Source organism: Nymphaea colorata, chromosome 8, assembly GCF_008831285.2.
Source record: "Nymphaea colorata isolate Beijing-Zhang1983 chromosome 8, ASM883128v2, whole genome shotgun sequence".
Taxonomy (NCBI): Eukaryota; Viridiplantae; Streptophyta; class Magnoliopsida; order Nymphaeales; family Nymphaeaceae; genus Nymphaea; species Nymphaea colorata.
In genome coordinates, this window is record NC_045145.1 from 5,443,841 (window position 1) to 5,511,484 (window position 67,644).

Consider the following 67,644-nt stretch of genomic DNA (forward strand, 5'->3'; position numbering starts at 1 on the left):
TGGGCGCAGATCTGCTGTCTAATATGAGAAATTCTGTGAATTTTCACCAAAATTTTGATGAGATGTAATGAACTCGAAAAAGGAAATAGAAAGGCAGAAAACAGAGAGTATTGGGCTTGCTGATGATCTGCCATCAAAATCTGCCCTTCCGCATGCGTTCTTAATGTGCTTGCTGATGATCATCTAGTTGTCTCATTCATGAAGATGAAATCATATCAGAGACAATTAGATGACCATCAGCAAAGCAAATTTAGAAGGCAGCTCGCCTTCTTTTTTCTTCGGATCTTTGAGGACATGAATAGGATCTTCCACATCGCCTTTGCAGGTGGGAGTTTTCTGATATAACTGGCGAAAGATATCCTCCCCATCAAGAACGCCTTTATATTATATGCAAGATAGAGAAAGAAGCCTGTCAGAGAATATTCTCCAACAAGTATTCCTCATACAAAAGGGCATATACTCAAGAATAAACCATAAGTGGGGAACCCCAAACATTTTTAAATGTTAATGAAATAGCAAATGTACATAATTTTTTGCTTAAAACAGATTTGCGATACAGTAGTCAGTTACCCAGTAAATTAGCATATGGACGCGGTTTTTTCTTTTGGGGAATCTACATAGATCCGCGGCTCTCCTTTGCCCCCATTATCAATCTTAATGCAATGAACGGGGAAAAAACGAAGAAATATTTATTGAAAGAGAACTACATAACCAATTCCGAAGTCACAGAGAATGTCTGTCAATAATTTTTTGGGCCAAGGTTTTTGCCGTTGTTTTGTGCGAAAAAAAAGAGCAGAAGCACGAAGACTTATAGAGCCTGGAAAACATTAAAGAGCTGCCAAATAAAAAAAATAATGTGGTTTCTAGTGTTTTTCGAGGTATTTAAAGTAGAAAAAAACATGTTCAAAACCTAAAAATTACTAAAAAAATTAATATCTTAGAAAGTTCGAATATTTTCGAGATGTTTACATTTTAGTCGATATTTGAGGACTACACGATATCTTGCCCGTATGCTTGGATTCGAATGGTGATAAACATCAAATACTGCAAAATGTCAAAGATAGTCGCGACCGAGGAATCTCACCTCACCTGAGAAACAGGCAAGTTTGGTTTTGGAGTTCATACCCAATACAGTACTAGCTTGAATTCACAGAGAACCGCAGGCTGATGCCACCAGTTAGAGGAAGAAGCCAGTACAGTGGAAACCGATAGCCCAGCAGATGCAGCATGTTTCCAGAGAAGAAGACCCAGATGAGAGATTTTCCAGGTAAACATTGAGATAGATATGGTAATTTAAGACACATGGCAGACCAGTCCTTCCAGGAATTTGCATCAGATAGAAACAACTCGTCGAAGAGAACACATTATCAGGGGTTCTCTAACAACAAACCCAAACACAAGCGCAGTTCAGTGTTGCTTCTATATTACATGATTAAACAGTCTTGAGAATAAAACCAAACTGGAACGCGTTTTACTGAAAGACAAGCACCTCCAACATGATTATATAACCAAGGCATGCCCTAGTTGCCGCTCCCACCAAAAAGGTATCCCAGAGAGGATCCACCACCGGGAGCCGCGTGAACTTTTGTGGAAGGCCGATCCTGAGTTCATCAAATTGCAAAGAGTTAGCAATGAAAGATCGTGGAAGAAAGAAATAACGTGAAAGCATGGTAAGGCACTCTAGCATTGATCACAATGGGATCAAGTGAAATTATGCTGAGTCAAAGGTCAGCGAGATGATTCCAATACAAGTGAAGAAAATGCAGCTTGCTTCTTCTAGCTCAGCCCACATGAAGCTTATTTGGCCCGTCAGTGGAACTTCAGAAATAAGAAGCTAGCACATAAGCAACGCTATCTTTTCATTTAAAGGAACACCCAAGCCAGAGAAGCAGAGTTTTTACCAAATCCAGAATTAACACTTCAATTGTGTACTTGATCTATTGAATAGCATATAAAGGAGATCACGAAGCTTTGATACACTTTCTACAGAAAATCGATGAGTCTGAGATTGTTACTTCAGCAATGAAACGTACCGTTATGAAGTTTCCACTGTTTTGGCCATCTGCACGGTAATAATTGCTAGAATGATTTGAATGAATCCCAGCAGGAATCTGATTCACGCTGTCCAATTGTGGAACAGAAGCAGTTGGTTTCGGGGTGGGTCCATTGGCTACAACTGAGTTGGGTTTCTGGACAGGTTGGGCATGGTTTGGGGCAGGCTTGGGTGATTCACCACTTCCAAACAGATAACCGAGAGAACTCTGTCCACCTCCACTGCTCACTCCACGACCCATCGTTATCTTTCTATTAACACACCCTGAATCTGCAAAGATTCCCCAAATATAAGGCTGGTACTGCAACATTGTCATCCCGTAAACAGAAAAGAAATATTGTCTAGCAGACAACAATACAAGTTTATCTGAACCTTAATTGAAAATCAGAATCCTTAACAAGGTTAAGTACAACCACACTAGGAATATATTGGAACATCTCAAGAAGATGGCACCAGCACATCCACCATAAACACTTGTCAAAACATATCTGGAGAAACCAGATGAGATTTACCACAAATACAACAATTCCATCAACAAAAAGTACTAAACCATAACCAAAATGCATAATTTTATAGCGACAGTTCTGTGAAGACTTTTATGACAAAGAAAAGTTGCTGAAAACAATGCCAGAGAGACAATTTGGATAATACATCTATGATCTATCAACTATGAGCAGATCGTGTCAGCTCCTAACCTATAACCAAGCTCGATATGCTCTGTTAACACTAAAAACGGAATGAACAAGTGGGCCTCCCTGACATAATAATAGTACAACAACTACATATAAAGGATGCAGATGGAAAAGGCTGGTTTTTCATGGTAGAGAAATGTGTGGAAAGAGGGATTTAGTGACATGGTTGGACGGATGGTTACACTAACACAACCAGTGGATCTCAGGTTCAGTCTGGGCTACCCTCATCTTGAATATCAGGAACAAGAATCTCCAAAGACGTCTGAAATAGTTTCCAACCAAACTAATATCTGCACAATACCAACTTAATGAAAAATAAAACAATGAGGCTCTCACTTGGACTTCTTGAGGGATTAAACCAACCTACTATACAACAGTATCGACTATACCATTGTTTTACTAAACAGAACCTAACAATCATTGTCAAACTAGATTTCATGCAGTGGTGCATCACTAAATCATGGCACTATTCTGTCCGCAACTGGCCAAAGTTTCTGTAGCCGTAATGCCTGCGCAGGCAAAGATTGATAGCGAGAATGTGAATGCTTGCTTCATTCTGTCAATAAATAATAAACTACAAGCAAGCAACAAAAGGCATCCAGTGGTTAGTTCTACCAAGTAAATAACTGACTCTGTTTGATAAAGCTCCATCAGTAAAAGATGAACAGGATGCAAGACAGAAATTACAATATGAAAAAAGTTAAAAACTGAAAATAGCTGGAGCTGTCAAGCTGAATACTGACACATTGTTGACTTAAATAACCAATCCTCCAATTGCTCAGGATGTTAGATATTCATGGAAGCAAGCACTATCTGTTCTTGGGGTTTCTAATGGATTCTTTTCAAATTTTTAAATAAGTTTATGATTGCCCATTTGAAATACAGCTACTACAGCTTCCTCGAGCATACATGGTCCATCACCCCCTTAATCATACATCTGGTCCTCCCTGCTATAGCCCAAAATCTACATGTTGGACCTGTGAGATGGGCTTGCAATGGTTCTGATGGAACAAATCAAGTTCGTCAAAACTCATAAGGTTCAAATTGTTGACTGTCCATTGTACTGTTACTTATGCTGTTAAGTGAACAACCAAGCCTCCATGTCCTGAGTCACCTGGGCATTTAAGTAAGGTCCCAGTATCTGCATCTGCATACCGGCACAGCAAAAAGGGTACGGGTACACATATGGGTACTTTCTGAATCAGAACCGATCCAAAGGACTTACTTTTGATTTAAATTGTTTCTAGCTCAGCTATTATTATGCTTTTGCAGGTTATTGGTCATTATCATGTATTTTTCTATTTGTATTACTTGTCTACTTAAATTTCGCTTTAATTTTGAATTCTTTGAGGGATTTTGCATATATATATATATATATATATATATATATATATATATATATATATATATATATATATATGCCCATACCGTATCTCCATACCCTTTACCTGAACCTGTACCTGCATACATGTGACTTAGCTCCAAGCACTTTCAGGAGCTATTATTATGCTTTTGCAGGTTATTGGTCATTATCATGTATTTTTCTATTTGTATTACTTGTCTACTTAAATTTCGCTTTAATTTTGAATTCTTTGAGGGATTTTGCATATATATATATATATATATATATATATATATATGCCCATACCGTATCTCCATACCCTTTACCTGAACCTGTACCTGCATACATGTGACTTAGCTCCAAGCACTTTCAGGGAGTGGACGAAGGTATGGAGAAGTTCAAAACTTTGGGTAGTCAGATTTGCAGAGGTCAGCACAGGAATGATTTTTCTGCTTTCCATATATCATTTTCATCACAACAACAACCCTTATTTAGTTCCATCCAGTCCAACTTTTGATCATTTATTTCAACAAATTCTAATAATTTGTCAAGTTATATGATTAATGCTTCTTCAAAAGCTCTCGTGCTTCCCAACTTCAAGTCTGATAAAAAGACTTACAAAAAAAGGAACTTTTAAAGCTTATGATCCATTAAACCACATTTTAACTTTGACATATATATTGAAAATTGAATAGGAAGCTGCCTCAATCTTTCACTTACACCATAAAGAAGAATCAACATGTCTACAAAACTCACTTTGTTTGCTGCTAACACAGAAAGGTAAACCTCAAGAACTCAGTTTTTAAAACTATTTACTGAAGACATCTTCAGGGGTTACAGGAAACTGGAAAAGCAATAACCATGGTTCTCCAAATCGGAAACATTTATCCAATTCCATTTTTGGTGCAAACACAAAAGACTATCTCAAAACTCTTTGAGCTCATTTTTTCACCTGAAAAGCCGCTATTAGAGTGGCTGCCAAGCTGCAGCCATTTCCCAGTACAAGCAGCTAAAAGCACCTTAGAATTTAAGTTTTTCCAAATAAGGAGACAGATAATCTACTAACGCCTGCAATTCTTATTCTTCTCAAAATGATGGTGGAACCAACACATGGTCTCTCCTAGATAATACAACTACATCATTCAACCATACACTTCAGTTTCTGATCACAGCCACACTGTCAAGGAATAAAAACTGCAGAAGAAGTATTTCTTAAGTTGGGGATTTTTTTTTCACATTGATTTAACAACAAGAAGTTATCTAAGACCCAGAAGCAGAGACTCATTTCAATTAAAGGATTCATCCTGATCTTAAAATATGCATGAAACACAGTTCGTGCACATGAAAAAACAGGAAACAAATCAATAATGAAATCACAAATGTGGCAACAAGTTTCTGAAGCTTATATTCACAAGCAATAATTAAAATTTAAACATGTTGAGTTGAAAGTTGAGCATCGCAAGATTCACAAAGTTACTGCAACAAGTTAGATAGCCAGATATCAAATACAGATGTAAGTTGGGAAAAATGAACAAGCAGAAGAGGTGGTTGTGATCCCATGTTGCAAGCCAAAATGCTTAACTCCATTCTGAGCTTAAATTTTTCACAGATAGTTAGTACTAAGCTATAAACAGTTAATTCTACAGCTACATAGTTAGGAACCCAATTTGCAATAAGAAAATAAACGTTTCAAAACCTTAGGAAGCTCAGCTTCATTCAACAAGCCACAAGCATGTAGGAGACAAAAAAGAGCATCATGATAGAAGTGTTAGTCCCATTGAAAATCAGAAAAGACTTCAAGTACGCATACCAATTAGAGAAAAACAAAAAACAAGGAGTCTGAATAAAGCTTTTCAAGTAGCCATGGCCAATGGCGACTGCTAACACAAAATGGAGAACTTCCTTTGTCATAAATTTTCTGTTGGGATTAGAACAACCGCAAAAGCACGAAACAAATTTATTTAATAAGTGCCAAATCAGAAGCTGGGTTCATATTTATGTCATGGATATAGTTGAAGATGCAGGAGTAGGTCCATTTCTGATGAATCCTTTATCACTTCTTGACACTTGACAGGAATTTTAGCCATTAAGAACAAAAGAGTAAATTCTAAGTAGAAGTTCAATAAGAGTTGGCTGTTGAGAACTTGAAACATGAAAATCAAGTTTTATAATTGTGAGGCAGGTTATCTAGGTTCTAGGTTGAGGAGGATTACAGAACTAGGAATCTTTAACAGAAATTTGGAGGTGCCCATTCCTGGTAAATCTCTTTCTCCCTCTCTCTCACTCTGCCCTTTCCAATAACTTTCTCTTCTCCTTTTTCAAGGGCTGTCTGTTCCACTTTTATACAAGGGGATAAGTATAAATGGGTAAATGCAATATCCATGTTGAATATGCCAACTGATATCATTAAAATTTAAATAATAAAATACAGAAGTGCTAACTACATTTCATCCACTTTTACTTTCTATGCTTGCTCTGTGCATGCTGGAAGTTGTTTCATTTTTATTCACATGAAACATATATCAACACTAAGGATGCAATTTCTCACCCATAATACTTTAATCCTCCCTTGAGGGAACTTCTCTTTCCTTTTTTGGAGTCGCTTACTTCACTTTTGTAGAAGGGGATAAATACAGCATGAGGGCAATGCAACATCCATCATATTGTTAACATGCAAACAGAAAGTCTTGGTTACACACATACACACATTCAAACATATATTATCCTTTTTCTTTCCTTTCTCAAATACCTTCCTTTTCCCCTTTCTGGGGGCTGCCTGTTCCATTTTTATGGAAGCAAATAGGTATACAATGAGGCAAATGCAGTATTCATGCTACATGCTACATTCTACCTTATGTTGTTAAAATTTAGACAAAGAAGCTTTGATTACATAGTATGTGCACTTTTACTTTCTAAGCTCTGCGCTAATGGAAGTTGTTTCAATTGGTTTGTGTTGAACATATATAAGCAGCAAGGCTGCCATTTTGCTACCAAAAATACTATAATCCTCCGATTCATGACTCATAAGTACACCTTAATGTCTTTTTGTTAATCCAAAATGTGTACGAAACTAAGAATAAGGCGTCACTGTCAAGCACCCAATGCACTTTACAACTAGGACTAAGAACAAAATCAATTTAAATTTTAAACTAGGTAGTGAATATTTTTTTCCAAAAAAAAGATAAGTAACTTAAAGCTCTTCGATTATGAAATAGCAGGTGTACGTGCACTGAAAAAATTAACTATACCATGTAGTACGAGAGAGAACATGTAGGGAAATAGCAACAGCAATAGCAGTGGCATTTGTGTAACATTATTTAAGGAAGAAAAATTGCACGTAGCAGCATAGTTCAAAATGGGAACCTAGCATGTGCCTGTTACACATTCTAAGAAGGGCTGGTAGACAATTCATTAACAGAATCGTCGGCATCCACGGAGAATTGCTATTATATGAGAAAAAGTCATAGTAACGATAAGCATGACGGTGCACCTCGTGCGATAATGAAGAATGGGAATATTTGAAAAAAAAAGCGACACGGCTTAAAAGGCATACAGGAAAGAGGAAAAAGGGTAGCTCAAGCTTAAGAACACTTTAGATACTAAACACCGAAAAATTGTTCCACATGATCCTCTCTCAGATTGCACAAATGACCTTAATATCTATTCCCAGGCACCACAGCTTAAGGAAACCAAAAGTTTGCACTCACATAAGCACGTGGAAACTAATCGTTAAGAAACTACAAGGACTCTAACAACTCAGTAAAGCCTCTACTTTTTTACCTTGCTAAAGAATACGAACAAATAAACCATTATAACCACAATCCGTGGCCTGATCTATAGAAAACCACGAAATCAATCCACAGCCACCACAAAACTCCGACCAATGCACAACAAAAAGTAAAAGCATCCGCCAGCAAACAGCAGATCTAAACCCCAATATGAGCTTCATTAAAGATATCAGTGTCAAAACCTCTGGAATGCACAGTATACCCCAGTTCAAAGGCAAATTCCACAAATCATTGCACAAAACTTCACAGTATGCTAGGATCGAAAACGAGATCCAAGATACCGCAATCGAAGAACCGTTAAGGAAAAAAGAAAAGAAGATCTGTACCTCTGGTTCCCCTAGGGCAGTGCAGAGAGAGAGAGAGAGAGAGAGAGAGAGAGAGAGAAGGTCTTCCTCCGAGGAGGAAGAGGAAGAAGGGAGGGCAGTAGGAAGGAGTGGGGGAGGAGCAGGAAGAGCCAGAGTGGTATTTATACCGTCCAGGGAGCGGACAAGGGAATGACGGGAAAGAAATAAAAAAAGAAACGCAAAGAAAAAGCAGAAGTGGGCAGCGCGGCAATTTACCGATAACCCAAATCCTAGAAGCAAAATGACAAAAGTAGCTCCATTTGTGTACGGAAATGGTATTTTACCGGTTTTTACAGAGCCGCAAAGGAACCGAACCGAGTTGCCGGTAGATATTCGAATTTAGGAACAAAGGGAAGCGGCCTTCAATTTTGATTTTATAACTAAAATTTTAGAAAAGAAAAATTTCCCTTCAGATTAGAATTGAAATGAAAATGTCAGTTGTAGTCTTTTTTCTGAATTTATATTTCAAAATTAAAAATGATGTGTTTGATAGAACATGAATGTCAGTTCTAGTCTTGTCTTGTGAATTTATATTTTAAAATTAAAAAGGATGCATTTGATAAAACATGAATTAAATTATAAAAATGATGAATTAAAGCCAATATGGTGTGTATCCTAAAGAAAAATGCAAAAAGTTCTAAAATGTTATATTCATAATTCCACTCTCTTAAAATAGAATGGCAATTCTAGACTTTTGAATCAAGAATAAGCTTATAATTTCAAAATCAAAATTCTTTGATTGATAACATAATTTTCATTTCATAAAAAAAAGAAAATAATTTTAGGATTTCATAATTTCAACCACATCAAACACCTCGAAGTCAGAATCTAGGTTGGCCTTACTCGAACTCAGAGGACCTGGTTAAGCTCTGTCCAAAGTATGACTCATATGGTAAAAGAGTGAAGTTCAAGAAGACCGGCTTTACTCTTTAAGTTTGATTATCAAGCTGGTAAAGTTATATATATATATATAAAATAATAAAATTTAAATTTTAAAACAGAAAATAAGTTAGAAATCTCTAAAAAAATAGCTTCCCTCCATATACAAGAGCCAAAGCCTCCGAAACTTAGCCCTCCATCCAATCGCACAAAATGTCGGATGGACGTGATCTAAAACACATAGTGATCGATCACATCAGACAGTGTGATGTGAGAAGCCGGAAGAACATGGAAGGAAAAATCCAAGGATCTTAAAGATACCATACACATACGGAAAAAATTATCTCAACCTCAATATCAAGATGATATATAGTTATATACCCATAGAGTGAGATAAAAAAATTAATACCAACAAATTTTAAGAAAAAAAAATTCCTGCAATGCTCAACTGCTTTTTCATCATCTTCTACAGTAGAGGGAATCTATCTTACCAAATGTTTTTTCCTAAGATGAGGCAAGAAGAATATTGTAAGGCTGACGCATTTAATGCTTCTTTGACAAAGATATTGAAAAATAATTAATCCTTTGCTTTAACGCTTCAATGCTCATCCCGAGAGAATAATGTCTCCGTCACGCCGTCCACTCAAAGAGATGCTAAATTTGAGGTCCCAAGCAGTTTATAACTTTTCCACCTTATTTTTATTTTCCCTTTTATAGTTACATATATTTGAAATTTTGAATAATGTCTACAAAATTGGTTGATAAAAGTTGGTGATCAAAGCTCACCCTCAATTTAAAAAAAGGAAACAGTTTAAAATTTTTATCATTACCAAAATAATTTTAAGAAATTTCTGTTCAATTTCTTCAATGAAAAGGATTTTTCCAGACAAAGCCACCCTGTTTTTTAAATCTCCTTGTCTATTTTGTAGACAGCCTGTTGCTGGATGCTGCATAATGATTTTAAAAAGTTTAAAACTGCCATTAAGAATGTTCGGGTACATGGGCATTAAATATAGTTTACACATAGTTTATAGTTTTTATCAATAGTGTATGATATTATTAATATTATATTTTAATTTTTAACCATCTAACAATATCTCTCAAACCACTCTACCCGGTTTTCATTGGGCATATGTTGGGGATTCCCCTTTTATATATATATATATATATGCTAAAAACTACTGTGGAAAGTATATTTGTGATGGTCAGATGCTTGATCATGGTTTTAAGCATCAAAATATGCCTTCTATAACATTTTTTAGGAACATAAAATAAAAAATAATCACCGGGCCGTAGAGGTAGTTGGCTGATTTGAATTCTCATTTTTTTCTTTCTCTTATATATATATATATATATATTAGAAAATCCAAAAAAGTGAAGCAAAATCTATGTTTTTTATACATGCATTTAGGTAGTTAAATAAATTTTGCCACAAAAAAAAGGAACAGAAAATGTAAAAATTGTAAAGAATACACATCAACGCACCTATCAAGCTGTTTATGCAATTTAGACGACGGATTGCACCAATACGACTCTCTTCTTTTACGATCAATCATTTTCAGGTTGAGATTTAAACATCGGTAGGTGACCAACGAATCAAACAGTATGCCACGAAAGATCAATTCATTGTGGTAGCTAGCTTTCTACTTTCCCGCTTCTGGTAAGGTGAACTTCTGAGCATCACCAAGTTGATGGAACATTTCGAGTTAAAATTTCAACCATCCGATGCTTCAAATCAACAGACAGAAGATCTGCAACTCCATGAAAGATGTTTTTCATCTACCTGTATTCACAACTAAGAAAGATAAGGTAATTGGCCATGGTTTGTTAGATATCACCTCAGTTAGATGTGAGTTGAGATGAAGAAATGATGGAGGAAACAACAATCCGGCGTACAGGCAGGTGTGGGCACGGTGGGCTGCGCAACGAGTCGAGCCAGGTCGACTATGACTTGAACTCATTCTCCAATGAGCTTGACTCGTTTATAAATGAGTTGAGCTCGAGGATTTCAAATGTATGCTTGAAATGTTAAACGTTGAACCCAACTCTTCTAAACTAAGCTTGGCTCGAATATATAATGAATCTTGAATTCTAATAAGTGAATAATTAAACTAGTAGCAACTAAATGAGTTTAAAGAGTTAAATGAAATAAGACATGTTTAATAGAAATAAGTTAAATGAGTTAAAAGAGCTGAACTCGAGCTCGACATTTACAATTGAGTTGAGCTCAAGCTTGTTCTATCAAGTTCGAGCTTGAGTTTTCTAAGTCGAGTTGACCTGGGTCACCTTGAGCTCGACTCAGCTCATGTTTTAGCCAAATAGTCATTTATTTCACACGGTGCTCTAGAAATAGTGGAGTTCTCGTTTCACTACTAAGTAGTAAGACAAACACTCAATGAACTGAAGCACCTTTTTTCTTTTTTCAGAAAACTAGAACAATTTTTTTTTATGTATGGTGACCTCCATAATACTTGTCTTAGTGAAAGTTTTATTGAGATTTTAAACGGTCTTCCATTTTTAAAAATTTTAAAAAGTTTTAGAAAGCGTTTGATGAGAACAAACATCATGTTCTTCAACACAAATTAGTGAAATATATGTTTTTGAATAGGCCACAAGGATGGAGCTAAAAAATTCTAGTTAAGGAGCAATAGGCATAAAATTTAAATGTTTTTAAGGGGCATCAATATATAAATAAAAATTTGATTAGAAATATCAATATAAAAATAAGATTTTTTTTTTGGGGTTAGTGTGGGCAATAGCCCACACCTGCCTCCACTTTTTATAGATTATCGACACATTTAAGACATAACCTGTCCCCTTCTTAGGTTCTTTACAGGAACATGTTATTTCTGTTTTGTCCCTCCAACAAACAATTTAAGTTTTAGAAACTGACTAGAAAATCAGATTCCTTCACAAAATGACAATGTCATCTTGACATCTCCAACATTTCATTGTTGAATATGCAAATAATATTTATACACACATCATGTTTTATAAATCTATAACATAAAGAACAATAATGTTCTTCTTAACAAACACTTTCTTATTCCAACTTTGGGCTGTTAAATGATAATAAATATGACAAGCCAAGTCTGGAACTCTATTTAAGAAAAAAAAAATTGTGAAGTACTAGATTGTGCAAATGATTATTTGCTGGAAAAAATTGCAATGTTTGTTTGAAGGGAACTCGTCAAAACAAGCAAGGGCCCATTTTTTTAGAAAATTAGAATAAGGTTGGTTCCAGATAAGCGTACTCGATACCTGACTCAGCTTGGGCCCAGACCCGAGCCTGCCTGAGAAACTGATAGACAACTTATTGGACCCACCTGGGTTAGATTGACTAAGTTCGATTAGGCTGGATAAGACATTTTTAATATTATTTTTGTTTATATATATATATATATATATAATTATATATATTTTATTATGGCTACTTTTATTTTATATTAGAATATATATTTTCTATTTGTAATCGGGTCACACCGGGCTGAGCCCGAGCTGCGGTCACCTTTATCGAGTCGGCCGGATCGGTGGACCCAAAACGAGCATTCGGTAATTGCCGAATAAGTTGAGGGAGGAATTGGGTATTTGGCAGGAAACCTGGCCGGCAGGTCAAAGATCCCGCGGTCGTCGCGCGCACGTACTGGAGCGTGCGACCGAGAGTAGTCGACCAAGGGTATTTTTGTCATATAAAAAGTATTTATGCAGTCCACGGGAGCAGCTGGAACACAAATGACCGAAATCTCCCTCGCTTACGAGAATGACCAAACCGTCCTCGTCGACGAACCGGAATCTCACGCTCAGCTAAGCGCGTAAGGCACATCCACGTAGGGGTAATATCGTCAATCTCATTCAAATAGAAATCAGCTTGCGGGACCCACGTAAGGACAGGCGAACCACCGCCACCTCGTTTTGAAGAGTGGGATTGTACAATGGATCGGGTCTAGTGGCAAGATTTGAGTTTGGATCTGGATCTGTTATACCGGACACACGTTCATGGAATAGCAACCGATCCACTTTGTGGCGGATAAGGGTTTGAACTGGAACCTGGCCCGTCAATGAAACAGCATAACTGTTATCAAATCTTATGTACCACATAAATCAAGAACAATAACTAGACCTCTTAACTTCTTATAAAAAATATTTTAAACAACATATTAACATTCTAACGTGTTTATAAATACTAATTCAACACATTATATGTTTTAGTTCAAGTTGTTTTTAAGGAAATAATTGATTTTTATATTATTAAAAGTTTGAAGTTATAAGAGCCATTCATTTTTTGAGTGTTATCGAAACATGTTAAACTCAAACAATTATTTAGTGCATGATTCGTATCAAAACATTACTGAGATCATATTTATGCAGTTGAATTATAATAAAAAGTATTTTAGTAATCAATGTGAAGTGGTTTGGGACCACCTATATATATGTGTGTGTGTATGTTACCCTTAAGTGTATAATCATCTTGGCCATTGTATTTTTTAGGATGAAAAACTGAGAAAAAAATCAAGAAAAAAAGAGATGATATTTTAACAACTTTTTTTCTTTGATTTTCTTTTAGCTTTCTATCTCGAAAAGATCAACGTCCAAATTATTTTTTACGGATCATGCAAGAACCCTATCTCTTTTTTTATTAACTTTTTCTCAGCCTTCTATCTAGGGAAGATCAACAACAGTCAAGATGATTCTTACCTGTCATGTACTTAAAGGTCACATACCTACCAATTTTTCATATATTGAAAGCAACATGCCAACCTCAATTGCTCGATGAAGGTGTTTTTTTTTTTTTTTTTTTTGGTGGTGATGGAACAAACTTTCTTCCCAGGTCCGATCCATGTCCCCACAAGTTGGCACACCGTGCCTAGATAGGTTGCCAGTGAGATGTCGGACCTGCTGGCATTTCATGTATTTAGATATTTCTGATCCGATCTGGTTACGTCTTTTGCTGTAAAACCTCAAAGGGCATCTCTTCAAAGGACTAGGGGCATTTTGGTCATTTTTATAATAAGTTACTTTTTTGCCCTCCACTTTTGTTCTTATAAGGGACATTTTTAGTTTTCTCACTATTTCTTGATAGGGGCAATTTGGTCCTTGCAAGCACTAATACACCCACAACAATTGAATCTCAAAACCTTTTATAGGACAACCTAGACTCTTAGGCTTAGCTTGCCCTATGCATGGGTCTGACAGTGTGCCTCCAACTAGTGTGAGTGGGTCGCTGTCATCTGCTTAGATATCTGCATTCATTTTAGGACCAATAGTCGCCATATTAAACATTCATAATGTTCTTAAAAGCATGCTCCTATCTTGGGTGAGCGCGTCACATGGTTTTATGCTCTTGAGCAAGCGACAAAGTCTCTCAACCTAGGTCGTGGTTTCGCATGTAGAATTGATTGCTATTAGTGTACATTTGTGCGAACGCCTCGGCCGCTTGTGTTGAGAATGGTTGGTTGGACAAGACCAACTGGGAGTGAGGATGTCAGATCTGTTTCAGAAGATGATTGACTGATTGGCCCTTGCATGGTTTGAAGCTAAGAACATGGCCTTGGTAGGTCAATCACAAATGATGTGTGTCTGGTATGGATTTGTTCAGTAGTGTGAATGAACTCAACTACATAGTGGGCAAGTGGTTTCTTCTAATTCAAATAGAATTACCTGACAACAATCTGAAAGGTAGTATTTCTCTCTGCCTGACACATTTTAATGGCTGTGACCATTGAAAAGGACCTTTTTTTTGCTTCCATTTGGACTAATATTAAGTAGAAACATATAAAATAACATTATCTTCGTTTCTTTAGAGAATTCCATGCTGCTTCTATATATTAAGTTCCCGTTAATTAGTGACAAAGCCAGAAAATTTGAACAAAGGGGTGCTTACTTTAGCGGGTTGGGTACTTATGGGGCATTGACATGAGTTTGGTGTGGGTATCATATCTGGCTGGACCCAGATGCAGCTCCTTGCTAATAACAAATTTCAAGAACTGGTGTTGGCTGGCGTGGGCACTACTAGCCAGCCCATATATAGCTCCGCTACTGCCGTGAATATTCTTTCAGTATGCTTCTTGAATCTCATGTGCATGATTTTCTCTTTATTTTCTTGAAAATTTCTTAAAAAGAAGCTCTATATATCACAATTTTTTGTTTGATAATGAGATTTGTGACTATAATTTCAACTGCAATCCTTTTCTTTCTTGTCAGCAACTGTCCTATTCTTGTGCCAATTGACAAGGACGTCGTTACAGTCCTCGCTAGTTGACAAACAAGGCCCTTCAATCTTAGTAAGCAATTTCATATTCTTGTGCTTATACTCTGCTGGCAAAGTCTTGTCGTACAAACCCAAGCAACTATCATCATCTTTGTGTAACATTTTGTGCACATTTCATGCGTAGAACTAGTGGCCAAAAAAGCTTGCTAGCAAGCACGTGAAAAAAAAGATTGTAAGAATATGAAATTGTCCACATCCTGAAGCAGCCTTGAACCCCAAAGGTGGATAAAAGGGAGAGGCATCGAATGGCCAAAGTATGTGAAAGTTGATGCCGCATTTGATCCCAATATCTATAATTTTCCCTTTCTAAAGAGAGGAAACTACCCAATCAAGGTTCCGTTGATTGCAAGAAAGATCATTTGTAGCCACAAGATATCGAGTAAAAATTTGAGAAGTTCACTGGTATGGAACATCATGGAAAGGTGAGAAAAGCTTATGAAAGCTGCCTAACAATGGCTAGTTTAGATTGTAACAAATGAAACTTCTAGGACTTGTACTTTGATTTTCTGTTGTTGGGTCCAATCAACACCATATATAACCAACCAACCACTAAAAATGGTGAACAAGTGACAAGAGGGAACATGTAAATGGTGTGAAGCAGAAAACCCTGGATCAAGTATCAATGCTTCCATTATAAAGCCTAGGATTTTTCTGGTTGGTCTTCTAAAGCTTGGCATGGAAGAAGAATTGAAGTTTTCCTTTCCAAAGAGTTGAGTTCCTCATTCTCTGCTCCATGGGGTGTACCATAGCTGGTAGAGCAGCCAAATCACATATAAGACATATTGTCGATTTGATTCTCATAAGTGTTACTCCCTAAAATTATAAATAGTGGGATCATAACACTCTAATAGCCGAAAAAAGGGGAGGGATGGACAGACCTCTTTTGCTCGAAATTAAGTTGTTAACCTCCTAATCGCTTGGGCCTCTTTCCCCCTCTTTCCCCGACAATAGGTTGTTAACCTCCTGCTCACCCAAAAAAAGTCCTTCCTTCTCCAAGAGTTTTGTAATGCCTAAGGACCCATGTCCAGAACACGGTCCAACGCTGTAAAATGAGAAATATTTTCCTGCAACCATAGATTCCATCGTAGCCTTAAATGTGAAAAGAGCTTGAGCAGACAATGAATGACCAATATTTCAACCTTTCTTTGCAAATTGTTTGGATAATCTTGTGGCGTTTGCTCCACCAAAAGGAAGAAGAACCACTACAACTGTGGAGAGCAAAATTGCAGTACAAATTACATGTGTATACAAAACCGTACATATTTAAATTAAAATATGATGACCATGCCAATATTTTTTAAGGATACCGCTGGATATGATAAATTAGCTAACTTAATACAGGATTCAACTGATGAAAGAAGAACAAGAAAAAGCAGAAAAAGAAAGAAAGCATTATACCAAACGGAATAGTGAACAGAATTGCTGTGAGTACAGATTGGGGATGACGGTTTCCAAACCAAACCCAAAGCACGAAAGAATCCATAAAAGGAAAAAGTAAGTTTCTTATTATTTTAAAATATAGATTCAGAAGTTACAGCATGATGAGAAGACAACTACATAACAGGGTGGTAAGAGATATGGATGAGACACATGAACTGCACAAACGTGGGCTTCACATTATTACCTGCATAGTGTAAATGCCATAAAGAATACATACAGAAAGGTGTCTGTCTTTTTAATCTGATTATTTCTTATTTTAAATAACTTTTATTTTGTACAATAAGCAGTGCGAATTTGGGGTGTCCAGATATCAATATTCAAGCAGAACCGTTACTTTGGAGCTGCTTAGCGAATTCCAAATGGTTCTGCACAAGGAGGTCGATGAGCGGATCTTCTACATCTCTGAATTCTTCTGTTCTGCGGATTGTAATCTTCTTACCTGAAATGAGGACGATTACTTGTTCTTTACGTGTGAGCAGCTCGTTGGCAACAACTGCATGCATCTTGTACTTGTTGAGTGCCATCTCAGCCTTCTCCAACAAAATCTCAGTATCTGTCTCCAACTAACGCATCGAAAAAAAAAAATAAAGTGAAGATATTGAATCAAAACCTACTAACAATCTTGATCACAGAAGGATCTGCATAACAAGGATGGGATTTAGGGAACTGCTGTATGACAGTCAAGTGTCAACTTTCAAGTCAATTACGGATCCCATAATTTAAATATGAAGAAATATTGTGATAAGTAATCACTTAGTGCCATATATTTTGCATCTCTTACCCACCTTAAAAGAAATGCAAAAAGCCCTTGGAGCCCATTCATTTCTCAACACTGACAGCATCTTTGGCACTGGAGCAAGGCTCACATTCAAGTGACCACTTGAAGACTGAATCTTGTGTTCAACCTGCATCATAAACAACAACTCAAGTAATATCAGGTGCAAGGTGATCCACAAGAAGTCATCAAACCCAAGTCAATATCAACTGATATTCATCCTTGAGATTATTTAAAGTTTCAATTGAAACTTAATATAGCTAAGCTGAACGTGAAACAGAACATCTAGAGCGAACTCATAGATGACATTGCGTATCTAACTAGCCAAGAAATCATAGATTTACCATGATGAGACTGCATATTCGGACTTAATGACTATTTTGATAAGAAAAAAGGTCACTCCATAAGCTATTTAAGCTAAATTTGGAGTAGAAGCCAGGCCAACCATGAAGTTGCACGATTATGAAAATAATTGTGTAAATGCAAGAACACCCAACTCTGTTACCAACCAGACCAAAAAGAGGAAACAGAAAAGGAAGAAGACAAGTGACAGGAGGAAGAGAAAATATGGTGAAACACTGCTCACAGGATGGATAAACCAAAAGAAAAGGGGAAAAGGAGGAACCTAATAAGAGGATAAAAGACACAAAGTTAAGGAAAAAATGAACGAAAAGACCCTCAAACTTCAACGTAATTTATCTTTCTTGGTCTCTCGACTTTTTTGGGTGATTTCCCTTTTGATTGAGAACTTCTCTTGAGTAAAACAGATGAATCATGTTGGTTTTCTGGCAGGAATTTCCAAAACATAGAAGCAACATGACAAGAGAGAGGAAGCACATTCTTGATGGAAAAACTAGAAATACTCCTTTAACATTCTTCGTCATGTCAATGCCCCAAAGGAACAGAAAGTGACACCAAGCAATTTCACCATGCCACACGCATAACCAACCCTATACTCAGTAGTGATCAGTTTCTTTTTTTTTTTCAATAAAATATTTGTTGTTCTTTTGTATCATTCATGAGTCTCAAGTTTAAGTTTTTTGTTCAGAAAATTACATGATTTGAACTTCTTTTCTGCTTTTCCTTTCATAGCTTTGATGTTCCATAACCATATAAGACCATTAGTTAAAATGCACAGATAAACATTCAACCTGTTTCTAAGAACAAAGACAACTTATATTCATCTTATTTTTCTGGAGAAAAAAGAAAGAAATAAAGGACCCTCTTGTGACCCTTAAATTCATGTCTAGGTTGTCATGTTTTCCCCTCATAACAGAAGCCGCAGATCAGAATCTCCTGAGAAGCTGAAAGTGGCAGATGATATCTATGTGAATAAGTAAACCAGACAACTTATATTCATCTTATTTTTCTGGAGAAAAAAGAAATAAATAAAGGACCCTCTTGTGACCCTTAAATTCATGTCTAGGTTGTCATTTTTTCCCCTCATAACAGAAGCAGCAGATCAGAATCTCCTGAGAAGCTGAAAGTGGCAGATGGTATCTATGTGAATAAGTAAACCACTACAACTGTGGAGAGCAAAATCTAACAAACTTATTATTTAGAGAGACCAGCAACTTAATAATGGAACAAGAATATGTGTCGTGTCAACAAAATGAAATTTGACAATGCAATACTATGAATCAATGTTTTTAATTTCTCACCATGCTCATCCAAGGAACATAGAAGTCAGACACTGCAGCAGCAAGATAAAACATTCCCCTTGGCCCAAGACTGTCCATAGATGTTGCAACTATTCGCAGAATCTGCTCAATGACAACAAAGGTAATGTAATAACATCTGAAGACCATATTCAGACCACTAGTCTATTTCCAATCACAATTCATAAGCAATTAAAGAGTCAAAATGTCGAAACAGGAGTAGTATGCTATTAGGGCATAATACTTCGTCATATTTTCCTTTCCTAGAAGACTAGAAAACTCTTTGCTTAACTAACGTACATCCAATCATCTTATTCTCATTGCCATTTGACCTAAATGCCCTCAGAATTGAGGCCACACTTATCCCACTCCCTAAATTTAAAATCACAAGATTATTAATATCTTTCTATGCATAGTATTAGTAATTTCTCCTTGATAAATTCCTGTGAAATTGCAAGACTAAATAACACATGTCTAAACATTATACAAGATGCCATTCTTCTTATAGAGCATCAACAGCAAAACAAGAAACAACTAAATCATTTGACAACATTAGTCATGTGGAGGAAGAGTTAAAAGGACACTTCCAACAGGTAGGTAAGAACCTGAAGATACTCAAATATAGTGGTGAATGGAAGTTTCAGTAGAAGACCACCCCTTACAGACTGCAACCAAGAGGATGGGGGGTCAGAAAAGCAACTCCTGTACATGTAAGGAAAAAAATCTCAAAGACAATTGTTCTGAACATACAGCATGATAATTGCCAATTGAACTTTTCATCACTTCCATATGTGCCTGCCGTACTGAACAAATAGATTAAATAATAAATAGAAAGCATAAAAAGTGACTTGAACAAGGAAACTGAATAAACAGAATCCCATTTTCTGTAACACACTAAAAAACATAATGAGCGTAGTACTACACATACCTTGAACCAAACACCAACATGAGACTACAAAATACAGAGATAAGCCACTGATTGTTTGAAATGCAAGCAACAATGGCCATTTAAAGAAGATATTAATAGGATATGAAAATGAAGAGAATTTTCAACAAATCATAGTTGAATAGAGTAAATTGCATGAAATGCCATGACCCTTGTCCTCTTCTAAATTTCTACTCATAATTTGCATTCTTCCTCATGTATATGCAGGAAGTTGCTAAGGCAATAAATTTGGATGGTGTTGTTGTATTCACAAAAATTTGTTTCAGCTGGCAAAACTCCTTTGGTATGGCTTTTCTACAACATCCACCTGATCTACATCATACAGGTCATGATTTTCCCACCGGAATAAAGTATAATCTGATTATTAAACTGCCTATATTTATGCCAAAAGGAAACGTGAATTGCATTTCATCCCAGTACTTCACGACATAAAGTCCCTTTGCTTACTTCTTTGGTTCTTTTTAAGTACTATTTTAGACGCAAAAAAGCAGACCAATGCATTGGCCCCTGTTTAATTTCTCTTGGTGTTAAATTCTTATAAGTGTGTGTTGCTGAAATGTCTCCCCACCCCTTATTTATGCCAAGCAAATGGACCTTATAGGTTCTTCAATATAGGCATCTAAAGCTATTCAATTTAGGACTTGACCTTTTAAGATTCCAAATTATTAGTTATTGAGCGTTCAGGTTAAGGTGTCAGCAAACCGAAGCAATCCATCTCAAGAAGAAAATTTGCGACAAATACTAAAAGAACACAAGATGCTTAAAGCCTTGAACTTCATATAAAGCCATCTAAAAAGCTCTTACCATTAACAGTCAACTCATCATTAAGCTCAAAATATTCCATAAATGAATCTTCTGGAATATCCCGAAAATAAGGTTGACAGGTCCCACTGCAAACAAGTAGGTAACCATCACTACAGCTGACGAATTATCCACAAAAAATTTGCTGGGACCAAACAATTAATTGAAATTAGGTACCGCCTGTGGAGAAAGATAACTGCATATCCGGCCTTTACAAAATATCTGCACATATGCAACAAATAATTTGTCGCAAGGTTATGTTGTATTAAACAAAATAATATATTGTGAGAAGAGAAAAATTTACTCGGTAGAAGTTGCCCCTCGATGGCCTGAACTAAAATTGTCGATAAAGCGCACACATCTCTGCTCCAAAGGGACAGTGGTGCCCCCAGATGTAACACAGACAATCCCAATTAGCCTCCTACGCTCTGCATATCAAGGTTCATAAGTTCACGAGAAATCTATCCTGGCCTGTACCCGTCGAAGCATATTGATCACATGCTGCAACAAACACTAAGCATGACTTGGAATAGAATGAAGAATTTGGAAAAAAAACGTGCCAATAGCTTCACCATTCTGCGCAATGAAATCTTTTACTTTCTTAGCAATATCACTCTCATCTTTCAGTGGAGGAGCTGAAGAAAAGAAGGTTTGCGCATTCACATCCAAAGTCACAAAATCAGACCCCTGTTCATTCTTTTCCCCCATCAAATTTCAGAAAACTTTGACTGCATCACAATTAGAATGTTTCAGATGTTAATGGTTTCCAAGAAATTAATGAACCTATACAAAGGAATCATAAAACAAACACCTATAGTAAAAAAATACATTGAACATATTCAAAGCTAATGACACAAAGCCAAGTAGAATAACTTTCCAATCTAAGAACATCCACGAAAGAAGCATCTAATCATGCACTTTTAATGTGTTACAAGAATTAGAAACCAAAGAACAATATCATAAAATATTGACAATGCACTAATTTAGTCTAAGTTATCACAATCGAAAGACAACTAATTGTCGATTGAACCCTCAGGACTAAGGAATTTGAGTTCGTCCAGGTCAGCTGACAACTAAAATCAATACAAAAGATACATATAAAAACACAGCCAGATATATGGAAAATACGTAAACAAATACATAACCAGCTATAGAACACATATACAGGTTAAACATGTACATGTTCCAGATTTGGGGAAAAAACACACATATGCACACACATACATTAAACAAACACAAACATATATATGTATGTCACTATGTTTATCTATATGTATACAAACCTAACCAAAATAACAAAGCAACTAAGAAACTCCATAAGGTAACGCCTACAGAACCAGAAACTGAGATGTTTACATTTTACTCGGTACAATTCCGTAGTTTAATGAAAAAAGGAAACATGCCTCATTACGCAGGATGTGGGTTTCATGAAACCCTTAAAAAGGAAATGTGTATGTGTGTGTTTACACACAAATATACACACACACACACACACACACACACAAACTACCCTAGTCATATAAGAGCTAAGATACTTAATCTCTGATCCAATGACAAGCTGGAAAAAAGCTTGCTTTCAGGCGCGCGTCAAATGCGAGCAGGTGCGTGTCCAAATATGACGAAAATAGTCGGGTGCAGCTGACCGCACCCGACTCACCTTAACTGTGTATGGGTGCGAATCTCACCCGCACCCACGTCACGTCGACGCAGGAGCATTACCAAAATTAAAGAGTCCATGACTCCATGCGACTTAGGTTGAGACTAACTTAAGGAAGAATGATTGCTACAGTAAGTATCCAGTTAAAATATGCTAATTACATTTCAAAATTGACTGAGCAAGAGATTTATGAATTTAACAGCTGAACAACTACGTGACACGGGTACGTGAGTTTGCTTCACATACCAGCTTCGGTACTCAGGTACGCAAAAGCGGGTACGGCGGAAGGTTCAGGTATGGGTTGGATCGGGTTTGGGTCAGACACGATCTAAATCCAAATTTTTCTTCGATTTTATACAATGATCCAATGTCGAGCTCTGCAGCAGAGCTCGACTCACTGCGTTTTCTGCAGCTATTCCTGCGTGCAACCATGACTGGTGGCGATGACAACGTCCTACGACCCATGGCAACGTCCAATGTTGTCCGTCGGCAGCCAGGTGTGTGTGTGTTTTTTTCTCTTTTCGATATTACAATTTAGGATTTCGATATTGTCTTTGTTTGAAGATTGAATGGTAAAACCGTCGGTCTTTCTATTTTCTTAATTTGGAGATGTTTTTATTGGGGATGACTTGTTCGACTTCATGACAATGGCGCTTGTCTTTGTTTTCTATATTTGGGGGTTTCTCTCATCAGCATCACAAAGGCACTACGTGTAGGAAGGTGCTGCTACAAAGAACGAAACGAAGACAAATATAAGAAATCTGAAATAAGTTGAAACACTTACCTGGAATGCATCACTGTGTGGGCAGGGAGCCTGAGCAGCGACTGTCATGTACTTTTTTTTTTTTTGAAATGATTGTGGAAGGAGAATGAAGATTCTCCCCTGCTGCTGGACAACAGCGACAGGCCTTTTGCCGGCACTGTTAGACGGTCACCAGCTAAAGGCAAGGGCACTGCTGTACGGCAGTGAGGGAAGAATCTCCCTCCTCCTTCCACCACCATGTGCAGGGGGAGGAAATGGTAGGGGATTCGTACCCATGTACCCACAAAATGTTTTTTGACAATGAAGTGAAGTGAACTATTAATGTGTTTTTTTTTTATTTTATTATTTTTGAAAATATGAAATTTACCGTACCAGCGTACCCACAATTTTCAACATTGCCATGTCTAAACCCATACCGCCATACCCGTACCGTACCCGCACCCATGTGACATAGCTGAACAGTGTATTTACTAGGAAAGTTAGTAAAAACCAAGTGCATCACTGCTTGGTGGCTGACCCAATAAGTAGCAGCAAAAGTTACAAACAAAAATATAAAGCATGATGCAGTGAAGTGTTTGTCCAAGCTAATTAGCTTGTGTTTAATGAAGAACTGAAAAGCCTGGATTCCTGAAATTTGCTTTCAAATAACATGGCCTAGGTCCTAAACCTAATTCTGGAACCTTTATATTGATTGGATGAGAACTGTTAACCGCATTTAACCTATGTAATATAGACACACCAAACCAGATGACACGCCCCCTTCAACATGAGGATGCAAGTGTGGCACCCCTATACCGGTGTTCATGCACCAAACAGGCATTACAAAATTGGACCCAATCAAAGTTCATCATGTACAACACTGGACGAAAAAAGAACCTGGTGTGTTCACTGCATTAACCATAGCTTTGACCATGTCAAAGTAGTCCCCAAAGTTGTACCCATGTCCATCATGTCCTGAAGTGTTGACATGACTACCTTTTAACTTTTGGGCGAGTTTGTCTAATACACAGACACACATACACACACACACATATAGATTAGAGAGAGAATGAGTAAAAAGGAGGCAATATTGATCACAGATGCATATGGTAGTGACTGGTTTTGATCTTCAAATGACAATTTTTGGTACACTAGGCCCCCTTTGGTATGCTTATCCAGATAAAAATAAACATTTGATAAAGAATCAGAACCTAAAAGATGGAATTGCAGCACTACACTTTTGTAAACCCAGATTTTCTTAAAATTTTAGGTTGTGATTTTATTCTGTCCTCTTTTTTGTGGTCATCCTGCACTAGGTGAGAATCTCTCCCACCATTGCTTTCCTTTTCACTTTAATTGTTTGAAGTTTGAACTGATTTCTTCAAGAACTTTGAGAATCAAGACAACCTCAAGATAACTGCCATGTTTGTCAATCTTTAATAACTACATGTCAACATAGTGAAGACCCACAGACTCAAATTCTTGCTCCAGATCCAAATTCTGAAGATGCATCTAGAGAATTTGAAAAGGACATCAAAATCAAAGAAATTAATCAAGATGTCCAGATGAATGAAGATGCATATGAAGATTTGCCACAAAATTTCTTGTATCACTAAGGACATACAAAATGCATGGCATGTCGTATTTGATAAAATCAAGAGTTGTTATCATCAAGCGTTTGTGGTTCAGGTTGGCTCAATTCATTCAAATAGAACACTCATTCTCCAAAACCATTTAAATCTCTAGATTATTTCAAGTTCCTCAAGAAATGGAAACTCATGTTCATGAACTATCATATACAAATAGCTTCATGTCTATCTAAAGAAAACCATAGACATGTATAGACAAGAAGTTATCACCATCTTCAAATACTGAGCCCGATAGGTACATGCTAAGCAACATTACAAGAAGAAGAATATTATGGTGAAAAATAACTTTCATATACCTCAGTTTGATTTTTTGAGAAACCTCACCCAAGCTTTTCAAAGGTGTTCAGGAAGTGCTATAAATGCTTCTCGAGCATTTTCATCCTTAAATTTAATACCCACCAGCATAATTAATTCTTCATCCTATTCTATTTTGACTAACTCATCTATCCATGCAGCAATGCAAATATGATTCCCTACAAGCAACTCTTGCTTCAAGCAGTGTACAATTGAAGGAATCTTTGCCAAGTCCTTAACATCTTTCACATCATTTTTAATATCAGATAACCTTGGGAAGGATCATGAGCTGAAGGACGAGTATGAGTTGGACCATAGATATCAATGAGCTCCTTGTCACCTGAAGCCATAGTTTGCATATACCAATTTGTACATTAAGTTGGGTAAACTGGAAAAGATGCATGTCCAGAAAGCACTCGAGTTCAAGCAAATAAAATCACTTTTCCTCGTAAAACTTGAAAAAGTCTCTCTGGTGGTCTTTCACACTAGGATGCTTATATAAACAAACACATATTTTATAATAATAGACTACTATTAAATAAGACAAGTGAAAATACTAAATCACCTGAAGATAGTCCTTCCATACATCATCAGCCACACCAATGCATTTATTAACTGAATTCCATCCACAACCAGTCTGACTGAGCATTTATTTGCAGATATTAATAGGGCTGCACACGAGCCGAGTCGAGCTCAAGCTCGGCTCGACTCATGTTTAGTCAGCTCGAGCTCGACACGAGCTTCATAGCTTCAGCTCGAGCTCGACTCGAGTGACTGTCTTCAAGCTCGAGCTCGGCTCGAGCGGCTCGTTTATTGACAATGCCTTCCTTTTTAGCTGGCTATGCATGGGACGACGTGGGGAGGAGAGCGTATTGGGAAAAGAGAAAAAGGGAAGGAAATGAAGACGTGGGAAGGAGAAAAGGAGAAAAAGAGGCGTGTTGGGAAAAGAGAAAAAAGGAAATGACGATGGGGGAGGAGGAAGCTTGTTGGGAAAAGAGAAAAAAGGAAAGAAAAAAATTAATGAGTGGTGAGGAAAGAGAAACGTGGGTGAAGAGAGGAAAAAAAGGAGGGAAATTAGAAAATTTAAAAGGGTGAAGAGAGGGAAAAAAAGGAGGGAAATTAGAAAATTTAAAAACGAGTTTAACTTTCAGCTAATTGATTTAATATAACGAGTCGAGTCGAGTTTAAACGAGTCGAGTTCTTGCAACTCGAACTCGACTCGTTTATTGATTCGAGTTTAACTTTCAGCTCGAACTTGACTCGTTTATAAATGAGTTGAGCTCGAGCCGAGCTTTTGCGAGCGAGTTCGAGTCGAGCCCAAGTTGGCTCGACTCATTGTGCAGCCCTACAAATATATATCCTTAAGTTGGCAATTCAGCTTTCCTATTAAACTCTGGCTGTATTTACATGCCAACAGATTTTCTTCCCTATGTGATGTACCCACAGATAACATCAAGTAATATTTTATCCGACTGAAAGTTCAGGTCAGCTCTTCCCATATTCATGCACTCAAATTAATCTCAGGTACCTTCACAATTGGATCAAACATATATGATACTACTATTGTGACAACAAATTATTTCAATCTGTTAGAATATATTGTATTGGGAACCGGGTCCATATATGGACCCGGCCCTATGGGGCACGGATACCGAGGTGGGCTCGGTACCCTAGGCGGCACTCTTTCTCTCCCTCCTATATATTCTTCACTTACATGTAATTGTTGAGTTAAGTGAATATTATTTTTCTCTCTCCTAGGGTTGCGGTTTGCCCCTAGGTCAGAGCTTCGCCATGGTTTTTCACCTCTTTCTGAGGTTTTCCACGTATATTGTGTGTTCTTTCTCTGCTCTCTCCTTGTGGTTCGTGTTTCTACATGGTATCAGAGCCACCGCGTGTGAGATCGTTGGTGTGCAAGTAGTGTTTTTTTTTCCGCCGTTCACGTGCCGCCTCCGTTGCCGTTTCCAGCACCGCCGCCGACACTGTTCCCAGCGCCGCTGCTGTTGCTGTTTGCAGTGCTGACGCCGTCTGACGCCGTCCAGGAACGCCGCCGCCGTCCATCGTTCCCAGCGCCGCCGTCGTTTTTCCGCCGACCAGGAACGCCGCCGCCGTGGTTCCCAGCGCTGCCCTGCCCGGCCGTCGTCGCTGCTCCCAGCGCCGCCGTCGCCTGGGTTATCGTCGCTGTTCCCAGTGCTGCCCTGCCGCCGTCGCCTGGGTTAGCTGCGCCGCCGCCGGGTGTCTTGTTTCCGCCGCCGTGGGTTGTGCCCTCTCTGCCGCCGGTTGTGACCTTCTTTGGGGATTGCGATGGCTGATGCAGCGATGCCCAAGCTTGATGATGCCCTCGACACGGGCAGCAATACCAAGGGTGAGAACTTGCCTGTTCATGTCACCTCCATTCGGCTGAATAAGGATAACTATCTCTCGTGGTCTGCTGCCCTAGAAATCGGGATTACTAGTCGTGGTCGCCTGCACTATATCACTGGGGAGAAGCCTGCACCTTCTAAAACTGATTCGCAATGGCCGACCTGGGCGTTGGAGGATAGTCAGGTAAAAGTATGGATTATTAGTTCGGTTTCCGCAGATATTCAGCCTTTGATCTTGCGTAAATCGATGGCGTATGATATGTGGACTGTTCTTGCCCGTATGTATGGTCGTAAGAAGCGTGTTTTACGTGTCTATCAAATCAAACGTAGCATATATGCTCTTAAACAGGGAGATTTATCTGTTGCCTCCTTCTATGCCGCCCTGAAGACCAAATGGGAGGAACTTGACTATCATGTGAATGATGACTGAAAATGTGGTGTAGATCATGCCCTGTATTGGGAAAAGGAATGGATGGACCGCACCTTTATCTTCCTTGGAGGCCTGCGTGATGAGTTTGAAACCATTCGGAGCCAGATTCTTAACTGTGATGAGATTCCTGGAATCGAAGAGGTGTATGCCCGTATTGAGTCTGAGGAGCAACGGCGCCAGATTATGCATATTGACTCCCATCAGGGGAGTTCTCCAGCAGCCTTTGTGAGCCATACTTCTGGGACGGGGCAGCGTCCTACTCGACGATGCAGCCACTGCAACAAAGTGGGTCATTCTGTTGATTTTTGTTGGGATCTTCATCCTGAGAAGCGTCTCGTCCGCGGTCGTCCTCCTCCTCATCGCCGAGCCTCTTCTGTGCCAGAGCCTAGCCCGGGGTCGTCCAATGTTGCCAAATCCAAGCTCTCCTCAGATCAACTCAGAGAGTTGCAAGCCTACATTAGTCGGTTGTCTACCCAGGATGATGCTTCTACTTCCGAGGGGGCTAAGTTAGCCCAGGCTCTGGTTGCTACTAGTGATCAAGGTAATTCTTCTCTCGGTGATTGGATTGTTGACAGTGGGGCTACTCATCATATGACAGGGGACCCTACGATGTTTCAAGAGTACAAGTTGACCTCTGGGCAGCAGCGTGTGTCTATGGCTGATGGTTCTTCTATCTCTGTGGCTGGAAAAGGGAGTTTATCACTACTGAACAAATATTGTCTTCATAATGCCCTGCATGTTCCCAATATTCCCGTAAATTTGTTATCTGTCAGCAGTATTACCAAAGAGCTAAACTGTAATCTAATTTTCTCTGCTGATTGTTGTTTCCTGCAGGACTTGGGGACGGGGCAGAAGATTGGGATTGGTTCGGCTATTGATGGGCTCTACAGACTGCCCGTTCGAGTTGCTTCTGCTTTGATTTCAGCCACCAGTGGTCAGTTGCCTGGCGTGGAGGCCAGATCCGTCATTATGCGTTGGCACGAGAGACTTGGTCATCTTCCCTTCCAGTTGCTTAGAAAGTTGTTTCCTAGGATGTTTCATTCTGTTTCTTTGGACACCTTCGCCTGTGAAGTGTGTCAGTTGTCTAAGCATGTTAGGGCCTCGTACCCTATTTCGTTCAATAAAGCCAACCGTCCTTTTGCTTTGGTTCACTCTGATGTTTGGGGTCCTTCGGGAGTACCCACTTGTCGTGGCTTTAACTATTTTATGACTCTTATTGATGACTACTCCCGGTGTACGTTCGTGTATCTGTTGAAAGAACGTAGTGAAGTTCCCGACATTGTCAAAAACTTTGTGGCATTTGTCGAAACTCAATTCCAGACCACTGTTCAAGCCTTCCGCACTGACAATGCCCGAGAATATGTCTCCCAATCCCTTGATGACTTCTTGCGAAGCAAGGGTATTATTCATGAAACATCCTGTAGCTACACCCCTCCTCAGAATGGCGTGGCTGAAAGAAAAAACCGTCATTTGTTGAATGTTACCCGGGCAATTATGTTTCAACGTCATGTCCCTAAGAGGTACTGGGAGGACGCACTTCTCACTAGTGCCCACCTTATCAACCGTATGCCTACTCGTGTGTTGGATGGTCATTCCTCTTATTCTGTGTTGTGGCCCACTCAGAATCCCTGGCCTCTAACCCCTCGAGTGTTTGGGTGTGTTTGTTTTGTCCATGATCATAGTCCCACTCTCAAGAAACTTGATCCTTGGTCCATCAAAGCAGTCTTCTTGGGATATTCCTCCACCCAGAAGGGATACAAGTGTGTTGACCCTCGCACTTCCAGAGTATATGTCTCCAGGGATATGACCTTTCATGAACATGAGGCATACTTTCCTGCGAATCCTCTTCAGGGGGAGTGTTTAGGTGACAGAAGGGAAGAGTATTCTTCGCATCAGTTGATTCAGTTCATGGATTTCTTGGATTATACGGTGAGTTCTCCAAGTGTGGAAAACGTTGTCAGTGAGGACAGAGACAGTCAGATGGAGGGGGGCCCTGTGGAAGAACAGTCTCGAGATCACCTATTTGGTCAGGTTTACAGCAGGAAGAAGAAGGATGTGATGGAAGATGTTGATGTTACCAATCCCAATCTTCCCAATCTTGTGACCTCCCCGGATGATCCAAGTCCTATGAATGAAGAACTTCCCATAGCTCTGCGCAAGGGCACCAGGTCATGTACTTCTCATCCTATTCAGAGATTTGTTTCATATGCAAAACTCAGTAAAGACTACAAGTGCTTTGTTACCTCTTTATCTATGGCTGTTATTCCCAGGTCAGTGGAAGATGCAAGGAAGGATCCTAAATGGCTACAGGCCATGACAGAAGAGATGGACGCCCTGGAAAAGAACAATACGTGGGAGGTTGTTGATATCCCCAAGGGAACTCACTTAGTTGGCTCCAAGTGGGTGTTTAATGTGAAGTACAAACCTGATGGCACTGTAGAACGCTATAAAGCTCGTCTTGTTGCTAAAGGGTTTAGCCAGAAATATGGGATTGACTATCTTGAGACGTTTGCTCCCGTGGCGAAACTGAAGACCGTAAGGGTCATCTTAGCTCTTGCAGTGCAAAAGAAATGGAGCATGGACCAACTTGATGTAAAGAACGCCTTCTTGAATGGTCACCTTGAGGAAGAAGTCTATATGAGCATGCCGCCTGGGTATGCTCGGAACGGGAAGTGTTGCTATCTCAAGAAAGCTTTGTATGGTCTCAAGCAATCCCCTAGAGCTTGGTTTGAAAGACTAAGGGTTGTAATGAAGACTAATGGGTATAAACAGGGAAATGGTGATCACACCCTCTTCATCAAGCAGAGAAATGGTCTGGTGAGCCTTTTACTTGTATATGTTGATGATATGATTGTCACAGGTGACGACGAGGAGGAAAAAAGGAAGATGAAAGAAACGTTAGCTGCAGAATTCGATCTCAAAGATCTGGGTAAACTAAGGTATTTCTTGGGGATTGAGATCGCGCGATCTGAGACTGGGCTTGTTATGAGCCAAAGAAAATACACGTTGGATCTTCTAAAAGAGACAGGTAAACTGGGATGCAGGCCCTTTCTTACCCCAATGGAGTCTGGCACAAGGATAAGTATCAAAACTGGGACTATCTTGGATGAGGAAGGAAAAGGGAGGTATCAGCGTCTGGTTGGTAAACTTATTTATCTCACTCTTACTCGCCCAGATATTACGTATGCTGTGGGTGTGTTAAGTCAGTTTATGCATGCTCCTACTGATTGTCATTGGAAAAGTGCTGAAAGAGTATTGGGATACTTAAAGAATGACCCAGGGAAAGGACTACTCTACACTCGGCAAGATCAACTAAGCATTGAAGGATACTCTTACGCCGACTGGGCAGGGTGCACAGATACTAGGAGGTCTACCACAGGATACTGCATATTTTTTGGAGGTAACCTTGTGGTATGGAGAAGTAAACGTCAAGAAGTTTGTTCCAGGTCCAGTGCTGAGGCTGAATACAGGGCGGTTGCTATGGGGGTTACAGAGATGTTATGGCTCAAAATTCTTTTAGCAGATATTGGGGTTAAAATGAAAGAGAAGATGAGGATGTATTGTGACAACAAGTCTGCGATTAACTTGGCAAACAATCCGGTCATGCACGACAGGACCAAACATGTGGAGATCGATCGTCACTTCATACGGGAACGCATAGATTCAAAGGAGTTGATTCTGCCCTATATGAAGTCTGAAGATCAAGTTGCAGATGTCTTAACTAAGTCTTTATGTACATCTCAATTTGAGAAAAATGTTAGCAAGCTTGGCATGTTTGACATGTATGCCAAGCTTGAGGGGGAGTGTTAGAATATATTGTATTGGGAACCGGGTCCATATATGGACCCGGCCCTATGGGGCACGGATACCGAGGTGGGCTCGGTACCCTAGGCGGCACTCTTTCTCTCCCTCCTATATATTCTTCACTTACATGTAATTGTTGAGTTAAGTGAATATTATTTTTCTCTCTCCTAGGGTTGCGGTTTGCCCCTAGGTCAGAGCTTCGCCGTGGTTTTTCACCTCTTTCTGAGGTTTTCCACGTATATTGTGTGTTCTTTCTCTGCTCTCTCCTTGTGGTTCGTGTTTCTACACAATCATACAATACTGCACAGCTTACTTGGTTGTGTTTTCCATGTTGGAGCTCTTTTATGACCCTTGGCAGACATGGCTTCAGAAGTTTGCATAATTCACAATAAGGGAGAACAAAAAGACGAAAGAGAAGCACCAAAGTAACTTCCATAGGAAAACTCTTTCTCTCTCTCTCCCTGCCCCTCCCCATATGTGTGTGTGTGTGTGTTTGTATGTATGTATGTACGTATGTGTGTATGTATTATCACAACGATAGCTCCATTAATCTGGCTTAGTTGGACTTACAACCTCTGAGTTTAAACTTTAAAAGTTTAAAGAGATCGAGTTCATTCTCAAGGATTCATAAATGGACACAGTTTGATAAGTTTCAGCCTAACAACAAGCTTGACAATAAAGAAAAAAAGAATCTTAGAAGTTCAAAACTAAACAGACAGTTAATGGAAAGAAAGTGAACAACTAATAGTAAAATAACTAATAGTAAAAAAAATGAATTCCACCAAAGCAAACAACCAACCATATTGACTTCAACCAAACATGGACCAAAGGCAAGTTCATGCATTTTTATTTTCAGGTATAAATGAATTTGTAGTTGATTCTATATACCCAAGTTAAAGAGATTTCCTACGCTTGCAAGCACAAAGAGCCTTATCTGAAACTAAAAAGATGGTGACTTATTAGCCGCATGAAGGACCATGGAGCTTCGTGGTGACCATCACTACGTACGGTTTATTTTGTACTTTAAGCAAAGTTAGGCATGCTAAAAAGTTCAGAATCGTCTTGGTTTATTTTGAGTGATAGGAAATGAAAATCTTGGCATGAATCCACACCAACAAATCTCAATAGACACCATCTGCAAAAAAAAATTGACCAAGTTTAGCAATTCACTATACAGATGCTATGTCCAACTTCTCACCTGACAATAGAACCAAGATGATTGATGTAGACTACAGAGGCAAAGACAACAACTGGATTAATTCAAAGTTTCAAACTTTCTGTTCATCCTACGGTTTTGACATGCAAGATGTTTAACTAAGAATTCAAAGGGTCTAATGATGACACAGCGTGTCATAACTTCTGCATATCTGATTTTAATAAAGTAAATTTGTTCACCATTGCTATCCTAATCCAACTCTTCATCTGAAAGCAGTTTAAGATCAACTTGCTTTCCAAGCTCCACTTTGTGAATAATGTCAACAAATACATCTTTCTACAATCATGTGCAAGACAAGAACAACAAATTGATAATGCTCCATAAAGCATAAAATAGAAGGTCCCCATTCCCATTGCCTTAACATGCTCCTTAATGCCCTCATGCTTCCATGTCCCATCAACTTAGAAAAAGAATGGTCGGTTCAAAAATAAAACATGAACCTTGTTAAAACATTGAAGAATATCGATCAATTCAGCCTTTTCTATATACACATCACAATAATCTAAATCACCTTCCCTTCTTACTATAAGACCTATTCCTTATAAATTTCACTCAAAGGAGATGATCTGGCATCATAAAATTGCAAGGTAAAGCCCTTTGACCATATCCAGAAAATTTGAGATTCAAGCTAGATCAGCATCCACTTCTGTACAGCTCCCATAAACATTCACCAAATAAAAATTTATGTTCTTATGAACGTGAATGATTGACACAGCCTGAAATCTAAACCAAGGTAAGCACAAGCGTGCAGTAAAAAGACATCATGTACATAACTTCACACAAAATTTGAAAAGATACAAACATATATTCACTGAGTTCTACAAAGTAGTTCCCTTATCAGTAATCGAGTATACCCAGATTTTATTAGTTCAAGTGCATCAAGCCTTGATATGTTCCTAATGTCCTGCATGCCATTCTACTCCCATTGACACATGAAATGAAAAATCAGTTCAAAGATAAAATGTCAACCTTGATAAAAGAACGTTGATCAATTTTCTTTGTATATCGACCTTTTCTATACATTGAAATACACTAATCTCCTCATCTTCCCTTTCTGTATCGAATTTTGCTTAAAGGAGACAAACTAATGAACTATCCTTCCGAAATTGTAAAGGTTCAAGCTAGACCAAAATTCAGCTCTCAACAGATCCTATGAACATATTGATACTAAGTAAAAGTTCATGTTGTTGTTAACATGAATGAGTGGCAGAACCTGAAATCTGAACCGGGATGGCAACAAGTGTGCAATAAAAAATTTAAATAGGCACACAATTTTACATAAAATAAAAAAGGTGTACAAATTTAGATACTCGTTTATACAAAGTAGTTCTTTTAATCCCTTGCGACTTGCGAGTATTATACATAGCAACTCTTTCTGCAACAGGATCTCAAATTGAGATGACATTGGGAATGGATAAGCATGCTGATCTAGCCTCCTAGGCAATTTAAATAAACCAGAGGATAATCAGTCTATTGCAGGAAATAAATCCTTCGCCATGGGTGGACCTTTAGCGTACCAACGAGCAAATGCTACCAGACAACAGCGTTCACAATCACCAGTTTGATCGTGCCAAATTACCCCAGCAACCTTTTTGTGGAAGTGAATCTTCATTTCCCAAAATACATACAATGATTGCAGAGAGGGACCTCTGCTTTGTTATGACGTGTTTCATTTGCAAGGAAGTGGGTGTCTACTACGACATAAACTAAGTTTGACCACTGGGCTGTCTGGGAAATGTTTCTAACCCAAAAATTGGTTAGATTCATTGTACACTTTAAAAAGTGTTCCAATCTGCCCCATTTTTTGGGGCAGATGCAACACTAACTATTATATGGGCCCACCGTTCCTCCAACCCCGACTGAGTTTCAAGCAACTATAGTTTCCTATTACTAGTAAAAGTTGTTCTTTTGTTTTGTCTAGATTTATAGCTTCATGAAGCAATCTCAGCATGGGAACAACGCATCAAAAGAAACAAACAAATTTGCAAAAGATGATTCTGCACAAAACTCATACTCATAGCCGCTGAATGCCGAAATCGCGCAATTTGAAGAACCCCATTCGGCAAAAGAAGATCAACAAGTTGCAACGGAGGATTATGGCACGAAACCCAAATTTCATAAACGCTGACTGGGGCCAAACCGAAAAGTTAAAAAGCCCAAATGTGAGAGAGAGAGAGAGAGGGTACCCACGTTTGCCTTCGCTGCTCCGACGAACCTCGCTTTCTCGGTGTTGCTCCGGCCGCCTGCGCAGTTCCTAGTTCTGTACTCCAAGAGGCAGCAGCAATGGGATATGGAGTGGTAACTAGAAAATGGAATGGTAAAATGCTCCCGTTGGTAGTTTTCAAGTTTTTTCCAGAGGATTTAATGCTAAAACTTTACATGTAAAAGACAGAGGCCGCACAAAGGCCCACGAGGCTCATACTCTGAGCAGTGGCCTAACCCCAGAACAAGAACTGGTAGGTCGAAGATCTCGAAGAGTTTGGTGTGGTAGGATTAAGGATTTCATCAATATTTTGAATGTGTATATTTTACATGTAAAATTAAAATTAGAGAATGACAACTAAAGAAACGCACATCGTATCCCATTTCGCTTTTTAGTAAAGCATGATCAAAGTCATTCTGTACAATTGATTAGTAAAAACTGTTCGTATAGTAGACCCCGATGGGACTGGAACACTGTTGCACATCAGACTTCTTAGACGAAGGCTCGATCAGATGATCAACTAGAAGATGCAGACACGACTCTCAACAAGCAGGTACAAGAAGCAAACTAACTGTATTTATTTGAAAAACCAACATGAAATCACAATGGCATTTTGATAATTGGAGTTCAACAGGCACATGCACAACTAAGGTCTCTTCACATTACCAATAATGTAAGTATTTTATGAATCTATCTTAAAATTTTACTATTTTATGAATCTACCTTAGAAATTAAAGTAGATTTGTAGGATACAAATTTAATTTAAATTGGAGGTAGATTTATGAACAGCCCCCTTCATTTTTTATTTTTTTATTTTTAAAGAAAAGTTGCCTGTGAATTTGGTGAAAAGGTTAAGAGCCTCTTTGATGTGTCTCAAATGTTAGGCGCCAATTTGTTGTTGACCTTTTAGTTATGCATTTCTTTTGTAATTTTTTTTTGTTTATTTAACAATTAAGCTAAACCAACATCAAGAGGATTTTTTGACAAAACCATTTTCGCCCTGAGATTTCTACCTCTTTCTTGAACCTTATATTCACATTCTTAATCTTCGCCCCACCTCCTTAGAAGGCTCACTTGACTCCATCTTATAATGGGTACGCTCTGCTTCTTAGTATTTAGTTGATGGTGATAGAATTTAAAGAAAACAGAAACAGTAACAAGCAATGAAATTTTCGAGTGAGCAAAACAACTACTGCCAGCAAACCGTGCCCTCCCCCAACAATTCCCCTTGCTTCCCGGTTTCTGATTATGTCAGCATCAACAATGGCATCCTTCAGCTTCCATACTATGTCTCACTACTTAAGGCACAGAGATATAACCCTATCTGGACCAGCTACGCAATACCCTTAGTGAATATAGTGTGTAATAATTGTTAGGGACTAAAACTTAGATCCGGAGCTCATATTCAGTTGTCGTATCCGAAGAAAAAAGAAAGTGGCCTGAGAAACTAAAAACCTACCTCCTTACAAGCCTAGAGGCACATCGATCTAATTTTCTGCCTTTGCCAAAAAATGTTAATAATGTCTTTGCATGGGCGTTTAGCAGTGATCAGCAGGGGCAGAGGCAAGGGGGCCTGCAGGGGCGTTAGCCCACCTTCAAACTGTTAAAAATTCAAAAATTTGCATATAAATTTTAGTTTAACCTATATAAAATTTTTGAAAAATACTACTTTGACCTCCATTAAAATTTTGAAACTATAGATCAGCCCTTGCAACCCTAATTCATGATTATTCTTGTGAGGAAACACAGCAACCAGGTGAAACATGCGCAGTAAATGCTCATGCATGTGATCGCTTTTCTTAGATCCTTATGGGTTATCTTTAAGGCTTGGATTATCAGCATTTCTGAACCGGCAGCTCCTTCTAATTTCTCCCTTCTCTCCGGTCAGCACCCCGAGGTCACCCATTCTGCTCATCGACACTCCAAACGATAGCCTGAAATCTTCAAAACCTGCAGCAAATTCTTGCACGACTTGGAGGGTGTCGTTGCTGTACAATAGTTTTGATCTATTCCAAGGACGGTTTCCTTATGTAGGATGCGAGAGTAGTATGAGTTATTGAACTTATAGAGATTACCAGAGTCTGGATTGAGGAAGACGGTGGGATCAGTGCCGCTGTTGCAGTTTTTCTTTAGTTGGGCAAGGAGAGAAGGTTTCATGGTTGGATCAGGCTGTCCAGTGCAGTTGAAGTTATGGAGCCGATCGACTATGTAACTGCAGTGAGTTGAGCCAAGAGAACGTGCACCTACGCAAGCCGGCAAGAAATTAGCACAGGCTAAACTTAATGGAGATGGTTACATGCACTGCCGATTATGCACCAGAATACAGAATACTCCTGGCAGTCAAAAAACATAGTTGGCAAACCCATAGTTCAGACTGAGATGACCAGGTCAGCGAGTTGACTCTTCAACTCACTGAATTGACTCAGTTGTTGAATTGACCGAGTTAAAAGCATGTGAAAATTGAGCCAACCTTGACTCGTGGCGAGGTTTCGTAGCAATCCTAGTTTATTTGGGCATTCCCGAGCCAACCTGACCAGTTGGCAAACTATGACAAGAAGGATGTCCCATTGTAAGAAAACAGTTAAAAGAAAAAAAAATTCTTTATGGAAAACCTTCAAAATAATCAACTCTTACTTTTTTTTTTTTTTTTTTCTTTTTCAATTGCATGTCTATTGCATGCACCACCAACTCACTTTTAGGATGGGAAATGGGAAAGAAAATTTCACTATATTTTTTACCATAAACAGAGCCCACCACAAGAATAACTCTGGAAAAACGGATTACCCATCTTTTATTTTATTTCGGGAGAAATATGATTAGAGGGAGCTAATTCAAATCCTTTGGGTAAAATGAGAACAGCCTCTACATTCAACCTTCCCTCCTGCACCCAACATGCAATCACTTCCTAAATATTGTTTTAAAACACGAATTTTTATTTTGATTAATTATTTTTTTGTATTATTTATTTATGTTTTTTAATAAAATAGATCAGCTGATTCACTGAATTGACAGCTAATCAGTCGATTAAATTCATTAACCAATTTTCAGAACACTGGTTAAAGGAATGCAACAAATTAGTTTGAATCCTGCTAGTACGCGGCAGACAGCAAATCTATTAATGTCACAGGTTCGAAGCTAGCTGGAGCTAGGGACTTTACATGGTGTTTGGATAATACCCAAAACTTATCTTTTAGAGGTAAAAACATGATTTCACTTTCCAAAAATAGTTTCATGAGTATCTTAATAACACAAAAGATGATTTGGTCAAAACTCGTTTTTAGTAAACCATTTTATAATTGGAAGTGAAGAACCTGATACCACCCATTATTACAAAAAAAAAAGTGTTTTGGTTATATTATCTAAGCACACGAAACAGTTTTTTAAAACTGACTTAAAAAACAACTTTTAAAAAACTAGTTTTCATAAAACTCTTTTTTCTTAGTGTAATCCAAATGCTACCAAGCACAAAGTAGTTTTACAGCTGACGTTTGATCAGCGAAGTTAGATATTTTCCCTCATAAAAAAGCCACGTGAATAATAACAATAACAACAGTAATAATATTCAAATTCCATCAAAAAATGCCAATTAAATAAACTGGTAATACTGAGTTTAAGCTCGAACTTGACTCGTTTTAGCTTGTGTTACTTGATTTACATAATTTTTTAATGAAAATGAAGACACAAAAAAAGCTCTTTAAATTTGTCAATAATCATCAACATACTCTTAAAAATGAAGAAATAGGGGTCACGTAAACAAGTTGAGTTCATGTAACTCAAACTCGACTCCTTTATAACTCAAGTTTTAAGTGCACCTCAAACTGGACTACATATTACAAAGGCAAGTTTGATTCGATCCCGATTGACTAGACATCACTAATTATAAACAAGGGCAGAGGCGCCAAGGGCCATAGCCTTCCTCAATTTTAATTGCGGGGAAGACGCCTCAACTAAAGAAAGCTAATGAGAAATGTGTTAGTGATGGATTGATCGAAGCCTTGAGTTTTAACGTTTGGTGGCAACATCAAGAAGTTGGGAAGTGACCTATTGGATGGCCTTGTGGTTCGACACTACCCGTCGACACCCTTTTGAGGTGATGACATGTGCCTCAATGATTTTGTTTCATATTTATATAGATTGGATAGCGACCCGAATAGAGAACTTATCGCTTGACTGTGTTGGTAGGTACACTAGGCGTGTCTAGTAGACCTTGAGTAACTAGACATGAAGCTCAAGGCGTTTTGGAGTGTTTTGTAGACACGCGATAGGTATGGCGGCACTCCAGGCAATTCCCTGCATGGGGCCAACATTTGGATGTGCGTTCAGGATCGTTGGATCCTGTGTTTGTGATGTGACTGAATGATTGTAATATGATTGAATGTTTGTGATGTACTGGAATGAAAATGTATATACATGGAAATTGAATGCTTATGCGATAAGATTTGTTTAAAAAAAACATTACTACGCATTTGCATTGTGCATGCTAGAATTGATAATTGCATAGGACAGATGAGGTGGGGTATCGAGTTGAGTGCCTCCTCGACCCCGATTGTGCATTAGAGAACATCATAGAATGATAATTGCCTAGGACAGCTACGAGCCAATCACAGATTGAGACTACTCTTTGTAGTTTGGCAAAATTTTGAAAGATGTGACTGATGTATGTGATTGTGAATGTTGTGATTTGTTGCATATGTATTGCCGTGGGCAATAATACAATTGAATGAATTGAATGGTAGTTGTACCTGTATTGTTATGACGGCTAGCTAAGAATGTTAATGATATGTATAGCACTCATGTGGAGGCAATTGGAGGTGTGGGTGCACTCGTGAAGTGGACCAACCTCATGAGCTAGCCAGTCATTTTGTGAATGATTTGTCATGCAACAAGTTTTGTTTTGGAAAGCTATTAGAAGTTTGTTTTAAAAATTGTTACGCATTTGCATGTGCATGCTAGAATTGATAACTGCTTAGGACAGATGAAGTGGGGTATCGAGTCAAGTGTCTTCTCGACCCCGATTGTGCATTGGAGAGCATTATAGAATGATAATTGCATAGGACAGCTACGAGCCATCACGGATCGAGACTACTCTCCGGGATTTGGTTAAGTTTTGAAAGATGTGATTGATGTGTTTGATAAGATGTGAATTTTTATGAATGTGAATTTGTGATTTGTTGCATATGTATTGCCGTGGGCAATGATGCAATTGAATGAGATTAGAGGGTAGATGTACCCATTTTGTTATGACAACTAGCTAAGACTGTTAATGTTATGTGTGGCCATCGTGTGGAGGCAATTAGATGTGTGGGTGCACTCGTGAAGTGAACAAACCTCATGAGCTAGCCAGTCTTTTTGTTATGTGCATTATAATGATAATAATGGAAGAATAAGAGATGAAAGGTCAGTGGGATGTGGCTATGTGTTTGGGAGTTGTCCCGCCTTCGCCACTAGTCTCGCCTGTTCGGAGCGCAGGTGGTGCAAGGCCCCAAGGTACTGTTGTGTGATGTGCTTGGAGCATTGGGTTCCCGCCTTTCCAACCTGGGTGTCCTAGTGAAGGCTGAGTATCTCTCCTTGGAATTCACACACCCATAGATGAGTGCTCTTCCGTTGCAGCGGGAATGGATCCATGCTGTTATGGGCTACCACGGGGGTTGTCTCTCGGCTGTAGACCACCCGCGGTGTGCACGTGCCTGTGTTTACACCCACAAGAACTGTCAATTCACTAAAGTTAATGTAAATGAAAGAATGTGAAAGAAGTGATATGAATGATGCGATATGCCTGAATTGCGTGACTATTGAATGTGATATTGTGGCCTTTGCATGTTGTGGTATATGTGAGGGGCTTCTTGACAAGTTATGTGACTGTCTGTGTGCCCTACTACAACATGATAGTAAATTGTTTCGTAGTTAAAGTAAATGAGAAGAATGTGATTGTGAATATGAATGAAATGTATGTGAATGTAGTGAATATGCATGAAGTTAGTGCAATTATGAATTATGTTGAGTTTGACAATTAAGTGACCTTTACATATTGTGGTGTGAATGAAGTGAATGAGAATGATAGGTTTATGCATGAGTTGCATGTGATTTATGAATGTGCTATGGTGGCCATCAAGTGGCCTTTACATGTCGTATATGTGAGAGGCTTTCATGTCAAGTCATGAAAAAGTATGTCCCATCGCGACATGATAGTAATTGTTTTCGAAATTGTTATATCTCACATTTGAGCCCTCACTGTAGAGGGTTAGGGATTTTCCTGGCTTGTTGTCATACTGTGAAGGCTAAGCCTTCAGTTGTTTCCTTTTTCAGGTTTTGGTGGACCCGGGGCAGCATGTTGATCAGATGGCTTCACTCACATCCTACTGGGGGGTTTTGGGTCTGTTGCAGTGCCGGCGCGTCTTGTTTTGGTTAAATTGATGCCATATAATTGTTAGACATCAATTATATGGTTTGAAACATTTTTGTCATACTCATAGATGTGTTTTTGTATGAATGAAATTGATTATATAATGGGAAGTTGCCCCGTTGTTTGAAATTGCATGGTTCATTTCCTTTTGAATTGATGTGTCGTCGCACCTCCACGTTTATGTTTTAACAAAAAAAAAAAATTGAGGGTCAAAAGGTTGGGGTGTGACAGAGTCAGAAGAGGAAGACAAAGGCCATGTTATAGTCAAAAGTCACGTATCTACATCTGTTTCAGAGTCTGATGCACAAAATCATGGCTCTTCAGAATCCTTACAAAGTGCTCAAAAGTTTGAAAATGTGGACCTGGAAAAGGCAACTTTTTCTTTCATTGGATTGGGAGAACGAAGGACCATATAAAGAAGCTGTTGAAAGGTTTTTCTCCTTATTGTCTATCTTTTGATAATGTTTTGGACCTATGCAACAACTGACTTTATTCCATTGCAGTAGTATTTGTCTTGCTTTTCTCCTATCTTTTATGTTGGGAGGTTGAGCTGACTAGCATGACTGGATTATTGTGGCGGACATTATTTGTTTCTCAAAATCTAATTATTATGATCTCTTGCCTGTTGTTGATATATGATAGAAGGTAAGCTAAAACTAGAGCCTACATGCTTGGTAGGTACAATTTCTCATATATACTTAAAGAAAAGGGAAAATTTTGTTCAAGTTTATACCATTTTCTCTTTTAATTTTTCCTTTTATGGAGACATAAAAACTCATAAACACTTTCAGATGAGTAGCCACATGTTACTTGTTTGATATGTTTTTTTGTGTGTCTTATGTGTACAACATAAAAAAAAAAGACACTGAATTTATCACATAAACTATTTATAAAATTGAATTCAACATAAAAGTCTTAGGAAGAAGCTCAAAATTATGCATGCTGTTTAGTTATCTATAAGGTTAGTTCTTAGGAGTAGGTGATGAATGTTCATCTTCCTCAACAAGACATATGTCCCATATGTGATTTTTTTTTTGTTTTTTGAAATAATCTTATATTTTGCAGAGAAGAATGCCCACATATACCTTTATAAAATGATGAAGCTAGTTGTTGTCTAGCCTCACATGCTAGTTTTCTTGCTTTAAGACTAACCCAATGCTGGACATGTCAGAGTCTTAACCCCCCCATTTTATGCATTCATTTTTCAACCCTATGACTAAGAAATTACCATATGTGTTTCCTAATTCAATTTATTGCTCCTTCATGGAGATATTTTTCTTTACCATTGTCACAAATCCAATGGTTCTTCACCCTCCCCCCTCCCCAACCCCAAAAAAAATTCAAAAGCAGGACATAAAGAAGATAAAAAAGAAAAATAGGAAAAAATTTATGATATTTGGAGAAAAATGAAAAAATAGAAGTATCATTTTTTTTGTTTTTCTTTTTTCAGAAAGAGTGTTTTTATGTTTATTTAATATTTAATAATTATTTGAATGTTGATCAATCTTTTTGTAAGAAAAATAGTAAAAAAAACTAAAATACGTTTTTTATATATTTTTAATTGTTTGAGTTCTCAAGAAAAACAAACTTTCCAATGCACACCCTAAAAGAAAACCTCATTGTTAGGGACCCGAGAATTGTATCTATAACAACCTGGCCAGTGGATCCCAACCCACCCCCAAGCAAGCCGGAAAAGGCTAAAAACCAAGACAACTGATCATTTAACAATTCCCTTTATAAGTCCTGAACAATTCTTTATAATTAAACTTTTGGGGAGTTACAATCTCCACCCTCCCCCCTTTAAGGCACACATCTTCGTGTGTATGCGACCTTAGGTCCGAATGCTGAACCGACTTTGATACCACTATAACCACTTGGCTGGCATATTCCAACATGCCCTCTAACAGTTTCGGTTCCACCCCAGAAAAGGTAGAATCAAGACAAAGTCACTTAATAACCTCCTTCATAAGTCTCCAAAGATTCTTTACAATATTGGATATGAGACTAAGGTGTTACAATATTAAAATTTTGAGTGTTACAATCCACACCCTTTAAGGCACATGAAACATTGTGAGGCGAATTCAGCAGTCTCTTTCTTCATCCCTGGCCACCAAAAATTTCTTTTTATATTTGGATACATTTTGGTGCTTCCTAGATATATGGTATATCTCGATACCTCTGATTAAACAATTTTCGAATATTAGGCATTCTCATGTCCCAACTATTGTTTCATTCAAATTAGAACATAGAATACCCTCATGTATATGTGTCTACACTAATAAAATCACAAAGTCTCTGTTATAACTTGATCACTTCATAGATCCCAAAATAAAACAAGCATAACTAATCTCTTTCAAACACATTTAATGCATTCTTATTACTGATGGATTCTTGATGGTATAGTATTTGTTTTAAGAAATACAGGTTACTGCGATCTTGTTACTGTTGACATATGTTATATTTGGGTTAACTATCTGGGTCTAGATCTGAACCCGATCCAGTGTGTTACTATTATGGCCCTACTTAACCTGTGTAAACCTTAATTTCAGTGTGTGAATGAAAGTTTATGAGAGAGAGTGTTTGGTTTCTAGTGGGCACCAGTCCTCCCCCAGCCGTGGTTTTTTTCCCTCTTGTTGTGGGCTTTTCCATGTTACATCGTGCTTTTCTCTTCATTTCGTTTCTACATGATATCAAAGCTAAATTTCTGGAAAAAGTTTTAGTCTGCCGTGAAGTTCCAGCCGACACTTTCCATCGCTCGACGCTGTTCATTGTCAGACACTGTTCCTTCACAGCTCGAGCCTTCGACCCGGTTCACCGCCCGACATTGTTTCTCCACCGCTCGACGACGTTCATGGCCCGACGGCAAATGCTGTGCCTTCATCACCCGACGCCAGCGCCACCAAGATTCTGCCGTCGCCTGAGGTACACTGCTTTACCTTCTCTATAGCTAAGGATTCTTTTCTATCGATGTTCCTCATGCAGGGAAGTGCTCCTCTGATCTTGCTATGGAGTTCCGACACCTGTGGAGTCCCTGTGTCGCCTGCTGTTGCCTATTCGTCGCTGACTGAGCATCCTGCAACATTGCCACTCAGTGAAGCCAAGCTCCGCCCAGTGCCCTGACCAACTTCGTCGTTCTGCTATCCTGTGATGTCTGTGGAGCTTCACCGCTATTCACTGCTTCCTGGTGTTCTCTGACCTTGCCAACAGTTGCCCACTGCCAGTTTTCTGTCGTTGTTCCCTCTTGTTACTAGTCTCCTGCAGTGATCCTCCTAGCAATGCCCCAGCTTCTTGCATCGGGTCGCCCTCCACCGCCGTGCTCGCTGCCTTTCTGCACAACTGTTCTTGTCCCCTTATTCTTTCTCTTTGGAATGTTGATTTGTGATCATGGCAGAATCTTCTTCCTCAATCAATACAGATCAGGCTGAAGTTGGGGCCTCTAGAACTGAAAATGTTCCAGTTCAAGTTACTACCATTCGCCTCACCAACGAAAATTACATTCAATTGTAACACTCGTCTTTTGTAGGTGGGTCGGATCGGGTCCAGATCCGGACCCGAATCCACCAGCGTGGGAGCCGATGCCGCCCTCTTCTCCCTCGACTTTCCCTCTTCTCCCTCGTTTCCCCTCTTCGTCTCTCCCTTTGCTACGACCGCAACATAGAGAAGGAGGCGGAAGAGATAACAGCAGTGACGGAGGTGTAGGGCGATGGCGGTGGCGCATTGGGTGAGCCCTGTGGTTCCCCTGCTTCCCTCTTCTTTCTTCTCCTCCTCCCTCTCACGCTGTTTTTGTCGTTGCCCTATAACTTGAGTCTTCCCCCTCCCTCACCCACGCTCTCTCTACTAGAGCTCTCTTTGTCTCTTCCTCTCTCTCCCGTGTTGTCCCCCTTTTCTGCCAGCTCTCTCTCCCGCACTCTCTGTCTGTCCATGCTTTCTGCTCGAGCCCTCTCCCCTGTGTCTTAACCCTCTTTGCTCGCCGTCTCTCTCTGCAAGCCCTCTTTCTCTGCATTCTCTCCCCCCTCTCTTCTCTCACTGCACTCCCTCTCCTTACCGCCAGCCTCCTCCCACTCACATCTCTCGTGCTCTCACTTGTTGTTCCCTGCCTCCCCCAACCGAACCAATCCCTCTCAGCTGAACTCCTCTTCTTGAGCTCATTTTCATTTTTCTCACTCGGTGGTGGCAGTTTGGTTGGTTATCGCAGTTTGGGAACACATCTTTCCCTTAGACCAGTGAAGTGAAGGTGTTGGTGGTGGAGGCAGCGATCAATCTTTGGTGTTGGGACTCAATTGGACACTTGAGGTGGCTGTCGGAAACACTACGACAATTTAGACTCTAAGATTGGGGTGAGCAAGACCTAATCGAACTTAAATTATTGAATATTTGTTGTTGGAGCATGTATATTTAATGATTGAGCATGCTAGTCTAAAGATTTGATGATTTAAAATGCATGCTAGAGATGTTGCTATTTTGGGAAAAGTTTATCCCCATTTTGAGAAGGAAGAGTATCTACGTGTATAATGGTTCCTCTAACATGTTGGGTTAATTTTCGAAACATGATAAAAATTGTGATGATGTGGAGAAGATTTAGAACCGTGTTATAGAACTCGTGCAGTATGCTTTTGTTGAGGTGCATGCACGTTGCTTGTTGGGAAATAGTAGGTATGTTAGGACGACGCCTCAACTAAGGAAGCAAAGGAGAAACAGATTAGTGATTGGTTCTAGTCAAGAGCGTGGAGCTTAAATCATTTGGTGACAACCTCTAGGGCTGAGAAGAGGCCTACTAGAGGGTTTTGTAGGTCGACACTACCCGTCGACACCCTCTTGAGGCGATGACATGTGCCTCAATGATTTTGTTTTATATTTGTATGGATTGTGAAACTAAACAAGTAGAGAATTTACCACTTTGTATGTTTGTAGGTACACTGGGCATGTCCAGTAGACCTTGAGCAACTAGACGTGAAGCTCGAGTTGGTTTGGAGTGTTTTGTGGATGCGCAACATGTATGGCGGCATTCCAGGCAACTCCCTACCTGAGACCAATTTGTTAATGTGTGTCCCTAGGATCAACGATCCTAGGATTGTGATGTGATTGAATGATTGTAAAGTGAATGAATGAATGTATGAGCGTTTAATGCTTATGTGATTAGTTTTGTTTAAAATTTTTTACGCAATTGCATGTGCATGCTAGATTGATAACTGCTTAGGACAGATGAGGTGGGGTATCGAGTCGAGTATCTCCTCGACCCCAATTGTGCATTAGAAAGCATCCTAGAATGATAACTGCCTAGGACAGCTACGAGCCAATCACAGATCGAGACTACTCTTAGGGATTTGGCTAAGTTTTGAAAGATGTGATTGATGTGTTTGATAAGATGTGAATTTTTATGAATATGAATGTTGTGATTTGTTGCACATGTATTGCCGTGGGCAATGATGTAGTTGAATGAGATTGAAGGATAGATGTACCCATATTGTTATGACGGCTAGCTAAAACTGTTAATGTTATGTGTAGCCCTCGTGTGGAGGCAATTGGAGGTGTGAGTGCACTCATGAAGTGAATCAACCTCATGAGCTAGCCAGTCATTTTGTGAATGTGCAATTATAATGATAAGAATGAAAGAATAAGAGATGAGAGGCCAGTGGGTTGTGGCATTGTGTTTGGGAGTTGTCCTACCTTCACCACTGGTATCGCCTGTTCGGAGCGCAGGCAGTGCAAGGCCCCAGGGTACTGTTGTGTGATGTACTTGGAGCGTTGGGCTCCTGCCTTCCCAACCTGCGTGTCCTAGGGAAGGCTGAGTATCTCTCCTTGGAATTCACACATCCATGGATGAGTGCTCTACCGCTGCAGCGAGAATAGATCCAAACTGTTTCGGGCCACCACGGGAGTTGTCTCCTTGCTGTAGGCCACCCGTGGTGTGCACGTGCCTATGTTTGCACCCACAAGAACTGTCAATTCACTGAAGCTAATGAAAATGAAAAGAATATGAATGAAACGTATATGAATGATGTTTATGTGAATGAAATGAATGAGAATGATATGTTGATGCATGCATTGCACGTGAATTGGAATTGTATTATCGTGGCCATTGAGTGGCCTTTACCTGTCGTGGTATAGGTGAGGGGCCTTCTTGTCAAGTCATGTGACTGTGCCCGATCACGACATGATGATGATTTGCTCTTATAATTGTGATTATCTCATAATTGAGCCCATACCTAAAGGGTTTGGGGATTTATTGTTTTGTTGTCATACTGCGAAGGCTAAGCCTTCAGTTGTTTCATTTTTCAGGTTTTGGTGGACTCGGGACAGCAAGTTGATCAGATGGCTTCACTCACATCCTACTGGGGAGGTTTTGGGTCCTTTGTAGTGCCGACACGTCTTATTTTGATTTTATTGATGTCTTGTTTTTGTTAGGCATCAATTATATGGTTTGAGGTATTTTTGTCATACACAAATGTGATTTTGTATGAACTGAAATTGTTATATAAACGAAAGTTTGCCCCATTATTTCGAATGCATAACTCCCTCCTTTTTGAATTGTTGTCACACCTCAATGCTTTATGTTTAAGAAAAAAAATTGTTTGAGGGTCAAAAGGTTGCGGCGTGACATCAATGGTCCACTGCTATCACTATGGGGATTGCTGGTCGGGGCAGAATTGCTTAAATTAATAGGAGGAAGGTTGAACCTATAGAGACTAGTATTGCGTGGGACACATGGTTCCTTGAGGACAACCAAGTAAAAACTTATATTGTCAATTTTGTATCCTCTGATATTGAGCCCCTCATCCTACGAAAGAGGACTGCAAGAGATATGTGGGTTCTCTTAGAACAAATGTATGGCCAAAAGAAGAAGACTGTATGAGTGTATCAACTGATGAAAGATGTCTATGCACTACAGCAAGGAGATCTCTCTGTGGCAAACTTTTATGCAGCTTTGAAATCCAAATGGGAGGAACTTGACTACTACTCCGATGATACTTGGAATTGCCCCCAAGACCAAGTCCGTCATGTAGCAAAAAAATGGGAGAACAAGGTATTCTTATTCTTAGCCAGACTGAATGATGACTTTGAAGATATAAGGAGTCAAATTCTTAATTCGAAAGAATTGTTTGGTATTGATGATATCTACTCCTATGTTGAAGCTGAAGAGCAAAGGCGTCTAGTTATAAGTGGAAGAAAAGAGGATAATATCTTACATAATGATAGGTTTGCTTTGGTGAGCCGTGCCCCTATGGGAGCTGCCCGACCTCCTCGAAAATATACACACTACAAGAAAACAGGGCACACCATGAAGTTTTGTTGGGACCTACATCCTGAAAAGAAGAATAGTAGGGGGAGGTCTTCTAGTGGGAAAAAGTCTACTTCTGATGTTGCCAACTCTAGTGGAGAGAAAACTTATGTCTCTGCTGAACAAATTCATGAGCTTCATGTAAGAAATTCAAGCACCAATATCCGTGTTTTGAAAACAGCAGTCACGCAGGAATATAGAGAGAGAAAGAGTGAACAAGAAGAAGATGAGGAGAAGAAGCCATGACCAAAATGGTTTGAATGGCCTCTATTTATAATCTTATTTTCAGAATTCTAAGAGTCTCCAATCGTAGAATCCTAGGAGATTTCACAAGCTACAAGGACATTAATTACATCATAGAATCCTAGCCGACTTCACATATTAGAAGGATATTAACTACAACATAGAATCCTATGAGACTCTTCACATGTTACAAGGGCATTAAATATCTTAACACATTTTACAAGGATGTGGAATCCTAAGAAACTCCTCTTCAACGTGCTGGTGAAGGATTTATAGTTTAACACCCTCCCTCAAGTTGTGCATGGTTTTGCACCATGTACAACTTGACTTTCAGAAACCAGAATCGTTGCTTCGTTAATCCTTTTGTAAATAAGTCTACAACTTGTTCATTACAAACATAAATAGGCTGAATCTCCTTGTCTTCCACCTTTTGTCTAACAAAGTGTTGATCAATCTCAATGTGCTTTGTTCGACCATGTTGTATGAGATTAAAGACAATGTTAATAGTGCTTTGATTATCACACATTAACATTGATGTTTTAATCTTTTCTCCAACGCCTTCTAGAAAATGTCTAACATGTGTAACTTCAGCAGCACCTGCAGCCATGCATCTGTATTCAACTTTAGTGCTGGATCTTGTTACTGCCTTTTGCTTTTGACAACTCCAAGACACAAGATTACATCCAATGAAAATACAAAAACCAAAAATGGACTTTCTTTGATCGGGATCTCCAGCCCAATCTGCATCTGTGAATGTCATAAGTTGATGTCCAGCAGTTATATTTTCACTCTTACCATAGACTAAGCCATCTCCTACTGTCTCTTTAAGATATCTTAATATTCTTTTGACAGCATCCATGTGAGTATCTCTAGGTGTATGCATAAATTGAGATACTTGATTCACAACATATATAATATCTGGTCTAGTAAATGTAAGATATTGAAGTGCCCCAACAATACTTCGATATTGCGTAGGATCTTCATATAACTCCCCATCCTGAGCACTTAGTCTTTGATTTAGAACACTAGGAGTTTCAATAGGCTTGCAATCAGACATACCTGATTTTTTCAGCAGATCCAACGTGTATTTCTGTTGTGTCAATGTGAGGTGATTATTGTGCCTCTCAATCTCCACTCCAAGAAAGAATCATAAATCACCAAGCTCTTTCATTTTGAAGTTTTGCATCATCAAAACTTTAGCTTCTTGTATGTGTTTTTCTGAATTTCCTGTGATAACAATATCATCAGCATATATAAGAAGTAAAGTAAATATGTTTTCCTTTCGATAAATAAAAAGAGAGTGATCTAGAGGACATCTCCGAAAACCACATTCTTGAATCTTGCAGGAGAAACTGTCAAACCACAAGTGTGAGGCCTGTTTAGGTCCATAAATAGATTTTCTTAGTTTACAAACCCATGCATGAGAGTCTCCTTTCGTATATCCTGGAGGTTGTTCCATATATATTTCCTCCCTCAAATCACCATGAAGAAAAACATTCTTCACGTCCATTTCATGTAGTCTCCATCCATATTCAACTGCTAATGATATAATCACGTGAATTGTTCCCATTTTGATCACAGGGCTGAATGTCTCATCATAATCTTCTCCATATTATTGTGTAAACTCTTTTGCTACTAACCTTGCTTTGTATCTTTCTATGTTGTTGTCAGGTTTGTATTTGATTTTGTATACCCATTTGAAGCCCACTACGTTCTTTTTGTGTGGCCTTGGAACGATCTCCCATGTTCCACATTCATGCAAGGCATCCATTTCTTCTTTCATAGCCTTTCTCCAACGATGTGATTTTGATGCTTGATCAAATGAAGTAGGTTCTTCCTCCTTGCCAATTTTTGCCATGAATAACTGAAAATCAAGTGATAAAGAATCATAGCTAACCCACTTGTGAATGAGATGACGAATGCGTTGGGATCTTCTAAGGTGGGGCATGTTGTCTTCTTCACTGTGAGGATCTCTGTCCCTTAGTCATCCACTGTAGATAAGACCCGAATATCGATGTGAATCGTTGATCTGTTCTTTATTAATGCTTATGTGATGACTTGATGATTGTGTTCGATCTTCTTGATTTTCACTTTGAGCCATATCCAATGGTTGTATTGTTCTGTCTGGATCTTCACCTTGAGGCACATCATTTTCTATAACAGGATCTGCATTGAATAACTGTGTACTGGTCCAACAATCATGAGATTCAATGGTCATAGGCATTTCATTTGTATCATCGAAACTATGTTTATCAAAAATGACATTTCTTGAAGTTTTGATACGTTTAATTGTTGGATCATAGCATCGAAAGCCTTTACATTCATCAGCATATCCAACGAATCTACATTGAAGAGCTTTGTCTTGAAACTTGTTCCTCAAGGCAACATCAACGTGAACATAGCATACACAACAAAAAACCTTCAAGTTCTTGTAATCAGGTTGTTTGCCTAAGAGCATAAAATATGACGATTTAGACATCAAGAGTGTCATAGGCAAACAATTTATTATGTATACAGAAGTATGGAAAGCTTCAGTCCACAAGGAAATGGGTACATTAGTATCATGCATCATGCTCATGGCGCTTTCAACTATATGTCGATGTTTCCACTCAATTACACCACTTTGTTGTGGTGTGCAAGGGCAGGAAATTTGTTTAGTTATCCCTTTTTCACATAGAAATTCAATAAAATCAAGCGAAGAATATTCTCCCCCTCCATCATATTGAAAATGCACCACATTGGATGAAAATTTGGTTTGAATCACAGGTGAAACGTGAGTAAGAGTCAATGAACAAGACATAATATCTTGATCCAGACATGGAATCAATAGGGGCTGGCGCTCATACATTAGAAAAAATAGTTTCAAAAGGATTGGAAGCCCTTTGATTTATATTATGGAAAAGTAAAACATGACTCCTATAAAGTCCACAACTTGAACATTTTTTGACACTTGAAGTAAGAGGTAAGCTTGATCTTGGAATGAGACTATCTGTGACAAGTTTTTCAATGAAATGTCGACCATAGTGTCCCAGCCGACTATGCCATAGATCATACTCCAAAAATTGGTTAGGGCCCCTTACTTTTGATTGAAAATGGCAATAACTTGGCACAAATGATGCATTATGAGAAAGAGAAAATGTCTTCAATCCTATATCACAAGTGGATGAATCCTTAGGTAGACATTCCTTGAGGACATACATATTCCCTTGACGCTCCCCTCTAGCGAACATTTTTTTCATTGGAGGTCCTTGACATAGATAGAAGAAGGTGTGAATTCAACAGAAGAGCTTGTATCATCAATGAACTTAGAAATGAATATGATGTTCTTTTTGGGAGCAAGAACAACATTAGACAGTGATAGAGACGAGGATGATAATGGAATATGTGCATTTCCAACATGTGTAATGGGATGAGATTTTCCATCACCTGTTATAATGCAACTTCTACCGTAATGAGGGGATAAGTTAGTCAATTTACCTGCATTTCCTGTCACATGGGTAGCTGCAACATCTTTGCTTGATAGTCATCTTTGAGAATGCGATCATCAATAGCTGCTGCATTTCTCCAGCGGTGGATTTAGAACTTTGTCCTCCTTGTTTATAATCATGTCTTACCCCTTTGTTTTTATTTTGAGGATTAAACCAGCACTGTGCCTCCATGTGCCCTTTCTTGTTGCACTGAAAACAAATTGGTATTTTTCTTGAAGTATTCAAAGGAGACATACTATGGTTATGTGGTGTTGGTAGAATGCCATGACCACCATGATTGGAGTTCTCATGGCCCTTACCAAACTTTACATTCATGGTCAACACATTTTGAGAGTTCCCTTGATCAGTCCTTTCAATGATTCTTTTCATATTCATTTCGTGTTGGAAAAGTTTACCTTGTAGTTCTTTGAAGGAAGGCAGAATAGGATGGACCTCAAGAGCTGTAATAAAAGCATGATAATCATGCACAAGTCCATTCAAGGTTTGCTGCACCTTCTACTTATTAGAAATGTTATTACCTAAGGCAACAAGTTGGTCTGCGACGGCCTTAATACGCCCCAAATAATCCATGATAGACATTGAACATTTGCTCAAATTCTGAAATTCTTTCTTTAAGTACATAATTTGAGCTTTTGATATTTGGAAAAAGGTATCAGCAAGGGTTTCCCATAATTCTTCTGCAGTACAGTCATCAGAAACTGAAAGTAACACTTGTTGAGATAGAGTAAACAAAATATACGCAACTAGACTTTGGTCACGTCTCATCCACATAGCATGTTCAAGGTTGCTGTCTTCATGAACAACAATAACTTCTCCAGCCTCATTTTTTATTTCCTGCAAAATGGATATTGGTGGAGCCTTTGTTGAACCATCAAGATGTCCAAAGAAGTCTTGACTTCTTATGAAAGGCATGATTTGCCTTTTCCAGATCAAATAATTCTCATGGTTGAGTTTTTTGGTAATAAGGTGAGGAAGAAACTTAAGGACATGCCAGAATGCAAAAGGTTTTTCATGACAGCAAAAGGAGAGTATACAGATAGGAGATGTTAGGGAAAAGAGGAAGACACGATATAAGAAGATATGTCCTTCGGTAAGCAAGAATGACTCAAGAGAAAGAGTGAATATAGGATAGATAGAAATTGAGAAAAGAGTTTTAACTAGATCAGACCTATTTGAGCACTTCATTAGATAGAAGTAACGTAGCCTGCTCTGATACCATGTAAGAAATTCAAGCACCAATATCTGAGTTCTAAAGAACGCATTCACGCAGGAATATAGAGAGAGAAAGAGTGAACAAGAAGAAGATGAGGAGAAGAACCCATGACCAAAATGGTTTGCACGACCTCTATTTATAATCTCATTTCGAAAATTCTAAGAGTCTCCAATCATAGAATCCTAGGAGATTTCACAAGCTACAAAGACATTAATTACATCATATAATCCTAGGAGACTTCACATATTACAAGGATATTAACTACAACATAGAATCCTAGGAGACTCTTCACATGTTACAAGGACATTAAATATCTTAACACATTTAACAAGGATGTGGAATCCTAAGAGACTCCTCTTCAACGTGCTGGTGAAGGATTTATAGTTTAACACTTCATGATTATCTGAGTCGGATTGATGTTGGTCAGGCCGAAGCGGCAGATGATGTGAAAGTCAACCATGCTCTTGCGGTTTCTAGAGAAAAAAGTAATTCTTGTATGGGAGAATGGATTCTTGATAGTGGTGCCACCCACCACATGATTGGCAATCCTAAGCTCTTCCATGAGTATAAGATCTCATCAAGAAAGGAACGTGTTTCTCTTGCCGATAGTTCCTTTACCTCTGTGGTGGGAAAAGAGAGTCTTTCTTTGTTAAATAATTTTTTAGTGCATGATGCCTTACATGTTCCTCATCTTCCCTTGAATCTTCTGTCTGTTAGTAAGATTACAAAGGAGTTGAATTGTGAACTCATATTTTCTACAAATCATTGTGTATTACAGGATTTGGTGATAGGGAAGAGGATTGAGATTGGTTTGGTGTCTAAAGGCCTATATCGACTTCCCATCCTTGTGGCCACAGCTCTTATGACAACAGTTAGCAGGACAGAGAAGAAGAGAGAAGATTGTCTTTAATTATTTCTGTATTGGCATGAACGCCTTGGGCATCTCCCTTTGGGATTTTGAAACAGTTATTTCTTGATTTATGTTCTGGTTTGGACATATCCATGTTACCTTGTGATGTTTGTTAGTTTGCTAAACATGTTAGAGCTTCATACCCTGTTTCTAATAGTCGTGCTAATGAAGTTTTTTTCTTGATTCATTCTGATGTGTGGGGGCCTTCAGGAATTAATACTCGTTGTGATTTTCAGTATTTTATAACATTTATAGATTATTACTCAAGGAGTACCTTTGTTTACCTGTTAAAAGACCGTAGTGAAGTGCCTCATGTCATAGAGACCTTCATTCTTCTTGTGGAGACCCAACATGGTAGTTTTGTTAAGACCTTTCGGTTTGATAATGCTCGTGAGTACGTATGTCAAGCTGTTGAAGATTTTTTTCGAAAAAGGAGGATTGTTCATGAGACGTCATGTAGTTATATCCGTCCACAAAATGGGGTAGCTGAGAGGAAAAATCGTCAATTACTCCATGTCACCAGGGCCCTCTTGTTTCAAAGGAATCTCCCAAAACAATATTGGGGTGATGCAGTTCTCACTAGTGCATATCTGATCAATCATATGCCTAGTCGTGTGCTAAATGGGCAGACTCCCCACTCTATGCTTTCAGGGAGTGGTCAACCCTTTCTCCTTCCACCTCATGTCTTTGGATGTGTTTGCTTTATTCATGATCACAGTCCTCATTTTAAAAAACTTGATCCGAGGTTAATTAGGGGTGTTTTTGTTGGATATTCTCCCACTCAAAAGGGGTATAAGTGTCTTGATCCTACCACTGGTCGAGTTTATGTTACCAAGGATGTCACCTTCTTGGAAGATGTCTCTTATTTTTGTGAGAATCCTCTTCAAGAGGAAAAGTCTATGTCAAAGGAAGAGTATTCTTTGAGTCAGAAATTCAATTTACATATTTTTTGGAGTACAAGTGAGAAGAGAGTCCACTTGTTGTGGTGCTTGAACAGGAGATGAATGTAGAGTGTTTCACTTGGATGGAAGAGGAATGTAATCACTTGTTTGGGCAGGTGTACTCTAGGAGAAGAGTTCATACAGATAAGGTGGCTGATGGTGAGAATTCTACTCCTAATCCCAATCCTACTTCTTCTCTGGATGACCCAAGTCGTGCTCAGAAGAAACTTGTTAAGGAAGACATTCAGACAAAAACTGAAAATGAGGAGCTTTCCATTGCCATGAGAAAGGGTGTCAGGTCATGTACTCAACTCCCTATTGGTAACTTTGTGTCATATTCTAGATGGAGCACAAATTACAAATGTTTTGTATCATCTCTTTCTTTGGTTGTGATTCCCAAGACTGTTATAGAGGCTCAGAGTGATTCCAAGTAGACTCATGCACGAAGAGATGAAAGCCTTGAGCAGAAACCAAACATGGGAAGTAGTAGAGATCCCTGAAGCGGCTCATCTGCTTGGATCCAACTGGGTCTACACCATTAAGTACAAACCAGATGGAAATGTTGAGAGGTACAAAGCTCGCCTGGTTGCCAAGGGATTTAGTCAGAAATATGGGATTGACTACTTGGAGACGTTTGGTCTTGTTGCGAAGATGAAGACTGTTAGAGTTATTATTTCTCTAGAAGTGTATATGTGTATGCCCACAAGACATGAGAAACCGGGAAAATGTTGTAAACTGAAGAAGACTTTGTATGGGCTCAAGCAGTCTCCCCGAGCATGATTTGAACGTCTTAGACTTGTAATGAGAAAGCATGGCTACAATCAAGGAAACAGAGATTATACTCTGTTTGTAAAGAGGAAGGAGGGTAAGGTTACTCTTTTGTTAGTCTATGTTGATGATATGATTGTTACAGGTGATAATGAAGATGAGATAACAAGATTAAAGGGTTTACTGGCTGCTAAATTTGATCTCAAGGACCTTGGCAAACTAAGATATTTTCTTGGTATTGAAATTGCTAGATCAGGTACGACCCTTGTGCTAAATCAAAGAAAGTATATTCTAGATTTACTGAAGGAGACAGGAAAACTAGGGTGTAGACCGGCTTCTACTCCTCTGGATGTAGGACACAAAATCAGTATTAAGGATGGAGAACCTCTTTGTGAAGAAGCTAAGGAGAGATATCAACGTCTAGTTGGAAGATTGATCTACTCACTCTGACTAGACCTGATAGCACCTTTGCCTTAAATGTGACGAGTCCGTTCATGCACGCACCTACATATACTCACTTGAAGGTTGTCGATAGAATCTTGTGTTACTTGAAGAGTAATCCTGGCAAGGGGCTCCTATGTGTGAAACAAGGGCTGGTTGAGATTTAAGGGTATTCAGATGCAGACTGGGTAGGCTGTGTTGATACTAGAAAATCTACTTCAGGGTAGTTCATCTACTTGGGGGAAAATCTTATTGTTTGGAGGAGCAAGAGACAAGATGTTTGTTCTCACTCAAGTGCAAAGGCTGAATATAGGGCTGTTGGTACTGGAGTGTCAGAATTACTATGGCTGAAGGTATTATTGACAAATATTGGGATAGGGACTGAAGTACCTATGAAGATGTATTGTGATAACAAGTATGCAATCAATCTGACCAACAATCCTGTGTTACATGACCAAACAAAACATATCGAGATTGACCGTCACTTCATCCTGAGAGAATTGATGCGAGAGAGTTGATTCTACCATATATGAAATCTAAAGACCAAACTGCTAATGTTCTGACCAAACCATTACCTGTGACTCAATTTGAGAGAAATGTATCCAAGTTGGGCATGTTTGTATGCCAAACTTGAAGGGGAGTGTTGACATATGTTGTATTTGGGTCACCTATCTAGGTCTGGATCTGGACCCGATCCAGTTTGTTACTATTATGGCCCTACTTAACATGTGTAAACCCTAATTTTGGTGTGTGAATGAAAGTTTATGAGAGAGTGTGTCTGGTTGCTAGTGGGCACTAGTCCTCCCTCAACTGTGGTTTTTTCCCTCTTGTTGAGGGTTTTTCCATGTTACATCGTGCTCTTCTCTTTGTTTCATTTCTACAGTTACATATCTCTAAATTTTGAGATTGCTTTGTTAGTTTTTGTTTACTGAATCTTGAGGGACTTAGAAAGGAGGTTGTTATGTGATTGGTTGTCCTGGTTTCTAGCCTTATTCAGACTGAAACCAAAATTGTTAGGGGGTGGATTGAGAACTGCAGCCAGTTTCTTATAGTGGTACCAGGGCTGGTACAATACTCGGACCTAGAGTCCCACACAAAGCCAGTTTCTTATAGTGGTATCAGAGCTGGTTCAATACTCGGACCTAGAGTCCCACACAAGCAGACACGTGTGCTTCAAGAAAAGGAGGGGTGGGGGGGGGGGGGTGGATTGTAACAACTCTAAAGTGTTAAGAATCTTGGGAGACTTATAAAAAGGGTTGTTAAGTGATTGGTTGTCTTGGTTCCTAGCCTTGTTTGGGGTGGAAACAAAATTACTAGGGGCCAAGTTGGATCTACCAACTAGGTCATTACAGTATTGGTTACAATGCTCTCTACCATTTGTTTATATGTTGATGTACTAACATATGAAGTAATTCTCGTTAGTGTATCTCAGTGAAATGGCTTATGTTATGTCTTATGCTGTTACTGTTACTTTTTGGAAAAAATCTATTCCTCAGTTTTAGCAATAATTTTGTAACATTGACATCTTCATTGTTTCATGTTTGGTTCCTTCAATTAGATGTGAAAGCTTGCTTTTGCTTCCAAAGTTTTCCCTCACATCATCCTTTGTCTGATTAGAATTATAGGATGTCTATTTTAGAGGATGGAAGTTAATACTGGACCAGATGAAGTGTCTGAACTCTTAAGACATTCTGCTGTTCAGATGATGCTGGTGAAAGTGCACTTTCTATTAATGAGTTGAATAAGAACCATTCTAGTGTCAGTGTCCATCATATACTATTCAGTACATGGCCTCAGAATCCACTATCGTTTTAAGGATTTTCCACATATATTTGTTACAGATTAATAGGTGAAGGAAAATATATGGATGTTCTTGCTTTATTTGATCGCTGTTTACGTGGTGGGGCTTCTGATTGGTTGCTACAATTGCTAGTTGAAAGAGGTGAAGAAAATCATTTAGCCACTGACTTGCCACATAGTTATGGTATACATAGTGTATGGAGCAATAGTTGGCAACATTGTTTGAGATTGAAAGATAAGCAACTGGCCGCCAGACTTGCTCTCAAGTATACAGCAGCTACCCATTTGTTACATTTCTCTTCTCCATGAATAACTTTTTATGCTTCACTTTTTTCTACAGTAGATGAAGTCCTGGTGCACCTGATCACATTGGACTAATGAACTGATTTTTAAGAATGAATATTTGCTAATAGTTTTAAGTCGCATAGATTCTCTGCTTGACTTAGGATTTGGTTCACTATCACTGCATAACCGTAATTCACTCAGCTCTGTAGTTTCGTTGTTGGTACTACTTAAAGTCTCATAATCATATGCATTACCTTCTGTACTTTGCCAGCTTTGCTTCAAGTCTCATAATTTTTGTTCTAAACCATAATCCAGGCATTTGGACTTGTTTCTATTTGTGTATGTGCAGTGATTGATGCTGATACAGGTGTTAAAACTGAAAAGATATTCTATTATAGTCTTTGAAGAAGTGTTGATATTCATGGCATTCAATACTTAATATTTTTTTAGTACTTGATGAATTTGCTCCATTAAAAGAAAAAAACAACTGATACTGCTGTATCTTTTACTGCATAAACCTCGTCATGCAAGTAATTTATCCTCTCCATTCCCCAAAGATGCAATTTTTATGCTTGAATCATTGTTACAGAAAATGTGTTTTATTAAAAAAACACACAAAAAAAATGTTGAAAACATGTCAGCCTGAAAAAGGGCAAAAAAACATTTTTTTTAAATGTCAAAATGAAAAACACACAAAAAAACATTTACACGTTTTCTTTGCATTTTTTGTTTTTTTGTTTTTTTGCATTTTTGACATTTTGCAGTTACCAGATTTTTTTTACATGCTATTTTTAACAATTTTCCTTTTTTAACTTTTTAAAACTTCCTGAGATTTCCTTATATTTTCCCAAGAAAACCAACTCTACCCTCTTGCCATTTAATATCCAAAAACGATATTTGTGATAATGGCTTGAAATATTAGTTTACATGTGAGATGTATTAGCCACATTCAGACAGGACTAGTGGACAGTCCTTAGGGGTGCTTGAAGATTGTGAAGCATGTTGTTTTGCAGAGAAGGGGGATTCATTTCCAGTGGCTTGGGAAGGACATAGGACAAGGCCATGTTGAGAACTCTTTGACTACTTCAATAGGAAAACTATTGATAATTTAATTATAAATATCAATGGCCCTTCAGGTGCCAGCATGAAGGTCCATGTAAGCATTTAGCGAAGCTTTAAGCACTGTCTCTTCCGTTAATGGTATGCCCAATTCTTTTACTTTTTATTTCATATGGTTTATTTGACATTAAAAAATTGGAAGCTTTTTGTTATTTGAAATTATCACACATAACTAAAATCTTGTAGCTCTTCATCCTCAAATCCTTGATTAACTTGCTGAGGACTATAACCAATGATGGAACAAATAAGTTCCAGTAATCATACCTAATTATGTAATTGTGACATAAGATACTTAAATTCAGTTCCAAGTCATGTTCCATGTATAACCTTCATAAAGAAGTAACATAAATGGAACATCTCCATTCTCATTTTTGGTATCTTGCATTAACGTTTGCATGCATGAGAATAAATGTTTCGGCCTTCTGGATCATTAGTTCTTCATAATGGACTTCTCTTGATTTCTGAAATATCAATTGCAGATATCTTCATAGATGGGAGATTAATGCTGCGATGGATGTTCTCACCATCTGCATTTGCCATCTGCCACAGAGTGATCCTCTTAGGAGTGAGGTACAAAATCATTGATTGTTTATCTTGTCTTTCATCTTTCGAGTTATTTGTGTGGGAAAACCATTTTAAGTCTCTTTGTTTCATTAAAAATGTTACTGCTATAGATATTTACATTTCATTTGTACTTTCAATATGTTGTCACCTAAAATAAGATTCTGTGCTGCAGTTTGAATGTGTTTGTGTCATGGTCACCATGTCCTATGATGGTATGGTTGATACTATAAATAAAAGAAAAATAGAAAAATGGCATGGTACACATTGTATTTTCTTTTTTCCAAAAGGTACGGGTCTGTGTGAGTATATTGATTATGTCTAGGCCACAAAGAAACGGCTGCCTGATTTGTCCATCCACCTATATGAGGCCGGTCAGGCCATCAAGTTAGGGCATTGACATTTTATTTTCCTTCATTTCATAGGTTGGATGCTTCTTTCCCTAGGAGAGGACCTGTTGTACATAATACATTCCCCTAAATTCTGTCATTTCTTTGTTCTCTCTGTTTTTGTCTCTCTCTATGAGAAGCTAGAAGATTGAGAAGCCACCGTATTCGCACGGGTTTTTGATTGCCTTTTCTTCCTTTTGGAAAACTATTGATTCTCTAAGCATTCACTTCCTTTGTGTATCATGTAAAAGTTATGATAATTCCAAAACAAAGATTTGTTTTTTCAAGCTTCATTTTTTTCTTCATTTTCTGCTCTTGTAATACTGCAGATCAAATAAGAACTGATTTCTTCAGCTTTTCTGAAAATGACTCTGCCAGTGTGGTAATAAGATCAAAATCCATGACGTGCATGTGCGTGTGTGTGCATGTGTGTCTACTCTCATCAAGAGGAAGGGGAACAACACAATGAGGTTTGCTCAAGAGGTCATCCAGGTTATCCTAATGAGGCTGAATATCCCTTTTGTGTCAGTAGGTTATAAGATGATTTAAGAGATTCCCTTAAATAGAGGAACATTGATAACACTGGATCCATAAATATTCAATGTATCTTAAGTGCCTATGAGGACTTTTTTCGACATTTGCCAAAATCAGGCCTTGCAGAGTTAGCACCGACTAAGAAACTTATTTAGAAGGTCTATTATTAATTTATTTGCTTATACTAATGAAGGACAAGGATAAAACCTCTTCCTGTTAAAAGTTCATTCTGAAATTGATTTGTCAGTTTCTATCTGCTGGATCCTTTTATTTTCAATTAGATCCGAGAAAATGACTGGAGTACTTCTGGCTTATTATTTTACATAACATTTTAATGAAAAACGAGAATTACCATAATTGACTTCATTCCTACAGGATTCAAGCAGCAATTATGTCTTCAATGAGTTGGTGATTGAGCTCCTGGCTTGGTAGTTGAACCTTTTAGGTGGTTCTATTCTATATCTGATTCCCAATGCCTGATTCTAGCATGCAAGCATGTAGTTTGTGACTTTTTTACAGCTTTGAATGTGGACTGAAACTGCACATACACATCAATCATTGTCTTCATGTATTAAAAAGGGAATTTGAACAATATACAATTTTGTAAAGAACATCATGGAGATTCTGGGACTTTTGTTAAGGTTGAAACTAATGCGGCCATGATCAATTTCCATACTAGACTTTTCTGAAGAAATTAGGACCTTTGAGCAATGTTGTCAAAATATGATGAAGCTTTTAGTTAGCATAGCCTTTTTATGCCAAGTTTTTTCATACTTGTGAAAGCTGAAAATATGCGTTGAGATGGTGATAGCTATTTGTATATCATCAGGCCATCCTAGCACGACAAGCTTTGCAGAGATATAGTCACATACTGTGTGCAGATGACAGATATAACAGCTGGCAGGAGGTGAGTCGCTCATTGTATTTTATGTTTGTGTATGGTGACTCCTGAAAGACTCTGATATCTATAACAGAAATAAATGTTTAAAGGATTTTGACTAATGGTGTTTTCCCCTTAATCTCCTGTCTGAATGAGGTTCATTCATGTTGAAGCTGGTTGCAAGGAAGATCCTGAAGGTCTTGCTTTGAGATTGGCTGGCAAGGGTGCTGTTTCTGCAGCCTTATAAGTAGCTGAAAGTGCCAATTTATCTGTAGATTTGAGGAGGGAGTTGCAGGGCAGGCAACTTGTTAAGCTGCTTACTGCTGACCCTGTCAGTGGTGGCGGTCTCGCAGAGGCTTCAAGATTCCTTTCATCATTCCATGAAGTTAATGATGCTGTGCCAGTTGCTATGGGTGCCATGCAACAGCTTCCTAACTTGTGGTCAAAGCAGCTTCTTGTATATCTCCATGTCTTTTTCTCTAATTTCTTCCATTGACGGATGTGGGAGCTGAAAGAACTTATTCGGCTGTTTCTTGATATTTTCTCACTGTCTAAGCCCACTATTGTCCATTTTTGTCCATTTTTAGAGGTGCACTTTTTCTTGAAGAGGCGTGATGGAAATATGTCAGACGCTGAAATCTCCCAGCTTGATGCTTGTGCCCTGGGTCTACGTGTTTTTGTTGCTTTGCCTTTGCCTTGGCAGCAATGTTGTTCTGCCTTACATGAGCAGCCTCTGTTGATCTTAGAAGTCCTATTCATGCGTAAACAGTTAGATTCTGCTTCTCAGGTAATGTGGTATTTCACAAAATGGTACCATGATTGACTATCTTTTCTTCTAACAAGCTATGATGTCAGTGACTTTTTCATCTGCAGATCATGAAAGAGTTTCCTTCACTTAGGGACAACAATCTGATTCTTGCATATGCGGCTAAAGTCAATGCCGTTAACATGAATCCTCCTGTTACCGAACAACGTGCCCCTTTGGTGGTTCCCAGAACAAAGCAGAAAACACAAACGGGCGTGCCTGCAAAATCAAATTTTAGTCACAGCCTCAGCAACTTGCAGAAAGAAGCTCGCCGTGCAATTTTATGGACACCTCGTGATAGTGGTACTAAGACTAATTCGAAGGAACCATATCGTAAGCAGAAAAGCTCAGGATTGTCTCCATCTGAAAATACTTCTTGGGAAGCAATGGCCAGTATTCAAGAGGATCATAGTTTAGTTAATGCACTTGATGGACAAGAAAGGTTTCCCTCTATTGCTAATTTTGAAAGATGGGTACCCACCGGTGATAAAAATAAAATTGCTATACATTGATTTTTAATGTTTTTCCAAAATATTGCATATTTTCCCCCCTTTTTTCTTTTTTTTTTCATTTCTTTTGTTAATGTCATGATATTCTAAAAAATATCATGATATTTATGGCTATAACTCCATGTAACACATGAAACCTTCAAGTTGGAATGGGATGATATCAGGTCCTCAAACAAGTTTTTTGCCCTTAAACCACTCTATTCATCCACCCGAAATACATGGAAGCATGTTGAACATTTGAAGATGGAACATTCCAAGAACCATGATCAGTTATGGTCTTGGGAGATGTTTTTTTTTCTTTGCTACTTTTATGATTAGTCAAAACAGTTGTCACAAATGTCTCCATTTTTTAAGAATATCGTTTTAGCAACTGAAAATAAGGACAAGGTGGAAAAAAAAATATTGATTTCGTGAAAATATTGCTGGAACAAAAATTTATATGTTTTTGTCACTTTCTTATTGCAATATTTTCATTTTTTCCCAAAAAAGAAAATATTTTGAGATGTATTTTAATACTTTGGGGGATCATTTTATCATTATATCTTTTTTAATTTTTTCAATGGTTTCATACGAAAATTAGTAGAAACTCAATTTTTTTATATTTTTTCTATGATTTGTCTGATATTTTTAAATTTTTTAAATTCATTAGAAAAAAAAACTTTCTAATTCGTACCCAAGAAAAACCTTGTTGAGAAAACCCAAGAATGGTGATTAAAAGTTGCAATCTGTGTTTTGACAAACAACAAACAATGATGATACAATGTGTTTGGATTTCATTGATTTCTAGACATGACTTATAGATGACCGTCAGTGCTTTGGAAGGCAGGGTTGGGAAGTTTTCATACCAGGCTATGCCATGTGAGACATGCCAGATGAACTCTTGACATCCTTTAACTTGAAGGCCCTTGGATGGCATGAGCTCTGTGTTTGTAATTCTTAGCTGGTAGTAGACCATAGTTTTACTTCAAGTGATATTTTTCTTGTGTTGTCTGTGCTTAGGGGACTACTTTGACCTAAAATTGTTATGTTTCTTTCTTCTTTCACACTATTTTTATTTGTTTTTTGTTTTTTAACTTGATATATTATAGAACATGACTAAGCAAAATGATTATGTACTTATGAATGATTACAAAATAATATATTTGCTTTACAAATCAAGTGTATGGCCCTTGCACCTTCATGTTATTCTAAACTGCTCTCGTACTCCTGTGATAATTTGCCTTAGAGGTCTGTAATTGCTTTTCCAGTTTTAAGAGTATGAAGTACTTCGAATTTTCTATTCTATAGAACCCAATCAGTCATTTCTTGTGGTTCACAATGATGGGGAGGATGATCTACATGCCAATATCACCATTGCAGGTTATTCTTTTCAGCAAGTGAAGCAACTTAAGCAACATGGGAAACTGAAGGTCTCTTCTGTTTTCTCTTCTATCACAACTTGGATGGTTGTTTGATTAGAATATTAGTATTTGCTTTGTCAACAATAAGTTGTCCTTGCCTAAGTTAACTGCATTGTTACCTTTAAATCTGTAGCTTTCTGTCATACTGTCATTTTTTTTCCATGTAGATCATACCTCAAACTTTCTCCCTTTCCCTTGAAAAGTATCATACCTTAAACTTATTCTTCCCTTTTCTTTGACAACGTTTCACCTATTTTTGAACGGAATATTATTTCTACAGTGACATATTTTGGATCTACCGTTTGGGTTAAGAATTGGGTAGAAGGCATATGTGTGTGTGTGTGTGTGTGTTTGTGTTGTGAGAGAGGAGGAGAGAGAGAGAGATGTAGGATGCAGCCGCCAAATTGTCCTTTGCTCAAACATTAGCTGAACATTGCCATAGATGCAAACCTTCTCTCTTCTATGTCTATATGTAGTTTAAATGTGTGTTTGTACTTTCTTATGATGCTTTGTAGGCTTTATTCCTTATTTGATGGTATGAGTGGATGACAAAAAGGATCTACATATGAGTATTGGTAGTACCCATAGGAATTGAGGATAACTAGCATGCCATTTCCTAAGGTACTCTTCTTCATTTCTATAGCATGTTTTAGCTTCTTGTCTTTCTTGATTTTCTATATTTGTAGTGTAGCAATAACTTTAAATTGAAATTTGTTTATGCATGTTACATTTTCTGCATCTCGTATGCTCCTTTAGGATAGAGCAGACCAACATGGTTATCTGTTGCGAGCCAAAAATTGGACGACCCTATGGGCCGAGCCATGCCCAGCAGCTATGCCCCAAACCAGCGGCCAGCCAGGGCCAAGCCGGAAGAGCAGCCACCTTTGGACTCCCAAGGCCCTTCAGGATGCAAGGGAGGTTGCATCAGCCGAGGATGAGGTGCGAACTGAGAGCCACGCAACCAGCCAGGTTAATCCCTGCCCCCTCCGCTGTCCTAGTGGCAGCAGAATGCTCTCTGCTCTTCGGGCCATATCTGGCGATTCCTTCATCATAATCTCGCGAAACTGGTGCCATTCTCTTCCTAACTTCCCGAGCTTTCCAACAAGCTACTGCACGCAAACAACGGAGCTGGAAGTCAAAATCTGTAGACATTTCTCAGAGGCCCTGATATTCTGGGAAACAGGCCGACAGCCGCGGAACAGTTCCAGCTCGCCAGTCCCAACCGAATATCTCTGCTCAGATCTCACTCTCTCGCTGGTACCATTAGATCCCTGACATCTCAGGCTTTCCAACCAGCTATTGAGCACCCAAATCCGAGCTGTGGTTGAGGAGAAATGCGTCTGAGAACCCAGGCCTGACTCTCGGCATCCTCAGGTTGATCGGCCAGCGCTCACAAGAAATGCGTCTCTGATTAGAGGCCAATATCTCGGTGATCCAGGATCAGCTTCAGGCAAATAAGTTGGAAATCTTGTCTTCCCCCCGGTTCTAACAAGCTATTATTTGCCCCATTCTGAGCTATATCCAGAGAGATATGACCAGCCGAAGCCACTGCTATCAGTCGGCCAGAACCAGCGCGGAATCTGCCTGTCACTACTAACGTGAAGGCTTGTTTGGCCGAGTCTAAGATGGGTAATCCAGGACACTCCCACCTTGGGGACACCGCAGCAGGACACCGTGGGTACACCACCTTCTAGAAGGTTCTGGTATTCTCCCATCGTGATTGAAAGAGGAAGCCCAAGTGACGAGTAGGGCTGGTGGTCTTCCCAAGAGCAGGTCGTTGGCATCTTCAACTCCCACTTAACTACAACAGCTCGCATGCCAATACTCAGCCATCCGTTCAAGAAGGCATTCAAGGCTGAAGGACGTCTTCCCCATGGCAGTCATCAAGGAAGAAGGCAACCGAAGGAGATGAAGAGCCTCCCCCATGCGCATTCCCTAGGCTGGCAATCAAGGCCATCTAACCGCCAGCCTTAAATGACTTTGGGATTTTGCAAGAACTGGCTGGCAGCTCGTTAAGGAGGCAGCACCCTAGTTTCCCTTTTCTGCTATAAAAACGCCTCTTTGCTTTAGTTTTAGGCAGACTTTGATGAATATACTTAATCTATATTTTCTGTAAACCAGAAGGGTTCATCGGTGACTTCAAATCGCCGATGGCTCGATCATAGCTTCAATGAAGACTTTCTTTCTCCCTTCAAACTCCGTAATCTGTTAGATATTTCCTGTCGCTGTTGTTTGCTCGACGGTGAAAAGCTTGCAGCATATAGATTGTGATCTTCGGCAGCGTGGACGCCACCGGCTATCCCAGCTCTTCGATTATCCTTACGACATTCTGGAA

At 38.8% G+C, this 67,644-nt stretch overlaps 2 protein-coding genes across 4 annotated transcripts; both read right to left on the reverse strand.

The window, feature by feature from the left end:
* Positions 1-1,254: 1,254 nt before the first annotated feature.
* On the reverse strand, positions 1,255-8,367 carry LOC116258871 (protein SPIRAL1-like 2). Its single transcript, XM_031636307.2, has 3 exons — positions 8,202-8,367; positions 2,034-2,323; positions 1,255-1,601 (listed from the first exon to the last, which is right to left on the reverse strand). Exons 2-3 carry the CDS (start codon positions 2,292-2,294, stop codon positions 1,521-1,523), a joined length of 342 nt encoding a protein of 113 aa, XP_031492167.1. The 5' UTR covers positions 2,295-2,323; positions 8,202-8,367; the 3' UTR covers positions 1,255-1,520.
* Positions 8,368-16,848: 8,481 nt separating this feature from the next.
* On the reverse strand, positions 16,849-35,632 carry LOC116258821 (phosphopantothenate--cysteine ligase 1-like). Of its 3 annotated transcripts, none has more exons than XM_031636235.2 (10): positions 35,329-35,632; positions 21,559-21,714; positions 21,291-21,414; positions 21,164-21,208; positions 20,990-21,075; positions 19,990-20,042; positions 19,845-19,904; positions 19,243-19,344; positions 17,592-17,711; positions 16,849-17,369 (listed from the first exon to the last, which is right to left on the reverse strand). In XM_031636235.2, the coding sequence occupies exons 2-10, from the start codon at positions 21,692-21,694 to the stop codon at positions 17,124-17,126; spliced, it is 972 nt and encodes a 323-aa protein (XP_031492095.1). In that variant the 5' UTR covers positions 21,695-21,714; positions 35,329-35,632; the 3' UTR covers positions 16,849-17,123. The 3 variants fall into 3 exon arrangements, with proteins under 3 accessions (XP_031492095.1, XP_031492093.1, XP_031492094.1); XM_031636233.2 differs by having other exon boundaries at positions 21,547-21,714; positions 35,329-35,630; XM_031636234.2 differs by having other exon boundaries at positions 21,547-21,714; positions 35,325-35,630.
* Between the last annotated feature and the right edge of the window lie 32,012 nt (positions 35,633-67,644).

Coding starts and splice junctions, on each gene's coding strand:
- LOC116258871 (XM_031636307.2), bottom strand. CDS start 2,294: ATGGGTCGTGGAGTGAGCAGTGGAGGTGGACAGAGTTCTCTCGGTTAT. Junction 1,602..2,033: donor ACAGTGGAAACTTCATAACG/GTACGTTTCATT, acceptor TGATGAACTCAG/GATCGGCCTTCCACAAAAGT.
- LOC116258821 (XM_031636233.2), bottom strand. CDS start 21,694: ATGGGGGAAAAGAATGAACAGGGGTCTGATTTTGTGACTTTGGATGTG. Junction 21,415..21,546: donor GCAGAATGGTGAAGCTATTG/GCACGTTTTTTT, acceptor CTTGATATGCAG/AGCGTAGGAGGCTAATTGGG. Junction 19,345..19,844: donor CTATATTTGAGTATCTTCAG/GTTCTTACCTAC, acceptor GTCATTGAGCAG/ATTCTGCGAATAGTTGCAAC.